General features: G+C 45.0%; 2 protein-coding genes across 2 annotated transcripts; both read right to left on the bottom strand.

Annotated features, from left to right (window-relative positions):
• Positions 1-2,934: 2,934 nt before the first annotated feature.
• On the bottom strand, positions 2,935-40,600 carry Oseg5 (intraflagellar transport protein Oseg5). Its single transcript, XM_077699062.1, has 18 exons — positions 40,492-40,600; positions 37,962-38,610; positions 37,522-37,632; positions 32,405-32,473; positions 31,937-32,136; positions 31,698-31,835; positions 29,464-29,588; positions 24,368-24,541; positions 23,457-23,531; positions 22,072-22,235; positions 20,554-20,618; positions 19,685-19,817; positions 15,718-15,865; positions 12,933-13,104; positions 10,215-10,304; positions 9,219-9,391; positions 5,469-5,592; positions 2,935-3,100 (listed from the first exon to the last, which is right to left on the bottom strand). The coding sequence occupies exons 2-18, from the start codon at positions 37,978-37,980 to the stop codon at positions 3,029-3,031; spliced, it is 2,052 nt and encodes a 683-aa protein (XP_077555188.1). The 5' UTR covers positions 37,981-38,610; positions 40,492-40,600; the 3' UTR covers positions 2,935-3,028.
• A 13,457-nt stretch (positions 40,601-54,057) lies between these two features.
• Positions 54,058-67,944, bottom strand: LOC144169739 (hypoxanthine-guanine phosphoribosyltransferase-like). The gene is made up of 8 exons (XM_077699063.1): positions 67,776-67,944; positions 66,304-66,410; positions 65,045-65,228; positions 63,943-64,008; positions 62,837-62,937; positions 61,077-61,123; positions 59,331-59,407; positions 54,058-54,305 (listed from the first exon to the last, which is right to left on the bottom strand). Exons 1-8 carry the CDS (start codon positions 67,797-67,799, stop codon positions 54,249-54,251), a joined length of 663 nt encoding a protein of 220 aa, XP_077555189.1. The 5' UTR covers positions 67,800-67,944; the 3' UTR covers positions 54,058-54,248.
• Positions 67,945-72,089: the final 4,145 nt, after the last annotated feature.

A 72,089-nucleotide genomic window follows, 5' to 3' on the forward strand; every position in this document is an offset into this window, starting at 1 on the left:
CCAGCACGGTCTTCGTGAGCAAGACACCTGCCGCCTCATACAAGCCATTCTCATCAGCCGCATCACGTACGGCACCCCATATGTACAGCAAAAGCCTCAAGAACACTCCAAGATTGATGCACTCATCCGTCGGGCGTACAAAATCGGCCTCGGTCTTCCTGCCTTCACACCCACCCAGAAGCTACTGCAGTTAGGAGTGCATAACACTCTCGCTGAACTCCTGGAAGCGCAGCAGGTAAACCAACTCTCCCGCCTGGCGCTGACACCTACCGGCAGAACGGTCCTCCGATCTCTGGATCGACCAACCCCTCCACCAGCAGAGACACTCCAGCATCTCCCGCAACCTATACGTAGCTTCATCAGAGTAACCCCCATACCGCGCCACATGCACCCAGAGTACAACAAGGGCCGCCGTGAAGCTCGGGTTAATTACCTCAACAGACGTTATTCTGGCCAACCAGACAGCAGATACACCGACATCGCGCACTGCAATTTCACATCTCATGCCACCCTGGCAGTCACGGATTCTACAGGTGCTATACTCACCTCGGCCACCTTACCTAACACCACAACCGCAACAGCAGAAGCAACCGCCATAGCCCTGGCAGCCACCACCACTACAAGTACGGGCCACCTCACCATCTTAACAGACTCTCAGCAGGCCTGCCGCTACTACCTTCTTGGCCGCATTCCCTACCAGGCTCTCAAGATACTTCAATCCCTCAAGACTCCCCCAACCATCCAGATAGTGTGGACACCTGGGCATGCCTTCCTACCAGGGAATGAGGCGGCACATGCCGCTGCCCGTGAGCTCATTTTCCGGGATTCCCGTCCAAAGACAGACGACTTGGCATCCGCCCCATCCCTCCACCCTCTGCCGCTCAGATACACCGACCTGCTTGCCCACTACCGCCACACTCGTTTCCACTTCCCCCCTCCCCACCCGTCGCTCACTACAGCAGAGGCCCGGACGTGGCGCCGGCTACAGACAGGCACATACTTCAACTGTACCGTACTGTCGCACATCTCCCCTACCACATTCTCCTACTTCTGCCATTCCTGCAACCTCCCCGCCACAACAGCCTATCTTGTATGGTTCTGCCCGCACCATCCCGATCCCCTCCCTTCCCCATCCCCTGAGCGGTGGGAACGCGCGCTGACCAGCCTGCACCCGGAGGACCAGCAACGCCTGATCAACCGGGCCACCCGGGCTGCGGAAGCGCGCGGCTTCCTGAACTGAGGACGCCACCCACCTTCTTTCTTTCTTTTTTTTTTGCTCAATAAAACGTTTTGCCTCCTCCTCCTTTTCAGTTGATAGTGAGCGCCAGTGGCGTCCCCCTTTCTTCACCCTGTTTTAGTTCACGCTTAAATTGCAACAATGTATGTTCCCGAACTAGCTTGTCTCCATTACTTCGGTCCCACTAAGAAAGGTTTCGCTTTAACTATTAAGATAATGTGTGGGTGCAGCCTCTCTATTTTTCTTTACCGGTGGCATGTAATACCCCTGAAAAGAAAAGGTGTGTGTGTGTGAGAGAGAGAGAGAGAGAGAGAGAGAGAGAGAGAGAGAGAGAGAGAGAGAGAGAGAGAGAGAGAGAGAGAGAGAGAGAGAGAGAGAGAGAGAGAGAGAGAGAGAGAGAGAGAGAGAGAGAGAGAGAGAGAGACTGGATTGGGGTCATAAAAGAGGCTGGTCAAGCAAGGCTGAAGTAATGCTGACATGCAAACGCAAACTGCATTTTGTGGTTTTCTTTTGTCATTGTAACTGCCAGCATTAACGAAACAGAACTTTAAATTTGCTGCAGTCTAATGCAGTGAAGTAACATTTAGGCTATGATCGAGTCATGTAGCTGAAAGCTCCAGATTAATTTGTATTCGAAAATAATTTCAACAACTAAGTGCAAAACGTTGCATACAAGGTGTTCTTGTACAATCACCTTCGCCAAGAATAGTGGCCGCCATGGCCCAAGGGGTCGAACCCATGGTCCTGTGCTGACCAGCAACATTAATGCGTAGAAATCTTTGCCGAGTACCCCCCCAGACAGGAGCGTGTAATGCCCAGCATTTCCACAAAAATTCAGATTTCGCGAAAGTTCCAAATGTAATCTTTAGAATAACGTAAATGCAGATAATTGGTCGAGCAAAATTTTCAAAAAGTAAAAAATACCAGGAATATAAAAACATTACGAAAAATGTCAAAACGTATACCGCATGGCATGTCCACAATAATGCAGATTTCGCTAAAGTTCCACCTGTATTCGTTATAAAAGCACAAATGGAGATAATTGGCCGAACGAAATTTTGAAAACAAGAAAAAATAAGAAAAATATAAAATAATTATGGAAAATGGCAAACCGTGTAACGCCCTGCATTTCCACAATAATGCAGAGTTTGCAAAAGTTCGAAAAGTAATCCTTATAGTAACGTAAATTGAGATAATTGGTCGGGCGAAATTTTGAACTAAAATATAAGAAACATATTAAAAAAACTTTGAAAAATGGCATTTCCACAATATTGAAGATTTTGCGAAAGTTTCATCTGTAATTGTTATAATAGCGTAATTGGAGATAATTGGTCGGACAGGATTTAGAAAAAAAAACAAAAATTTGTCTGGAAAAAACTCTCACTCAAGACAGGCGGCACTAAGAATTAGTAGATAATTCTCTGAATTTTTGCAGAATTTTTCTGAATTACTGAGTTACAAGGACAATAATGATGTTTACATTATAAAAACGCAGCACTAAAGCCTACCTTTCAACAACATCAACATTCTGTCTTTTGTGAAAAAAGATGAACAAAGGGGGAAATTTTCTTGTTCTCAATTAAAAATATATGTCGAATTACTGCACTCTGGTGGCTACGGTATAATTTCGTGACAGGGTTTAAAAGAGGTGCACAATAGGCTTTGGGTGAGCGTGCAATCCCTGTTAACACTAACGATAGTTTTGCAAATTTATTTTTATTCGTTTCAAGTTTTTGATCTCTGAACTGTTGCAGGTCCTTTAGTGTTTTCTACGGTACACATTGACGCCGGTTATTGTTTGAATTTTTCCTTTTCGTACTCTTCCGCCATGGCCGCATTGATCTTTTTCCAATCAACTTTCACCTGCAAGAAAAGACAAAAAGAATAATAAACTGGACATAAAAGCAGCGAGCAAAATGCAGAACAACCGAGACAACAGTATGCTGCAACAACTTCGTTCTTTCTGAAAATGGTACCCCTTCTTAAAAACTTAGTGGAGCGTCTGAACTAGACAAAAAATTGTACCTTGAGTCAGAAGGAATAACTGGAGTAACCCACTTCTCCCCCTTTTTTTGTCACACACGTTACAGGCACAAAGTGCCACTCTGAGGATGTTGCCAAATAGATTTAAGACAAAATGCTGGTGATCATTTTGCAGTTGGTGGCTTCGAACAGTGTGATATTGTATAAACTCAAATGAAATAAGAAACAAAGTATTATTTTGAATGTAACACATCTAAACAGTTACCGATCTTTCTAAAATTTTAGAACAATGTTCATGAATGCATAGTTTTCGCAAATTTTCATGACTAAGGATCTGGCGACATGACATCATCTCCATGCCTACTGCAGCTAACTGCACCAACAAAGTTTATTTGGGTTTAAGCTGAATTGCGAAATATGTGCTGTTTTTTTTCCGGACATGCCTTGTGAGGAAGATATCATTGTGGACACAATCAACAGCAATCAGTTGTACTTGTTTTAACAATTTGTTATAACTTGTGGCAACGCAACTTTCGCTCATTCCCTTGCATTCAGCAGCTTCGCTGCGTTGCTTGCTTCTCGTAGGAACTTGCTTGACGAGACGTCAGTGAGGGAGATCTGCCTCCTCGCCGAAGGAGTGTTTTGTGGTCGGCGAGAATGCGCGGGATGCAAGCTGCAGGAGGCTGGGGTAGGATGCGCCTGGTGATCTCCTTTTTTTGAGGATCGGGCAAGAAGAATGCGACAATGGCCGCCATCGGCGTCCAGCGAGGCAAACGCGAGTGCGCTGAGGCTGAGGTGCCCTGGAGATGGCTGTAGTCACGGTGGGTTGAACCTCTAGATTCCTTAAGAGCTGGTACTACACTGTGTTTTATGGATAAAAATGAATGTGCTCTGGATATCTGCACTGGACAGATGTGTAGATACGTGCCAGTTGGTATGCCATCATATGAATTAAGTTTAGGGCACCAAGCATGACTTCCGGAAAAGATAAGGATAGCTCCTAGCCATTACTCACTGGCAGTTTTCTGCGCCTCACAAGTTGTCAAGGTTATGAGCGCGCACCGGCCCACACTCAAAAAAGAACAAACAGTGCAACATATAGCATCGGAACAAGTATGTTACACGTGTTGAAGGTGTTGTGTATCGTTAAAGGGGCACATGGGTCTTTGATCAAGAACTTTATTTTTAGTTTTGATGATAAAAATTGGGGGACATATGTAGTTTTTCATTCTGAATGTAGATATAAAATTTGTTTTTGTTCAAAACTCCTGCATTTCAATTTATTCGGATTTTTAAATTTGACTTTTTGACAGATTTTTGTAAAAAAAAAACTGCTGGAGGGATGCAGCTGAACAAGGTACCAGTGAATTGTGCACAAATCAAGGAGTGCAATAAGACTAACAGTATCATTCTATCTGGTGTGTAGCAGAAGTTACGACGGTTTGAAGGTTGGGCTTGGAAAGCAAAACCGGTTTTTCTGGTTGCCACCTTCCAAGCCCAATCTTCAAACTGTCGTAACGTCTGCTACACACCAGATACAATGATACTGTTAGTCTTATTGCACTCCTCGATTTGTGCACAGTTCACCGGTACCTTGTTCAGCTGCATCCCTCAAGCAGTTTTTTTACAAAAAGCTGCCAAAAAATCAACTATAAAAAATAAAAATCCAAATAAATATGTCATCATTTTATACAAAAACAAATTTTATATCTACAAGCAGAATGAAAAACTGCATATGGCCTCCAATTTTTATCATCATAACTGTAAAAATAAACATTTTTGATTTAAGACCAGTGTGCCCCCTTAAATTGCCCGGGCACGGAAATAGATCCTCACTGTCAACCAGCTAGCCTGCATGCTCTTTCGATGTCGATTACTCAGCAACAAATGTCAATGAGCGAAAACGCTTGTTGGTTCCTTTGTACCGTCGAGTCCCGGCCCGCCGCCGCTGGCACAGAACAGCGTGCAGCCGCAGGGTGGGAGATAGTTTGCTCGCTGGGCGAAATGAGAAGACAAAGGCTGATAGTGTCTCTTATCACCTGTTTTGGTATAACATGGGAAAGTACCTGCCCTACGTTACCACTATAAATCTCACAAACTAACAAACAAAAAGAAATGCTGAGGAAGCCAAAATTTTACTCCCGAGTTACAAAGCAGATGCACGGTGCCATGAGTTGGAATGTTATGAAAGCGCCAAAGCGGTGCTCCGGCTTGAATGAAGAGAAAAGAGAGAAGAAAAGGGCGTTACCTCCTTGTTGTACTTGAGGAACAGTGCACTCGTCTCCTTCTTTCCGAGTCTCTCCAGTGATAACGTCCGGTGTCCCAGCACAGTGTCCACGTGGGTGTTGTACTTCACCGCAAGGCTCAGGGCTCTGTAGTTTAGCATTTTTTTAAGAGAAGAAAAATGGGAAAAAATCTTGTCTACATGCAAAGCACAACCGTCCATACTGTGACAATGGATCAACCATATGGACACAGCAGAAGAATGTTGGGCATGCCACCCTAGTTCCACATAACTGCGTGTAGAAAACAGGATACTGTATTTACATGATCGTAGGTCGACTCCCCCATCAAATGTCGAAAGAAATTTCAAAAGACTGAGCGCACATGTGCATTGCCAAAACAAAATATATTGGTCACCTGATCTACAGGTGGACCTTGCTAGTGTCATCCTTTTCGTTAATGCTGCTGCTGCCCGAGCTCTTCGATGTAGGCAGTTGCAAAACTCCGCCTCAAAAAACGGCCCGCACCTGGACCCCCCTTGCTTTGGATCGTGCGTACGGTGGCGCCAACACGGCCACCGCACGCACTATCTATAAAAGAAACTAATTATTAAAACTGACAACTTAACACTAAATTTTGGTTTAAGGGTACGTAATTTTTTATTTCTGTGCTTCCCCAAGTTATTGAATGCTTTCTTAAGAGCGGTTTTTTCTTAAGAGCGCCACCGCGCAACTGCCTCGACCGATTGGCGCTTGTGCGGGCACTCCGGCACCTCAAGCACTAACTTTGGAGTTGTCGCTCGGCCTGCACCATACTGTACGTCAAAACTAATCTAGCAGCAGATCAAGTGGCTCTGAATAATCTCTTCAAACTTGCGTAGTGCCATCAAAGTGAATTTCTAACTCTTTTGTTGCCGCCGGAAGACCGCAGATGATGCGCAGCAGACGACAATGCGCAGGCGACAACGCATCTCGCTGACCACGCGCTAGCATTTTTTCACTGCTCTTGGTTCGAATGCATAAAAAACATGTGTTCATGTTTTCATGCCTTCATGTGTTTCTATTAAGTAAACTCTGTTATTTGGTTTGTGATCTATATTACTTAGTTTTATACAGTAGTGGAAGAGTAACGACGTTACTTTTTTAAAGTAACTAACTGCAACAAGTTACCTTTGAAAACTCTGTAACTTGGCTGTAACTCTAACCATGCCAGAGTTACTTTCTTGCCTTAGGTAACTGCAACTGTAACACTGCTACTTTTTTACTGGTAACTGCCCAAGTTTCAGTTTTGATTGAAGGTCAACCCACCAACTTCAGATTTTAAAAGTTGAAGAAATAGGTCAACCCACAATCGTGTAAATACGGTAACTCCTGCCAACTGAGATAGCTGCTGTTACCAAGAAGGAGGTGTAGAAAATATGTGCGCAGTATGATGGTGTGATGATCAATAACAACCAGGCCCACAATCGTCGTGCAATCAACTCAGCTAATAATCTTGCAGCTTTTGCCGCCGGCTCAGACTATCGCCAGGCGTTCACACACATAAACCTTTTTCCTACACCGGTACATTGAGCAAGAACATCTGGCCGATACCGAATCTGAAACAAAAATGTCTTGATGTAGTGAGGCATCTTGTCTGGCTAAGTTTACTAGTTGAAGTTTGTGTCCTTTTCACAATGTGTGTTCATAAAAAGTTATCGGACACATTCATTTTGCACATATGCGCCAACATCTCACTTTTTTTTTCTGTCCAAGAAAACACTGAAACAAGCTCTACCAACCCTGCTCCTACGATGCATAACAACGGGTACACAAGGTGTCACACTGAATTCACAATCTCTGGTGCCCCAAATCACAGCCTACAATTTTCATGCCTTCAGCATTTTCTCCATTATATTACACAACTGCTACAACACCACGTGCAATGTATTTTTATTCATAGCACTCTAGCTTATTGATATAGGGCAACTTGCATTCACACTTTTGTGTACCTTTAAAGCCTATCTACTTATAGCCACACTCGCCGGGTATTTTGAATGCGCTTTGCTGTTAGAGAAGGGCTTGAAGACTGCAGAGATGCCTGTGCCAGATACAGCTATTTTATGTAATTAAGCACAAATACCCTTTGTGCTTGCAATCACAGGAATTTGAAAGACGATAGTTTTTCTTGGGTTACTTAAACACACAAATTTTGGTCTGTCTGTATGTCTGTTTGTCTGTCTGTCTGTCTGTGAGTCGGTTCAGCCACCCGGCCAAAGTGCAACAAAATCTGTGCAGTAGTCTTATATACCCAAAGCCAAATCTAAACGTCTAAGCCCAGTGGCAGTCTTCATACTTGTCAACATTGTTGAACAAGAACTAAACATTATGCAAATGTGAGGCAGAAAATCAATACATAAGTGATAGTTGCAGTGTTCCTTTATTAAAAAATTCACAGATGCTTGGTTTTTGCGATATCAAATGAAATACTACCTACATCAACTGCAGAAAACTGTCGCCTGCTGTTGCCTGCGCACTATAGCTCCTGGTGGCATTTTAAGAAACATAACGGCAACAGTAACGAAAGGCTCCACTAAATAGGTTCCACGTTCCGCTGAGAACGCACGTGGAGTAGGGCGACGTGGTTTATAAACACTGTAGTCGGGTGCCTCAAATCACATGCGTCTCCGCCGTACGGCAGCTCTGGCATAGAGGCACCCCGCCTGGAGCAGTGGAACGCGGTAAATTTAAATTGACTTGAGCAAACATTTAGGGTGTTATCTTGGGAGGAATGAGACGTGATAGGAACAGCATCAGATGTGAGCGGGAAAGTGAAGGGAGGCGTTTACATGGAAGGGGCGCCAGACGACTGTCGTCTTTCGTCGACATTTGCAACCAATGGAGCAAACACGCGGCCATTTTTTGTACGGATTTCATGATCGAGGCCCTGAAATTTCCTCCTCCCAGCCGTCATAGTAACCAACACGTAAACTGAGTAAGGGATTCATCAACCATGACTGATGGAATTGTGTAGTTCCCACTTCACACCCCTTTCACAAGTGCATGAACACTGTTTGCTACTGGCCAGTGGACATCAAGTCAAGATGATGAAGAGCTGTGGTTTGTGTGTGTGTTTGTGGTTTGTGGCTTGCACATGCTGTAGCTACAGCTAAGCTCAAGAAAGCATTCGCAGAAAATGTTCATCGCCGCGCAAACATTAATTGGTCCAATTTAGCCTTGGAACAAGCTGAAGCCAGATAGATAACAATGCCTCATTGTTGTGAGTGCTCCGATGCTGGGCTGTTACTGGTTCAGAATTGGCTGCATGGCCAGTTCTTACACACGTGCAATTGTTTAACCATACAGGAAAAAAAAAGTGCGAAAAGAGTACAGTTCTTTGACTATCACCGGGAGCACACCTTACATTAAAAGGGCACTGAAGTAAGTTGCAAGTACTGTCTAATTACCTCTCCAAATGAATATTTCGAAGGCCGAGACAGCCTAAAAACACATTGAAAACCTGTTTTACATCCCTGCGGTGGTTGCTGCAGCAACGGTGAACACTGCATGGTGTTTTCTCACCTGGAGAAAAACTAAGGCTCCAGCATTCCACTAAGCAGTTATAATACGACTGCGAAACGGAGCCACAAATAAGATCTTTAAAAACTCGCTTCAGTGTCCTTGTTGTCAACAGGCAATATAGAAAACTTTAAAATTTAACCGTTACTCATTTATAAAAAATTAACGTGCCCCGCAAAAAAAAAAAAAAGAATAAATGACGCGAGAGAACTCCTCACCGCTCCCATTCGTGCAAGCTGATGTTCATCATGATTGCCCGAAACCACAGCCGGTTCTGCAACAAGATGTTTTCGGCTTCTCTCTGGTTCCCGCAGAGCAGGGCAACCTCTGCAGCCCGGACTTCGCTGGACTGCTGCGACTTGATGTACTGGAGATAGAGCACCTTGTCAACCTGTCGGGTGAAAATACTGAGGGTTAAAATTTCCTCTTCCCTTGGCGGTGGTAACAGCAGAAAGGGGAGCTCTTTGATTTACAGTCTCGGACTCACTGTGGACTTCCCAAAATGCCGTCTGGCATTTTTTTTTTAAGTGCAGAGTGCTTCAGAGGCTCGCCTTGTCGTTGTAGCTCGCTGTAACGGTCGATGTCAAACGACTGCCGGAATCAGGCGATGCCGTCAGATAACAGACCCAAGTAGAACCCGGCGTTCTGTCGTAGGGCGTCTCACACAGGCTTCGAAAACCAAGTGGTTTAAATAGTCATAACCATTCGAAACTCGTCAACCACTGGTGCTTGTCATACATCTGCCCGTTGTTTAGCGCAAAGAAAACTGCAGGTACATTTGAGGCAAAATATAGGTAACTAACAGGCAGCGCCCACGTTCACTTTAGTTAGGAACGCTTGTTGGGTTGGCTTTTACGATAGTAAGCGGAAAAATGTGGCAGTGCAACGCCGGCCCGTGCGGCAGGAAAAGCAAGCACAAAAAGAACAGAGCTCCCGCTGGCACAGTTTCAGGCAGCGCGAGCACTGCTAAAGCGGGAAATTTGAATTGCTTTGGGTGGTAGCAGTGAGCGGATAACGGCACTACAGCCCATTATGACGAATCACTCCCCTGAACTTCCGACAGCTTTCACGTTGAGTGGAACGGCTTTATTTTTTTCTTTTTTTTTTCTTTCATACATTCCTATGGTGTGGAAAATCCTCGGACTACTCGGCGGACTCTCCGCGGTGAGTCGGAGACTGTAAATGGAAGAGTCCCAGTACGGCTCGTCACCCACCTCATCTATGGCAGCATAGGCTGCTTCTGCAGTGTTCAGCTCTCTCGCACCGAGGGACATAGCTGCCAGGCAACCCCACAATGCGGGAAGCTAGAAAGGAAAAGAGAAATAATGCCTTGAAAAAAGAAAAGACTTTAGGATGCAAACCAGAGTACTACTTCATCTGCACTATGGGGGCTAGCTTAAAGATACTTTTACTCAGTAAGCTTGGTTTTCAGTATTGATCATTTTGGCACATTTACCAGCCTTATGTGGTCACAGAGATAAACATGCACCACGAGTGTTTTGTCCTCAGATGTATGTGCTCCTCATCGCATTTCGCAGCTGACAGCACTGCAAAGTGACGTGAGCTCTTGTGTACTTACCTTTGGGGACACATAATCAAGGCGTTAGTAAAAAAAAAAACAATAAAATCATGCAGACTAGAAGTACACTCTTTTGAGATTTTACGTGTGCATATATGTGTGCGTGTCGGTATATAAGGTGAGCCTGTCTCTGCTGAACTGGGGCAAGAAGATGAAAAAAGAAAAAGAAAATGCTTGGGACAGCCTGTTGCAGATTCGTCAGGGGTGCTATTACGAACAGTTTTGATGTGCTTCATTTGCACACAGCCAATGCTCGCATTTGCACACAGAGCCACTGGCTGTTGCACAACTGCATGTAAACCAGCACTCTGCCGTGACGCAACTAAAAGTTACCGAGTGCCTTACTGCTTGACTACAGTTTGAATTCTCTTGTGTCGCCTATAAACTTTTTGCGGTTGGCTTTGTGCCTATAAATGCTCAATACATCGCAAGCAGTGTGCTAGTGCATTCTGGGGAGAGCTTGAGGGCAATTATGCTACCAGAATGGGTACTTTAGACGCTTTGTTGCAACCCTGTTTGTAGTAACGTCATTAAGCTCTTCATCTTGTCCTAGATTAAACAGATTTAAATTTACCTCTGGCTTTTCATCATTCAGGCAGAGGCAACTTTCAAATGTGAGGAGCTCACCAATCATGCTACCATGACTTTGCTACCATGACATTATAGGGAGCACGGTCACAACAGTGTGTCAGAAAAAACACATCACATTCTCACCAATGCTGTAATCATTGACGCCTAATTGCCACAGCGTGCTTGATGTTGGGTCTCCGTGTACGGGGTGGTGCGACGATAACTGGAACACTTTAAAAATTTTTCCTGAGCGATCTGCCGCTCTGTTTGCGCTCAAACTTCACACGAAGGTAGCAATTTGTGGTCTATTTTGTTTGAAACCGGGAACAACAACGGTACTCACCTGATTATTCTGAATAAAAACTATTTTCGCCAATAGGAAAATGGCAGCCGATTTGGAAGTGTGAGCCACAGCAAGATGATCTTGGAACGACAGCGCCACCTGGGGTATGCAGAGCGAAACGTGTGTTCGGGATTTATGGTAAGAAGGAGCCAAATGAGGTAGCAGATGATCAGAAAATCCCTTTCGTCCCTAGTTTACGATGATCACAAATACTTGCATAACAGCTGATACCAATCATAATAAAATACTCCTACGGCTCATCGTTGCCAATAAACGTTGGATTTGCTTCCTCACCTGCTTTCACATTTTCTGATCGTCTGATACCTCATTTCGCTCATTCCTACCGTAAATCCAAAACGTGCCTTTCTTTCTGCATACCCCAGGCGGTGCCGTCGTTCCAAGACCAGTTTACGCTGGCTTGCACGTCCAAATCAGCCGATTTTTCCATAGGCGAAAATCGTTTTTATTTATTTTCGGAATAAAAAGGTAAGCACCACTGTTGTTCCCGGTGTCAAATAAAATAGACAACAAATTGCTACCTTCATGTGAAGTTTGAGCGCAAACAGAGCGGCGGTTCACTCAGGAGAAATTTTTAAAGTGTTCCAATTATTGTCGCACCACCCTGTATGTTGACGGCTCCAGTTTGCATTATTTGGAGCATGCCACTCCATGGAGTGCCTATTTTGTATTATGTCCCTTTGCCTAACATGCTGACCATCCTTTAGGGCACTTCTGCTCAGAATCTCTTGCGCCCCTGTGCCAGAACTCCACAAATGACATCATGCTCCCTCACTGCGCCAGCTCTTTCCAGAGTGTTCACCCATGACAACAACCTGATTCGAACTGTTTGAGGCCCCTATGCTTATGCCCACAAGAAGAAGGCACCAGCTCCAACATCTTCATGAATGTTCACTCCATCTTCAAAAACTACTCTAGAATAGCAGCAGTGCGCTGTCATTTTTTTCCCCTCCCCTCCTCTTTTAAAGTAAAGCTTTCAACATCTTACTGTTGTCATCTATAGTCCACCCAAAACACACCGCAGGAAAGCCAACTTTCTCTAATGGTGATGACAATGGTCCCTCACATGATAAAGTAAAGAAAAAAATGCTTCCCATGTTTGGAATCTAACCTGGGTTTCTCGCGTTATGAAACCGACGTCTACCTGATTTCACCATTCTGGCACGGTTGGAAGCAGTTGGATATGGCGAGGGGTGCACAGACATACAAAATCAGACGGAAAAATCATGCACCCCTCTGCCTAACAATGACGACGGTTGAACTTGAAGTCCAAACTGTCTGCGAGTCAAAGTCCAAAATCAGACGACAACCAACTCACGAGAAAGCTTTGCATTCATCGTCGTCGTCAGACGATGATGATGAAGTGCATGATTTTTTTTCTTTCCAAGATCGAGCAGGAGAACAACACGTTGGTGGGCCCACCTCGACAAACCTGCACAGGCGGAGGGCGTCGTCCCAGCGCGACGATGTCACGTAACCGTGAAGAATGGACGCATACGGTGGGACGGCGAAGGACACCAGGGAGCCGTCAGTTCTTCTAACCAGCACTGAGGATCCCAGAAAGCTCACAATGTGCGGGTTGTAGCCCAGGTCCCTGAAACAAGAGGCAACAGGTCAGAGCTTCTGGCCATGCTTGCTTCTCAATAAAGCTGGGTTAATGCGAGACATTTCAGCCTGAACAGCTGGCTGTCTGCGCAATGATAAGGAGAAGGTGATTACGGGCTTTACAACTAGTAGCGCGAAACTGCATTCAGCTTCCAGTTACTACTTGTGATGCTTACAGTGCAAAACACGAACAAACGATGGAGAAAGAGACGGTGCTTGTTTGTCGCCCTTTTTTCTGTCCGTGGTTCGTTTTTTGCAGTGTAAGCATCCCTGAATAGTACCAACAAGCTGATACCATCACGCATACTACTTGTGACAGTACAAACATGCAAGGCAGGCCTGCAAAAACTGATACAGTGTAGACCGCTTATAACGTATGTCGCGGGAGCCGCAAAAATCCGCACTATAAGCGGTACCGCACTATAACCAAAACACGCGCGAATTCAACCACATCGCCACTTATATCTCAAGTCAACCTATATTTATCATCACTCAAACGCACAGCACTTAAAAACGAAGGCACGGTCTATATTTCGTGTTTTTTTTAACATCAGCCGCGGCCGCTGCTGCAGGGCAAAAGCGCAGTCTCACAAACGGCGAGCGCGGCTTTAACTTCCGTTGTGTTTGTTTTGAGACCATGGCTGCGTTTTTAGCATCTATGAACAGATGCCGCAAGACGTGATAAAAACGCCAGCGGGATTTTTTTTTTTTTTTTTTGTTACCCAACCTTGTGTTCACGATGCCGAAGGCGGCTGCTTATCAGCGCAACGTACTGGTGGTGGAAATCTTCGGCTTCGCGCGGCTCGAATGTTCGGAAAGGTGGCTTATCAGCAACAACGTTCTAAAGTGTGAACCGCGTGCACGTGGTAGATTTGGTATCGCGAAAACGTGCAGTGCACGCCAGCGCGGATACAACTGGCGTGGTGTGAGCGGCGCGGTAAAAGGCGGCAACATGGCGTCGGCACTGGCCGTGAAGCGGTGCAGGCAGTTCCAGTAAGTTCCAGCGACCGCTTCTAACCGCTCGCTGATATGCCGCACGGGGCGCAAGCGAAGATGCTCATGCAAGAAAGGAGCTAATAATGTGGGCGAAAAGTGGAATATAAACTGCCATCCACGCTGCTTGTGAAAGCGCCCATCAAAAAATACCGCGGTGGTAAGCCTAAACATCTCTGGCGCGGCTAGCCGGCTCGGAGCGCTTCGAATCTCCCGCCATTACGTACGCGTCTCCCCATTGGTGCAAGTCGTCAGGCTCCTCCCACTGCCACGCGAAGAAGCCACCGCGAGCGCGGAATCGTCGACACGAGCACGAAAAAAAAAAAAAAAAAAAAACCGCGCAACGCTGATGTGCACGATTCGTGCGCGAAAACGGGCCATGCGGTTCACGATTAATAAAATCAACTTGCCGCGCGCGGATGGGGAGACTGTCGCTATCTTCCGAGATGCATCATGCAAGGTCAGTTGTGGTTATCAGGTACGCACGAACTAAAGGGTGCCTATTTTTTTTCTTTGGGTGTCTACGTTAGAGGAGGGCAAGGGGTGCACGCTGCGTCATATGGCCGATTTCACCCTTTTTTTTTTTTCTTTTGCTACCCTAAAACGATGCCTCAGCTGCGCCGGTCGATCAGCAGACCCGCCGAAAAACCGCACTATAAACGGTATTGTGCTTCGGCGAACCGCATCTTAAGCGGTATGCTTATGCATTGAGTTCTATGGGAGGCAAACCGGTGGTCGCAAAAACCCGCGTTATATCCGGTCCCGCACTATAAGCGGTTACGTTATAAATGGTCTACACTGTACTAATTTTCTGTTTTGCTACTGAAGTTACTTAGGGTTTAGGAAATTATGCTATCAGATCTACCTTTGTGTGTACTTGGGCCTCTACGCTCTGTAAGCTTTTAAGTAAAGTGCAGGAGACATGTAACCGGTGTTTTGAAGAGCTGCACCCCCAACTATTAAATTAAGAAATCGCAGCACCATGCTGGGCTGACGCATGCTTTATATACAGCAGAATCTCAATGATACGATCGCAAGGCTAACGTAAATTTGAAGGTGGTACGAATTCAAAATGTTCCCCAGCCAAAGCGCATTGTGTCACATTGGTGAAATTTCAGCTGTGATGAATGCATTCTGGAGCCTTGACAGATGATACGAGTTCAGGAGTGCTTTTACAGCAATGAGTCTGCGATAGCAACTAAAGCCTCACAAAAAATTGCCGAGAAATTCCATACATTAGATTGCTTATAAACTACTGCGGAAACAAGCCCTAGAGTTTCAGTACCTAAATTCCTCCTCATTGCTAGGATACAATGTAGCCACTTGTGCAAAGCGCTTGTAGGCAGCGCTGCCTAAACTTGCAGAGGTCGCACAGTTCTTTATATTCCTCCCTTCTACACACAGGCACTACACCTAGTTTCAACTTTAGCTGACATATTTCCTTCCAATATTTAATTTAAGGACAGAGAAGCAAGCACTCTACTGCATCACAATGCAATCTTGGAATTCTACAAAACCTCACTGACACTCCTGCTTTTTTTTTAGCAACAGTGTGGAATTCTTTTATCTTGCTCGAAAAAGTTTGCGCCAGGCACCCCAAATGTCTCACGTCATCTCGATCTCCGTCACAGTCCTGGGCAAGAGGCTTCGGTCAATCCAGGCCACGTCGGGGTGGTTCCAGATCGTCAGTTTGCCCTCCTGTAGGGCGGCCAGGATGCTGGAAGAGTCGTTCCAGCACAGGGAACCCATCATGACCCCTGCAGGAAAAGGAAAAGCTCAATCAGGCATTCAATCTGCGCCCACACTTGCCATCGCACACGTTTCCCACCGCTATACAACCCGCAAGCAGAGTCAACGTTTCTGACCAATGGGGAGAAGAATGCACTGTTATTGCGCATTACCGAGACCTCACATGAAGGTTATGTTCTCGAAAAGATTCGGGGATTACAATGCCTGATGAAGGTATGCATGTGGCTGCAGAGTATACGGTTAATCGAGCGATTGACAAAATTGGCCTTGAGTGATGAAATCCTTCTTTTATGAGGCTAAGCCCATTCTAGGATGGTGCAGTCATTTATACATGCAGTCAAACCAGACTATATTAAAGCCATTTACATCGAATTGTCCTGTATATCAAACTATTTCTGGTCACGGTATATTTGTAGAGAAAATATATAGGAAAAATTACGCTAATATCGAAGAAAAATACCAGCGACTCCCGATATATTGAGTGCCAAATGCCGCAGAAGTGCCCCCCCCCAAGTTGGCTTCCCCGCTCGGTGGAGGAGAAATTCCGTTAGCACACACCCTCAAAGTGGTTTAGCACGGCCGTTCAAGAGCAGCGGGTGGCTCTTTACCCCTTTCCCCTCACTCCTTCTATCATGACTGCGCCGCTGCGCTGTGTAGGTCTAGCCGTCAACACAACCCTGCAAAAAATGATACTGGCCCGGCCACCGTGCTTTTTTTTTTTTTCGTTTGTTGTATTTTTGTCGTTCGCGCTTCCTTTGTGGGCTTTCTTCCGAAATGTAGTGGTGGTGGCTAGTGCTAGTGTCACTAAATAAAGGCTGATTTGACGGCTCTAGCTAGCGTGCTGGCTTCATGGCAAAGGTCAAATTTGCCTTCTGCCGTGAAGCCGGCAATCATAAATCGAGTCAAACGTTACGAGAAGTCAGACATCCATGCGGAGCACGAGATTCCCAAGGGCATCCTCAGTACGATCGGCAGGGAGCTTAGACTAACCTTCTCGAAGGAGGTTCTGGACAGATGGTACTGAAGAAACCACCCAAAATTGCTTCAAATCTTCCACTGTGCGTGCCAGTCATGACTTCGAAAATCCACCGCCAATGTTGCCGAAGTGTGGAGCGAACTGTTAGAAGGACGCTGTTGCCAGAACAACGGTGGCAAGCTTGTGTGTGTGGACGATGGTGTTGCAACCATTTGGGAGTTTGTAAGAATGCATTGCCAACATCGTAGTGAGTGCAAGCGAAAGCAGGTACAACAAGGAAAGCAACGACGATCCTTTGTTCACAACCTTCAGGTGACTCAGTGCACTCGCACTAGTCCGGCACTTCTTCACGAATGTGAAAGGTTTCGGCCTCAACTGCTCCGACTCTTTAGACAGTATGAAGAAGTGCATGCTGTCTCCGGCAGCGAAGCTGTTCAAGCTGTTTAAGATGCAGACAATTTTGTTTAAAAGTAAGACAGTTTCACCAATAAAGTGTTTTTATAAATGGTATGTGCTTTTATGATGTACGTTTCCTTAGCGTGCTTATATCGAATTATCCCCTACATAGAAATGATAGGCGTTTTTTTTTTTGCGAGTTTGATATAACAGGGTTCGACTGTATAGTACACATAGACTAGGACCAATGACATGTTGGGCATGTCTGGTGTAGACATGCCAGCCCAGTCTGTGACCAAGAGGATCCTGTTGAATACAATGTAAGCTCAAGGTCTAGTAAAATCTGCAGCCCTGGTATATTTCATTCTACCATGAAGCAAAAGTAAATGATCCATAAAACTGAAAGCTCGAGACATGTGAACTTCACACTTAGCTAAGTTGTAATAAAGATGTAAGAAACAGCGCTAAAGGACAGGACGTAGATTAGACGACAAACACGCGGCGCTGTGTTTGTCGTCTGTGTTTGTCGTCTTACATTTTTAAACATGCACCAACCAGCCCACTTGCTCCCCGTTGTAATAAAGGTTGAGAGAGATTACAGCCGAGCCCGCTTATAATGGCCGCAGTTACAGCGAACGTTCGGTTACAATACAACAAACGAGTGCGGCATGATCGTCACAGCATGCATTAAAACAATGGCCTTTTGTTTCGATGAACTGGCGCGAGGGTGTAACTTGGGCACAGCGAACGATTGACCATCGCCCGACTGCGCCTGGCATTCGCAGTCGCCACTAGATCGGCTTTCCACGAACGCGAAGTGTCAAATGAACTGGACGTGGATCATCCTTTTTAAAAGAACTGAATCTGATTGCAGCCAGCAAAAGAAAACCAGAGGGAAAAAAAATGTAAACAAACATGACGTAGTTGTCGTTGTGGGTTCCATGTCCCCCCCTCCCCAACAGAGGGAGCACACGATGGGAGAGGGGTGAAACGAGATAGCGGAGAAAACAGGGGAGGCAATGGCGATCTTGCAGAATGTTGGCATTTACAGTGTGCCAACACTTGCGAGGCAATACATTTCTCCCATATAGCCAGTCTTCGGGTGGACAAATCTGCAGAACTGATTTTGTAAAGCCACATTATTGGCCTCCGCATGAATTTCGGCAGTCTCTGTTCATGCTTATTCGAGCTTCCCTTTCCAGTTAGGCCCAAAGAAAAATGGGGTGGCGGGGTTAGGAAGGAACCTGAAAGGCGTGCCATGAAGCCGAAACATGTCCCGTGCCACTAAGGTGTCATCGGTTGTTCCCGTCAGACATTGTAAACTATGTTATGAAGGGTGCAAAAAAGTGCGACTTGGTTAAGAAGTACAATGTGTCCAAGTTGACAATCTCTACAATTTTTTAAAGACAGAGAGGAGAGCTCCAAGGTGAATGCCGAACCGTCGACCAGGAGCACAGCGGCCCCATGACTATCCATGGGACATGTATGCATATACTATGAGCTATTTTTCCGCTTGTCTAACTTCTTTTTGGGCCGAGAGTTCCATTCTGGCAAGTGAGCGGCAACCTTCGCTTCATGGCTGCAGCCAGTGCCCTGTTATCACCGTGCGCCATCCACGTGATGTCCGCAGACACATCAGTGCGCCCGCTGTATGCGTGCTGCGTTTTCACGTGCAGAAAATGCTTTTACTACACTTACAACGAACTTTGGATATACCGAACAAATTTAGCCTGACCGTCGAGTACGTTATAAGTGGGCTTGACTGTATTTATGTTTGTGTGAATATCAAGTTTAATCATGTGGTGTTCAGGAAATCAGATATTACAGTCTAAAAAATATTTAAACCAGAATAGAAGAAAAATTTAATTTCAAGTCAACGCGCAAACCTCGAAAGCCCTTCAGAAGAGTTTTATGTAAGAACAAGGCCCTTCATAGCTGCAGTCCTCTTCTCTGCTAGCAGTAAGCACCTCTTGCTATTCCACTGCCTTTCTTTACACACAAAAATTTAGAAGGGAAGAGAGGAGGGAAGCTCTTTATTGGGAAACAAGAGTGTTTTCTGGTACACACGATAACCTTACACGCTACTTTGTATGACAAGCGCCAGCGGTTTATGAGTTTCGAACACTTATTGAATATATAAATCACTTGGCTTTCGAAGCCTCTGGGTTACGTCGCGACGATGGAATTCCGTGTGGCTCTACTTGGGTCCAGCGAGCAAGCTACGATGACAAGGCATGGCCCTAAAGTGCTTTGCACTTAAAAGGTCAGGTAAAGTGGCAGCTAATAAAGCTTATAGCTGAACCAGGAGCAGCACTGTTTTGTTTGAATTTTAGCAGTTAGTTTACCGTATTTCAAAGCGTAATTTTATCCTCCCAGCCTCTTCGCAACTATATTGAAAAAGTACCTCGACATATTGCATGAGGAGGCTCGTGCGGATAAATTCCCAGTTTCTCACCAAGTTTGATGCTTTGCAGGGTCTTCCCGTCACGCAGGCTGATGAGGTACAAGTCCTTGTTCTTGTCTATGATGGCCAGTCTTCGGTGTACTGAGGAACCACACTGGTCCACACCGACCTGAGTCACTTCAATCTGTGTTGGACATTGTGTGGGGGAAAAAAATAAAAAAGGAAAAGAGAGAACAATGAAGGGAGAAAGACACACCAGTTAATTATTTGTCTTTTTACTGAGCCTTCCGAGCAAAGAAGACTGTGCTGAAGTATTCGTTTATGATAGTAGCTAGAGTGCCTAAACTGAGCGGTTGATACAACTACAAACAGCAATTATTGTACATTTTGTGAACGACTAAAGCATTTTGTCAGACCCCCCCCCCGCCTTAAATTAGCACGTCAGACTCTGGCAGCTATGATGAAGTGCTTGATTATACAGTGATTGTTGCAGACTGCAAACAAAACCATTCTAAAACTATAACGTAAGCTGCAGGCAGCAGAACATGCAGTAAAAGAGGGTACTATAAATGCACACTATACTGGTCCTTTCCCAAGCTTCACAGTTACACTTATCGGCTTGTACATGGCACAAATAAGATAACGTGGGTCAGCGTTGCCTTTCATATTTGAGAACCCTTTCTGACATAGGGTCCTCAACAAGTGAGTGAAATGAAGGTTCAAGGTTGCCAGCACGGTCAGTTGCATGCTAGCTTTGGCATTTTTTTCATCGTGAGAGCTTGTGCAACGTGGTACGAAGCAAAACTGAAGTAACGGAACTAAAGAAAGACCAACATGCATGACTGAACACATCGGTGACAACAGCTGTGAATGCTCCAAGAGGTGCTCTGTGCGTGTATTGGATCGCTTCAACGACAGACCTTGTGTGTGAATGGTTTCCCATCTCCAGCTGGCTTGCCTGTCTGAGTGTCAAACATGTACACCACTGCAAGCACAAGTTCACCGATTTTTCACAAGATCTTTTTTATCGGAAAAAACTTGTTACACACGAGAAAATGTACGAGTTTATTTGAGAATCTCCATTCTAATGCTGCCCCACAAAATCAATCGTGCATTAACAGCCAGGCAGAAAACAAGTCAAGTACCCAATGCATATACACAGCGGCTACTGTAGACACGAAGAAAAATTTAATCAATTGTCATACTGTCACGGCATGAATTAATGTAGATAACGTTGCTAATCTATATGCATGAAAATTTATACTGTAACAAAAAAAATGGTAAAAAAATTTGTTTTGAAGTTTCTTCTACACACAAAGGAGCGGCGGATGTAGTAGCTTACCAGGATATAATACCAGGACGTACAAGTTCCAAATGAATTTGCGCAGACTCCCTTTGACAAACCGACCCACAATAGAGTCTTAACAATTCCTCTGACTAGCTCCGGCAATGACTGCAGTTCGGCATTTCTAAACCCACTTTCTTCCTGAAAACCCACTGCCTGTGAAAATCTTAGAATCACTTCGAAAAGTCTAAGGTTGTTTTTAATTAACAGGTTACAATGAGCTGCGACATGAAAGATTGAAGTGATGCACACTGTACGAGCATTAACATAGCTGCTAAAAGATGAACATGCTGCATTTATTATAACTGGTTTCAGGGGGACACTGGTCTTAAAACAACTTCTTTTAATTTTCAAGTAAACTCTGTGAAACTTGGCAGCCTTGCTAGTTTTTTCCCACTGATTTCAAATATGCCATTATTTTTTAGCTGGACAATTAGCCTCCAAGATAATTAGAGATAATTAGCCATTTTTGGTCAAACAATATAAAAAAACTGTTAGTCATAAAACTGCAATCTTTATATTTTCCAATACTACAATTCTTGGTGAATGCATGAATGGAAGCAGTGTTTTGATGCATCGCTTGGAACTAATTTTACAGCTCATTAAACTTTGGTGGCGCCAGTGGCAAGGAACCATTTTGGGTGCCCATTTCAAACACTGAAGTTTAATAAGCTGTAAGATTAGTTCCAAGCGATGCATCAGAAAACTGCTTCCATTCTTACATTCCCCAAGGATTGTAGTACTGGAAAATATAAAGATTGCAGTTTTATGACTAACACTTTTTTTATATTGTTTGACCAAAAATGGCTAACTACTTTTTAATATCTCGGGAACTAATTGTCAAACTGAAAAAATAATGGCACATTTGAAATCAGTGGGAAAAAGCAGCAAGACTGACGTTTCACAGAGTTTACTTGTAAATTAAAAGAAGTTGTTTTTCAAGACCAGTGTTCCCCCTTAAAGAAAAAAAAGTCGCTTACAAGAGTACAACTTTTGAGATGGTAGAGGGGTTAAAAACGACGCATAGCAACTGCAGCGCAAACAATGTCTGCTAAGCATTCCCGGAGGGGATGCTTAGCAGGAGGGGGCTGACCTTTCTCGTCAGCCTTGTCCCTCACAGCGAGCAGGGCATTGCTGAGGGCAACGGTGAAGTGGTTAAGCATGTCCGGCCGCATGCCCACCCACTTGGGCGCACACACAAACTTGCCGTCATACGTGTACATGTACAGGCCACCGCTCTCGGCGAGTGCAAAATACCTGCGCGAGACGTTTATTTGCAACAGGGTTAGCAGCCGCAACCTGTCCTTAGGAAGCCTACGAGCTCTGGTAGGACCAGCGGGCTACACTAATGTAAAGCACCCCGACAGGTCAGAACGCTATGGGTCAATAGTGAGGGCTGACCTGTACAATTCCCATTGCCAAAACAATAATCATCATCACCAGCCTGTCTACGCCCACTGCAGAGCAAAGGCCCTCCCCATAGATCTCCAATTATCCCGGTCCTGTGCTTACTGCGACCAATTTATTGCCGCAAACTTCTTGATCTCATCTGCCCATCTGACTTCCTGTCGCCCCCTGCCACACTTGCCTTCTCTAGGGATCCACTCTGTTACCCTTAATGACCAACGGATATCTTGCCTTTGAATTACATGCCTTGCCCACACCCATTTCTTCTTCTTTATTTCTACTAATATGTCCTTAACACACGTTTGTTCCCTGACCCACTCCGCTCTCTTCTTGTCCCTTAATGTTACACCTATCATATTCTGTTCCATTGCCCGCTGAGTCGTCCTCAATTTAAGTGGAACCCTTTTAGAGATCCTCCAAGTTTCTGCCCCGTAAGTGAGTACCAGTAAGATGCAGCTGTTATACACTTTCTTCTTCAGGGACAATGGTAGGCTGCCATTCATTATCTGAGAATACCTGCTGAGTGCACTCCACCCCATTCTTATCCTTCGAATTATCTCTGCCTCATGGTTGGCATACGGGGTCACAACTTGGACTAGGCAGACATATTAGCTTACCACTTCCACTGCCTCGCCACCTATCTCGAACCACTGTGCTCTCCTGAGGTTATTGAGCATTACTTAATTAAGTTTTCTGTATATTAATTTTCAAGCCCATGGTTCTACTCTGCCAGAACAATGCCAACTGCTGAATGCTAATATGAGCCATTCGGGCTAGGCTGTATGGGGCTTATAAAAAGAAGCGGGAGATCAAAGTGTAACAGCTACAGCAATGAGTCAGTATTGTTACAAAGAAAGTGACAGATGTTATTCCTAGCTACATAACCAGCACGTTTTTCACTCATTTAAGTACTACTCTACAGTCCAAGGCCAACCCGTGGCCACACTAATGCAATTCAGCATAAGCAGCTCAGATGGGCTTTGGAATGTAAGTTATTTGGAAGGTAGGATAGAATGAGGAATGGATATGATTTCCCAGGCATGACTTGAATCCAATCAAAGTGAAACTCACCTCTCGGCTTGCACAATGAGGCAGACGCTGCCCTCTCGCAGGTCAAACATCTGCGGTGTGTTCCAGTTCTTTGTGCTGCACAAATAGAGGACACAGTGCAGTCAAATGCCAGCAGCTGTGGGTACAGCCAGTCATTCACAAAAATCTCTGCCTTGCGCTTTGTGTAGCGCGACCCTCATAGAAAAATAAGCAGAAAGGCGGAGAAAGGCATACGATGATTGATCATTCATGCCTCTAATCATTGTTTTTTCATCCTGTGAAATGGTACATGCAGCAAACTGTACATCATGAACACCTACCAAATCACTAATGCCTACTAAATCACTAACCAAAAATTCAATGGTCTGGCTTCTTGTCTTCCAATTGAAGTTAACTCTCTCACAAGAAGTCATGCTACCCAGACAGACCCACCAACCAGAATACCTTGTATTAGCTACACAAAGCGTAGTTTCAGCTGTGACAAAGCACCACAGCTCACAGCTGTAGCCTTTAGATGTCGAAGTGCTTATTTGCATCTTATAGATGAAAGGGGAGTCATTTACAAATAGCATTAACCGCATCTAATTTAGAGGAACTCTTGCATAGTATAGATACCATAGGTTATTTAGATTTACCAGTCTGCAAAAGTCGATGGGCACTGAAAATTTCTTGGACTGAAGGTGATAGTATAGATACCATAGGTTATTTAGATTTACCAGTCTGCAAAAGACGATGGGCACTCTGAAAATTTCTTGGACTGAAGGTGTGGTAGCCATTAATGCAAGGGAAAACCCAATTCTGGCTTCTGCAAGGCATTGTTCCCAGGCTCAGAGCCTATTCACTGAAGAGCTGTCACACACACACCTACAACTTATGCATGCCAGACAAACGCAAGCAGCAAGACCCCCCCAAACAAAGAAACAAGGTAGCACCTGTAGATGTAGCACTGGGTGGACGTGACCACAACCAGGTAGCTGTACATCATGGAGATCTTGATGATGCTGTCCTGGAAGTCCAGTGCCTCCCTGATATCGGTGGCAACATTCTTGACGGACACCATCTTGCGGCCCTCCATGGCAATCTCGTAGCTTTTCCACTCGAGTCTCCTAAAGCAAACAAGGGAGGAAGACAGAGGTGGGGTGTGAAGCATGCCAGCATGTGCCTCGAGCCAGTAGCGAACATGCTTCAGAAATAGTTCACAAATAGTCCGAAACTTCACAAATAGTTTTTTAAGTGCAGAGCACACTAGGGGCTCGCCTTGTCGTCGTAGCTCGCTCGCTGGACCCAAGTAGAGCCACATGGCGTTCTGTCGTAGCGGCTGTCGTCGCGGCGTAACCCAGAGGCTTTGAAAGTCGTGTTTGATAGAGTCATAAGCGTTCGAAACTTCTAAACCACTGGTGCTTGCATTACATCTCCCCGTTGTTTAACCAAAAAAAAAAAAAAAAAAAAAAAAACCACCACTGTAGGTACATTTGACACAAAGTTTACGTAATTAACTGGCAGCGCCCGCGTTCATTTAGTTAGGAACGCTCATTGGGTTGATTTTTACGATAGTTAGCCAAAAAAAGTGGCAGCGCAATGCCGGCATGTGCAGGAGGAAAAGCAAGCACAAAAAGAAAACTTCCGCTGGCGCAGTTTCAGGCAGGGGGCACGCGAGCACTGCGAAGGCGGGAAATCTGAATTGCATTGGGTGGCAGCAGTGAGCGGATAACGGCGCTACAGCCCATTAGGACGAATTACTGCTCTGCACTTCCGACAGCTATCACATTCAGTGGAACGGCTTTAATTTTTTACTTACCTCTATTTTTTCTCTACTTTATAAGATATGAGTCTAATTTCGGGGTGTTCACAAGTTTGACGCTGCGGCATCCTGAGCTTGCAATCTCAACACTCAGCTGGCTACCGTAGATAGGGAACCGCAAAAATGCCCTAATTCGATGAGTGATAACCCGTCTCATTTTGCAAACATGTCAGCATGGCACCAGGACTGCGCCTCAAATATAAACGTACTGGGTGCAAGAAGTTATTGTGTCACATAGGTGGCTTCACCAGCTGTGGGCCTGAAGCAGCTACCTAACAACACAGGCATGCATGTGTGACACACAGGGAGAAAGGAAGCAAGTTTAGATGATGCAGGAGAAGTTAGCCCAATGAGCTGGTTGGCTTGCATTACCAGGGGTTGGTAAGAAGATCAAGAAAGAGGAGGGATGAGCTTTCACATACCCGACCACACACACGTGCAGGCTAAGCACATAACATACCGGGCTTACTTGATTGTAATCAGATATTTCTTCTTTTTTTTTTCTTTTTGCGAATTTTTGCAACCTGAAGTTGACCCCCGCGCTATAATCGAATACCCAAAATTCAAGGCGCATAAAAAGTGAATGCATTCAATTCTAATCGACAGCTACTGTTCTGACAATTTCACTATGTTGGCAACATGTGCCAGAGTCATTTGTATCCACTACGGGCAAATAACTGCTCTCTTCATTTCTGTAGCTCTTTTCTGTGGTGTTAGTGATTGCGTACGCTTTGCTTTTGCACTTGCGTCATAGTGTTTGGAAGCCTCTGCGGCTTTTGTTACCCTAAATTTGAGTGTTTCGGCTCCCCTTACGATGGCAGCATGTCACGCTCAGTATGACGCCTATTTTAAGAAGCATGCTATTCTGATGGCTGTATAATTTGAAATTCAGCTGCTGGCTGGAGCCTCGACGTGAATAAATCAACCATCCATGATGGCTGCTCTAGCAGGAGCACCTTTTCATATGCGAGCCTGGCCGAAAAGGTGTTCATGGGCCTGGCCACAGCCACCACGTCGAATTGGAGAAGGGTGTTGCTGACTTTGTCACAAAACAGCTCAACTGCCTCAAGGTGGTCACTGTTGAACTGATCCAGTTTAAACCAAGCGATGTTGCTTGGCAGATAGGCATCCCGCGAGTGAAGTTCAAAGCGCCACATGGTTGGGCACAGAGGTTCTTGCGGAGGAATGAGTTGCCCCTTCAGCGGACAACCTCCATCCAGCAAAAGTTGCCGCACGACTTTAAAGAAAAATGATTGGAATTTCAGAGCTTTCTGGTTAATTTGTGGCATTCTTCAAATATGCGATTGGGGCATATTGGCAACGCCAATCAGACTGCGGTGTACCTTGATATGCCCATGACCAGGGTCCAGGACTGCAAACAGAATATGTGCCCCAGAAATTCACATTAGGACAACTGGAAATTAAAAGACCAGGTTCACAGTAATATTGGCGTGCTTGGCTAATGGCCACAAGCTGCATCTAATTTTTTGTCGGAACAATTCCGAAGGAAACCTTTTCTAGGAATGTCGTCGATTGGTGGCAAGAAAAGAGATGGACGAAGGCATCCTTAGTCCCTGAATGGATTCACACAGTGTGGTGCCGACGACTATGTGCCCTTCTCCACCCGTCATCGACCCCTGTGTTGGATTCCTTTCATGGACACCTCACTTCTGAGGTCAGGAAGTGACTGGCAGAAGCTAAAATGCACCTTGAGGTTATTTGCAGCAGGAGGATGTCAATTCTGCAACCACTTGAGGACAGAATGCGCAAACTTGACAATAATTTGATTCATAAAGATCAAGTCCTGGCACTCTCTGGGAGAATGAAGTGACCAAGTGCTTCACTAATTGCCCACTGGGTGTCTGCCGGTTGGTACGAACTTGCATATAACGGTTCGCGCCTTCAAAAAGTGTTCGCGCTCCCATGCGCTCGACGGCACCAAAGAGGACATTCTCTGGGAGGATGAGAGTGAGAAGGAGGACTTATTTCAGAGAACTTGTCCAACGACAACTAGCGATAACCGCACGTTTTGAGACAAGTAACTTCATCCAGACACAGTGTTTGAAAAATAAATGTGCTCCTCCATGCCTCCTCATATTAGTACTTGTGTGGTGCTTCCTTTTCCTCTTTGCCTGACGCAACAAAAGTCACCCCTTGCGTTACTTTCACGGCTTTATTTTTATTGGTAGGAACCATGAAAAGTCACCCTTTGCATTACAATTGCGGCCGCGTTATAATCGAGGAAATACGGTAATCATAAGATGTGTGCTAGCTTATAGCTTGTATTCACTGGTGAGGCACGCATACAGGCAACCATGTGAGTGCACCGTCACTGGTTATGTTGGGCTCCACGGGATGGTGGTACTTGTCCGTGCTAATTGCATATGATTTGTGTCGGACGTTCCAAACTCTACCCCAACGAACACAAAGTAATGCCTCGAGTCCAATGTGAGTGCGATTAAAATCATCTGTTGACACCAACGTTGAGAATCGGGTTGAAATGGAGCAGACAACGCATGCTGGTGTTTTTTTTTTCTCTTCGGTGTGCAGGTACAGTGGCACAAGCTGCGCTATGTCCGTGGCACATCGGCCATATCTGTAGCCGTTTCCAGTGTTGCCAAGCGAGGAAACTGACCGCTAAACTTTTCAATGAATACCACCTATACAGAGTGCGAAAAAAATGCAAGGGGCTCACAAGGCAAGTAAAAAAGTGCTATTTAATGTGATGTTTTGGGCTTTGAGGTTATGAATGGGAAACAAATGCTATTTTTGCCTTGTGTCAGGTGTTTACATGTGAGCACCCTATGGTACGTTTATTCTCGTCTCACCTGGCATCCCATGTCACGAAGTGCATTTACCAAGCGATGGTGGGCAGGGTGCACCTCGAGATAAAGCTACGGCAACTATCTTTAAAGAAAGAGGAGCACGGGTCCCACCAAATCTCTTTCCGATATTGAACAGATAAGACAGAGCAGGCTGCATGTTGATGCACATACAGTCAAACCCTGTGATAATAAAATCCCACAAGTACAAAATTCTCGCAGCAACGAAAGATTTTCGGATCCCCGGCGAACGTCCATAGAAGCCCATGTATTTCATATCTCGCGGCAACGACATGTTTTTAGAAAGCGATCCTGCATTAACGAAACTCGCTACAAGTACGGTAGGTATTTTATCAGCCCATTTGGGGCTGACAGTGTCCAAAAAGTGGTCAACTGCATTTTTTTCGGACTCAAAAGTGTGCAAACTTATGCCACAGCACGCTTGCATGGCCGTCGCCATATTTTTTTACAAAACAGACTGCGCAGCACACAGCCATAAAGGCAGCCTTGAAGCGACACCACCAAGGGGCGACACACGGTGACTCACAGTGCGGCTTTGGCTTGGGCTACGCTAGCCGGTTACCGCTCTGAACAGCACGCGTGCGTTGATTGTGTGTACAGCAATTGGCACATCTGCTCTCAATAAGATGCCTCCGCTAGCCCGAAAGCATAAATTTTTATCGCTACAAGATAAGGCAACTATCATTGCCCAAGTCCATGGCAAGTGGAGAAAGGGAGGATAGCGCCTACAAATTTGGAACCGCCTGCAGCTCGCTCTACCGTTCTGAAAAGCAAGAACGCCACTCTCTAATGGCGCACATGCACAAAACAAAACAGTGACGGCTGTGGCCTTCCTGGACATCCACAAAGCGGTGCTCACTTAGTTTTGTGAACAGCATTGGAACAACAAGGTGCCACTATCTGGCAAAGTTCATCAACAAAAGAAGCTGGACTTCGCTTGCATGCTTGGACATACTCGGTGACGAGGATCAAAGAGAAAAATGTGCACAGAAAAGGCGAACCCACGGGAAGTTTTGGATGTGTTTGGCACGATTCGGTCGTTCTAGAACCACACGACGACGAGTAATGAACCACTTCTTGTAGTGTGAGAGCTGAGCTGTGAAGTTGCTGCAAGGTAAGGTTCGCAAAGCGATAAACCGACTTTCGTAAATATATTTTTATTTTGCGGGTGATTTTCCTGTTTACATTTCATTCTTGTGGCAACAAAATTACTGCAATAGTGAATTAGTTTGCTTTCCCTGTCGGTTTCTTCATTACGGGGTTCGACTGTACACTGAAAAGAGGACAGGTGGTGGTAAGGGGTTTGTCAAGCATCCACCTTGTCGATCCCTTCTAGACATTCACAATCCTGCTTGCACACACGTGACTGACATCACTTCCTCACCGGTCAATGATGTGGGCGAATATGACTTGGCCGTTTCCGCACGCCCCGGCCACCTGGGTCCCATCACTTGACCACTCCAGGGAGTAGATGCTTTGCGTCAGGGGTTTGTCCAGGGAGTAGGACCACTGCGCACATAAAATGGAAACAAAATAGAATGACTGAGCTGGGAAAAGCACGCGCGCAATGTGTGGAAAGGGGAACGCCTTTTTTTTACGGCATGACAAGTATCAACAAATGACAATGATGGCCAGTTTATTCTAGTTCAATTGATACTGTAGACATGAATAGCCGAGAAAAATAAGTTTCACTTTCCAAGGGTGGTAACTAATTTTAGGAATCCAATCTCCCATACCTTATCACAAATTTTAAATGTGTGAACATTCTTTGACAACCCCTCTCCTCTCCCCCAGAAAATCTGTCCTTCCGTATGCCTGCAACGTGTGACACAGTGCATTCCATAGGTATTCGTGAGCCATATAGGGTACTTAAAGGCCTTTCCTTCAATAAAAAGGCCTTTTGATAGCACGCCCTATGCAATGCTTGAGAATAGGCCCTGCCATATACCTCTGCATATGATTGCCTCTAAGGAAAACTATGCAGAGGTGTATGTGTGGAGGCAGGACCACTGAGTAGAATGCGTTCACACTATCTGATAATTTCCACTCGGGAGTTTCTACATTTTTTCTAGTTTTTAATGGTGCACGTACATTGAACATTTCAAAACATTCCATTACGGAGAGGTTGCTATTTCTTGTACAAAGCCTAAAAGAGTCTCTCCATGCCCCTAATTTTTTTGCCTTAAATGTAAACGGTGTGTTCTTGATTGCTATACTCTTTACTACGAGGAATCTAGCTTGCCACGTAGTTTTCTATCAAGGGCACTGTGCGGTCAACCTTTCATGCAGAAATACAGGTTTTTCAAATGAACACAGGTGTAAACAGCTGAAATTGTTCAAAGAGAAGTTTTGCAAAAGTGACACCATCAGCATGAAAAACAAAACATTTTCCATTGGGTCAGTGTTAACATGGACACAATGCCTTTATCTGTAATGTGGTGTTCCTTTTTTGAACATTCCTGCCAATCCCATTTGTGCTACCTACAAGGGAACAGCTGCAAGAAGGTTTCTCGTATTTTGTGCACTCTGCAATAACCTCATAAAAGGCCAACTTTTTTTCTTTTTCCTTTTTTTGTGCTAGCCTACCAGTAGGTAAGCGGAGCAACTTGCAAATAGGGGCTCCCTCTGCAAATGGCACGACATAGAAGACAGGCGCAAGTGAACATCACTCGATAAATTGTACATTTTTTCTCTTTATACCATGTTCTCCATATTTGTAGAGCAAACTAGCCCAAACTTGCCAACATAGGTGTGCGCACAGGGGGGGCAGGGGGGGCGGCCGCCCCCCCTAATCATCTGAAGGGGGCGCCAAATTTACCCCATACCTTGCCGATGTACCACATGAAAGTAAAAATTTCTGCTCAGAAATATTTTTTTACGTGTTCCATCTATTTTGTTTTGTATCCAAACATTTTGTATGTGTATATATTCCATCGCATTGAAATCAAAATTTTATAACTATCCCTCCTTGCACTGCGTTCGGACCGCTAAGCCTTCAGTGGGAAGAGGTCGGGAGTTGCTGTAAGGGGGGGGGGGGGGGGGGGGGGTGCGCAGCGGTAAGACTTTGCCCCCCCTAATCGAGAACTCTGCGCACGCCTATGCTTGCCAACACTGCCTCTATGGCCTCCTCTGCACTTATGCAGGCATGCCATGCTTACTACATGCACAGTGAAAATGACAAATATTGCAGCAAGCAGGGAGAGTGGAAGACTGCACTTTATGATGATGATTGTTATTATTAGAAGGCCTCCCTTTGTATCGGGACGTCGGTTGTCAACAACCAACTTGCGTGTGTTATTCTACTTATTTGCCCTACCCTTAACTAACCTAATGGGTTAGCACCCCTCCCTCTTCCCCACTTTTAAACTCCCATCGCTTCCGCCCCCCCCCCCCCTCTTGCCCTTGCACACCTGTTTACTGCCCCCCCCCCCCCCTTCACCCCGTTTTCTGTTGTAAATTCTAGTTTGGTATATTACTCTTCCTACGTCCCCCACTCTCTTCCCTACTTTCCTTCCACCCCCACTCCAGCCGCCTCTTTGTCACCTCTATGGCCCTGAAGTTAGCTTCTCGCATGCAGCGCCCACTTTCAGCATCTTCTATGACCAAGAGGAAACTCACGCCTGTCTTGTCACAGAGGCGCAAGGAGTTGAACGATCCGACAGCAAACAGTTCCCCGTCGGGGGTCCAGGCCACAGATGTGACGGGGTAGTCGTTCACTTGACTCGAGTACAGGACATGCCCAAAGGTATCCCACAGCTGGAAAGAGTCACCACCGAATGGTGGGCAAGCCCGCAGAGACTGACTGCCGCTAACAAAAAGCAATTCCTAAACAGCTGCCCAACAACAACATCCGTTACCTTGTACTTGCAATCCTCGGAGCCCGAGAGAATGAGGTTGTTGTTGGTGTTCCACGCCAGGGTGAGGATGAGTCCGTCGTGGCCTTTCCACTGGACCGGCTTGGAGTTGGGCTGCAGCGGCTTGATCACCATGTGGGCCCCTATGCTGTACAGCACCTGGTTCGAGTTGGGGCTCCAGGCCACACAGTACACGGGCTGCGCTGCAGGGTGGCACAACGGAGATTACAATGGGCGATGCAAGTTCTGTGAAAGTTCTATCTTTAAAAGGTACACTCCGGGAAAAACACTCGTCTCTCAGAGGCTGTGCATGCACGGCTTAAAAATGTAGTGCGCTTTTGTTTACGCACTCCTTTTAAGGGCGGGAGGCAAAAAACAAATATTTTTTTTTAGATTCGTTTGGCATGGGAGCCTGACTGCTCTTGCACTGACCCAAAGGCACAGCGTGTGACACATGAAGTCGTCACTTACGGTGTGTTGCCAGTGTGGACCGGAGCATGCCGTTTCTTGACCAAATCTTCAAGAGGCCGTCTTCACCGGCTGGTGTACATAAGCGAGACAAGATAAATCTCTGAGATAAGTCCTTTCCCAGCAGCAGCATGGGCAGTTATCGTAGGATTCAAGGTTGCACTGTCACATCTCAGCTGACACACGTTCACTAAAGGGCAGAGGAGGCCGATCATTAGAATGCTACTGCCTGTTTTGCTCTTGAGTGAAAGCTACATAAAGGACACTTCTCAAAGAAAACTGCAATGCTGGTTGTGCAAACTGAGATCATTGATGATAGTTCTGAGTAGATAAGATTGGCCTGCTCATACTTATAATAGAAACTGTTACTGGCTGGCATTGGCACCAATGACCTCTAGATCGCAAAACATGTGGTTTATACAATTGAACTATGACCCCATGCCATCCTTGACCTACAAGCTCATACAAAGAGATTAGGCAAAGGCTAGCAGTTGCACCACTTGCACACAAAGGCAGCCCATAAAACAAAGAATAAGAAGGAAAAAAAAAGTAGGTGTCAAGCATCCACAAATGTTGGGTCAGCCTCATCCAAGAGTAGAAAAAATGCAGAACAGGTTTCCAACTGTACTTTTCAAAACTGGAGATTTGGGCGCTGCATTAAGGGGGACATGGCTCTTAAAAAAATTTCTTTTCATTTTTACGTAAACTCTGAGAAACTCGTCAGCCTTGCTGCTTTTTTCCCACTGTCTTCAAATATGCCATTATTTTTTTAGTAAGTCAATTAGTTACCAAGATAATTAGAGATAATTAGTCATTTTTGGAGGAACAACAGACGAAACAGTGTTGGCCACAGACCTGTAATCTTTATACTTTCCCATTCTATCAACCCTGGTGAGTGCAATAAAAGATTTGGTCTTTTGATACACCGCTTGGAACTAATTTTACAGCCCTTTAAACATTGGTGCTTGAAATGGGCATTCGAAATGGTTCCTTGCCACTGGTGCCACCAAAGTTTAATGAGCTGTAAAATTATTTTCAAGTGGTGCATCAAAAAGCCGATTCTCTTATTTCATTCACCAGGGTTCATAGTATTGGAAAGTATAACGATTACAGTTTTATGGCTCACACTGCTTTGTCTACTGTTCCTCCAAAAATGAGTAATTATCCCAATTACCTTGGTCACTGATTGACTGACTCAAGAAATAATGCCACATTTGAAATCAGTGGGGAAAGAAGCAGCAAGACTGACAAGTTTCAGAGAGTTCACTTAAAAATTAAAGGAAGCTGTTTTAAGAGCAGTGACTCCCCTTAATGCAAGTGACTGCACACTGGCTCTTGAAAAATTGCATGACGGTAAAAATGGTAATGTTAGCAATACTGCAAAATATGTGCTAACAGCCAATCACAGTGCTTGCTCTGCGAAGTCACTTCTGCTGGCATGCTATCGATTGTAGTTTACTATTCTCCCCAACCTGTTTTAGCATGACTATCAGCCCCTCTGCCACTGCATTGCGTGAAAATAATTCAGTCCTTACTGTTGACTTCAGAATATGATTACTTCTTTACTAGGTAGATTACTTAGGTATGTTAGATTATGTTACACAATTCACGGAACTTATTTTTATTTTTAATCATGCAATTTAGAAGTAGAAAGGACTGCATTCAATTATGTGCTCGTAGTAAGTGGGAAACTGGAAGCTAAAAAAAAAAAGTAAGGTTTTAGATAGGCAGTTTTTAGATAGGCAGATTATCGCTGATGGATTAGAAGATGAAATCAATAAATACCCAGGCAAAAATTGGGATTACGACGAAATGATTGCGTTCATAAAGGGTAAGATGAATGAAGCAAAGCAGCAAAACCGATGGAAAGGGAAGAGAAAGCCGAGAAGCTGGTGGAATAAGGAAATAAATCAGGCTATTGACCAGCGAAGAAAGGCGTTGAGACAACATAGAGAAGCAAAAAGAACTGGTATGGAACCGGAGGTATTGAAGGAGAAATGGGATATCTACCGTGGGAAAAAACTAGAAGTGCAGAAAATGGTGCAAGCAAAGATCAAGCAGAAAAGCGAACAATGGATGGCAGAAATACGGAAGAAGGACAAAAGCGCATTCAAAAAGTTTTGGAACCATGTAAAATCACTAAGCTCAAAAAACGATAACCATAAAAAATTCCTGATTGATGAGAAGGGGGAACATTTAGAAGGAGAGCACGCGTTGGCGCATATTCATCGAGTGATTAGTGAGAAGTTTAGGACAATAGTGGTAGGGAAACCAGCACCGATACCATCAGCGCCACAGAAGACTGCGGTAAGGGAAATAAGTTTGAGCAACCTTGATTGGAAAAAAGCAGAGCAAAAGGTTTCCCCCCAGACAGCAGTGGGCCCGGACGGAATACCAATGCAACTGATAAACCTGCTTGGAACTAAAAGTAAGGAATCGTTTATTAGAGCAATAGATAAGGTGATAGAAACCAAACAAATACCAGAGGACTGGTTAGAAAATAGGATGAATTTAATATATAAAGGCAGAGGAGACAAAGCCAGTATTGATTCATACAGACCACTCACAGTAACGTCAGTGGTGTATAGATTAGTAATGCAGGCGATAAAATCAGAAATTCAAGCATGGATGGAAGAAAATGAAATACTTGGCGAACTGCAGAATGGATTCAGACAAGACAGGCGACTGGATGACAATTTGTTTGTCATAACGCAATGCATTGAAATTGCAAAAACACAGAATAGACCACTATGGATTACGTTCTTGGACATTAAAGGGGCATATGACAACGTAAACAGAGAACGGCTGTGGAGAATGCTGAAACTCCAGGGATTAGATGACGAGTATCACAATCTATAAAGACAATAGAGTGCACCTTACTTGGGAAGGACAGAAATGCGCCCAGCAGGTCAATATCCATCGGGGACTGAAACAGGGATGCCCTTTGAGCCCAATACTGTTCATGCTTTACATGGCAGGGTTAGAAAAGAAACTGGAAGAAAGTCAAGTAGGGTTTAGCCTAACCCATATGCTGCAAGGCGAAGTGGTACAACAGCATATTCCGGGAATGTTACACGCAGATGACATTGTTCTTTTAGCTGATAACCAATCCGATATGCAGCGGCTAATAAATATTAGCGGCCAGGAAGCCACCGACCTCGGGTTAAATTTCAGTGCAGAAAAATCAGGAATAATGGTTTTCAATGACGCTACCACCGACGTAGTGTCAGCAAGGCGAATTACCTAGAGTGAAGGAATATAAATATTTGGGAGTGTGGATAAACGAAGGGGATAACTACTTAAGAACTCACGAGAAGCAACTTAAGGTTAAGGGAAAGCGAAACGCAGCTATAATGAAGCATAGAGCTCTGTGGGGGTATAACAGATATGAAGTAGTAAGAGGAATGTGGAAAGGAGTAATAGTTCCGGGTCTCACGTTTGCGAATGCTGTACTCTGCTTAAAATCAGACGTTCTATCAGGCCTTGAAGTAAACCAGAGAACGGTAGGACGTTTGGCCTTAGGCGTGCATGGAAAAACAACTAACGAAGCAGTTCAGGGAGATATGGGCTGGGCGTCGTTTGAAGTTAGAGAAGCACAGAGTAAAATATGCTTTGAGGTGAGGTTGAGGGCAATAGATCAACGAAGGTGGGCAGCTAAGGTATTTAGGTACCTATACTTGAAAAGCGTGGACACGCAGTGGTTAAGAAAGACCAGAAGGCTAACGATGAAATACGGAAAGAGCAGTGGAGAATCCAAAACAGCCAAGGTAACCAAAAAAGAGGCAAGGCAGATTGAAACGAATAAATGGAGGGAAAAAATGGAAGCTAAAACGTCGTTAGAGGTGTAAAGGGCTGAGAAAGTGAACATCAGAAAGGAAAATTTCTATGATAATTCCCAGGGTAGTGCTTTGCTTTTTGAGGCTAGAGCAGGTTGCCTGCGAACTAAGAGTTTTGTGGGGAAGTATTCACAAAATGATGGGGTATGCGTGGTCTGCGGAAAAGAAACAGAAACTATGCGGCACATAGTGTTAGAATGTGAGGGTATCCATCCAAATCTACATGAAGGGCATATTGGGCTTCCAGAAGCCCTAGGATTTAAGGGTATCAGAGAGGAAGTTTACTTCAAAGCTGTCGAGGGAACGAAAAGAAGATTAGAGTGCTGGTGGACGAAAAGCAGAGAGGGGAATATTGCCTAGGACAGTTACCACCTGTAACAGGAAAAAAAAAAGTATTTCCGGCCTAATAAGCTTTAGTGCCTGCCCTAAGCAGCGCTAGTATTAAACCAAGAGTGTAAAACATGGTTGTATTAGTCCTTTTTGGTAAGATGACATGTCATCACCCCGCTTCAAAGGGGAAACCAATAGCAATCATCATCATCATCAGTTTGCCCAAGCTTATGTAAGTGCAGCGTTCCATGACAACACGAGCACTGGGACAGCATCTCTCCAGCCTAGGAAAAAAACTGATGGAAGGGGTATCCAAATACACATCCTGCAAAAGGTGAGTAACTCGCTGAATTAAATGGAAAAACCATGTCCCTAACAGTCTACTAAGTAGAAATGACACTCAATGAGCATCTGCAATCATTGCGAGCATTTAGGAACAGGCATCGCAAAATGCAGTGGGGGGTGAGGGCTGGCAACTTGCTTCTATCCCAAAACCCATTGCAGACACCCATACATATTAGCCACAGCAGCCGACCGATTTTTCGGACCTGGAGGGGAACGAGAAATAGTATGAATAAAAGAGCAGTCCGAAAAATCTTTGTCACTACTCCTATGGGACAACTGGTAGTTCCTCAGGAAAGTCCGGAATGTCCAGCAAGTCCGGATTTTTGGATTCCAAAAAAACGGCCGGCTACTGTAATAGGAGACTCGATCCACGGCAATACAAATGACTTAGGCCACCTCGGTAACTTGAAGTGTGATACTTTGATGATCACATGTGCACAGGGAAAGACAAGAATGTTACGTTCCATGTTTTCTCATGTGCTCCTTTGAAGTTCTACCTGAGTGGCCCCTGTATTGCTGACAATGTGGAACCGATCAACCCTGTTCATCGCTCTCCCTCTAAACCCTGCTATCACTTGTTTTTGACAAACTGAGCAGAAAAGTGATCACCTGTCACCAGCGCAGTGGCATCAGGACTCCACTGGCCTGCCAGTACTGCGCCTCTGTGGGCCTCCACCGTTTTCTCAATCCTGCCGGTCTTCGACAGGAGGTACAGCTTGCCTGCAAGTAAAGACAGCTGGTCAGGAACATCTCATTGGGGGATCCAGAGCATCTGCGCACAGAAGCAGGTTGCGACATCCACCCCGCAAGAAAAACGGACGGACATATTAAAGAAAAAAAAAAGATGAAGAGAGATAAAAAGAAAGAAGGGCCTTGTACTATGATTACAATTGAAATGGCAGCATACAATTAATGAGCTTCTGAAAAATTTTGCATCTGGACAAAGTTCAGTTACGTCAGCAGATTTTAAGCATTTAGAATTTTGTCATCCTCCAAGGGGCCAATGCCCTTCTTTGTTACCTTGCCGAACTTTCATAATCTTCCTTTACCTTTGATGTTTGTGGCCATCACAGCCTGTCAAGTCATTCCGACCTCAACCTTTCCTTGTCACTCTGCCTGCACAATGCATTCCAACTTCAGTTTATTTGATTTGTTGCTTGACTTTACAGAATGTCTTATCAATGTTAACTAGGAGAAATTCCCAGTGCTATTCAGATATTTTTCAGATATCTTTTAGAGCAATCACAAACATTTAATTTTCAATCTTTTACTCCCCACTGCTTCACCAAGCATGTGCCGCAGATGCCGTACAATGTCTCGGCATTGTTGCCTCAATTCCTGACATACTCGTTCTTCCTGTTAGTATACATCCTACCAACCTTGAAATTTTAAAGCAAAGCTTTTTATCCACCCCCCAAGGGTTCCGTAACAACAGTTTGTGTCAACAGAAAACTCCCACGTACAAATAAAAGTAGCTACTTGCACCGCCAGGAATCTAACCTGGGACGATTAGAGAAACGGAGTGAGAGCCCGTTGCATACCGATTGAGCTACGAGACCAGCGGAGACGGGGAAGACAAACAGTGCACTCACCGAGCACATTTGTGGGTTTACCTTCTGCTTTCTCGCTGAATGCCACGCGATAGCGTCACACAACCTCTCATGCCACTGTGTGCTTGGCCCATGCCGCGGGTAGGGGCTGCGTGTGCATGTTGCGCATGCGGTAGGAGTTAGTAAAAATTAAAGGAAGCTCACACCAACGCTTGGCATCTCACTTCTCCGTCTCTGCCGCCGCCGCTGGAGGCGACAAGATAGGTGGCAGAGACGGAGGAGAAGTGAGATCGTCTAACACCTGGTTTGAGCTTCCTTTCATTTTATAAAAAAAAGTTTCCACTCATGCGCTTTACCAATACAACTCAACCAACCAACATTCATGGATCATGAATTGGTTTGACCTTAGCAAAGAATATCTCTTTGAAGTAATAAAGGGTGTGGTCAAGTGCATCTCACTTGCCTCTGGTTTTAATCATAGTAGAGCCACGTGCGTGAATTCAAGTGACGTCGCATGGGTAATCATTGTGGTTGTCGCTTACAGCTTCGCTTCCCAACCACCTTGATGGGTGGATTGGCGTGAATTTTTTTTATCAAAGTTAAATGCCTCGCATAGACTCACCATTGTTTAGAATTGACAGTTCAAAGCCTAGTTGTATGATCTACATCTGCCTCCGCACATGCTTGGTGGAAAGAAATCTTGACAAGGTCGCCACACCCTGCTTGTTGTCCATGCTATTTTATCGCACCTTTCTGATCATACTAGATTGTAAAGCCACGGTGCACTTAGAACCCTCACCAGCAGGGTAATTCAGTTTCTTTAAAAGTTAGTTTCTATCTTTTGCTTTACGGCATTTGGCTCAGACAACTTTTCCCAGAAATTATCTAAATGATAAAGTGGGCAGCTTCATGCACAAAAGAAAATAAAGATAGAAAAATTCCGAGAATTGTCGACCAATGCGCGAGAGTTCTCACGCTGCTTCTCACTTCACTGAACTTAGTAGGTTTCCTTGGTGGCAACCAAGGGACACCCAAACAAGGCCCAGACAGCATCTTTTTTTTTTAACCTTTCCCAGTTAATAACATGAGGGCACTAGATTAAGTAGATCCTTACATTTTAATTACATAATTTTAAATTAACTACAGAAGTTTATTTATTTTTTGTCTCCTGCGAGAAATGATGGTTGCCAGGTTCACTATTACTACCCACATTAGGCAATGTTTTGTTTCTTTTGATTGTTTTCTATTTCTTTTTCTCCTACAATTATCTGAATCAACTATACCTGTATAATGATCAAGTGTCCTAACTTTCCCATGTACACAGTTTTGTACAGATGCACTCTTTGTGTGTAGGTACTCAGCAAAGGATGCTTATGCATTGAAGCACAAGGGTCACTGCTGTGGATGAGCAAGATTTTTTTCTGACCAATTGGGATTTGTTCATACCCACTAAAAATCCTGAATATAGGAATACTTCAAGCTTCATCTCCAGCCACTGTGATCAAGAATTGTAACCTAACATATTAGTATAGCAAGCTTCTCGCAAAGTTTTTTGCAAAAATGTTTTCCTTCAAAACGACTGTAGGGACAGCGTTATAATTATTCAAGAAACATCACGTACACACAAAAAAAAAAACCTTTAGTTATGTCGGAACCAAACTTAGTTGAATTGTTATTGCAATATCCCTTGGCTTGGCTTTCAAGACCACTACACGCAAGTACTCTCATTTAAAAATTTGTAATGCTGCTTCATTAAATTAAGATTTGACAATGAAGAATGAGGCTTTAGGTAGTCTATATTTGGCTCCAAATTTTTGTTGACAGCAGCCATCGAAGTTGAAAACAACGCTGCCTCGTAACTCAGGCAAGTGCTTTTATAACCAGCACGTGCAGGCTTCTTTCAAGCCCTGCAATTTAAGCTTCCCCTGAGAACAGGAGAAACATGGTTGGTTCCTTGTCAGAGATATACGGTAGTGCTACGAGCACAGCTACAGTGTGCACTTTCCGCAAGCATTGCCCAAAGCACTACCATCACTGGCTGTGACGAGAATGACGTCGCCACTGCCCAGGTTCTTGCGGGTCGTTAGCCCAGTGCCTGCGATCCGTGGGAGGGTGTGAATGGAAGTCGGGAACAGGTCTTCAGGGAGGTCGGTGAGTTTCGTAGTCTCCTTGGAGACAAGGTTCCACGAAAGGATCTGGTGATCATCGCTGCAGGACAGCACCTCATCAGTCGAGCTCCAGGTCACTCCGCTGGCGATTTCACCATGTGTATTCGGAAACTCAATCAAGGAGGTCAAATAAAATGGCGTGAATATGTGTTACATGGCGTGTATATAGCACAGATGTTAACAATTTAAATTAGGTCGTAAAGGTTGCCCGGTCTTAGAGTGAAACAAGACAAATCTATGCATCGAAGCCCAATCATTATCTAATAACAAAGCTTCGAATGCCGTGGAATAAAAAAAAAAGTATAAAAATAAAACGCCAAGATATAGCCCAACTAGAACCTTTAAATGAACAAAAATGTTCCGTTGCCATTTTTTAGGAGGAATTCATGGGGCAAAACGGGTCCGTCGTCGCCTAAGTCACAAGCGCCCAACCAGTAAAATACTGCTCAACTGTCAAAAATGGCTGCACAACAGCACGGGCGTAGTGTGCGTGCATTAAAGACTGCACTTTGACAGCGCCCTGTCAAGTTGCTTGCTAACGCCGCGGTTATCTTAGCAATGGGAACGGAGAAAAAGCGCTCATAGAGAGCACAAATGAGAGTTGGTGGCTTTTACAAGCTTTAGTTGCAGTTGACCAGTACGCCTGTGACATGCACAAGTTTATCTGCCACCGCATCGGCAACGCGCGCTTACAGGTGTAAGACGCAACGACGTCGGCAGAACACGAAGCAGTAGCAAAAAGGATATGTTTGGGCTCTTTTTGAAGATATGTCTTGAACCTCATGTGGGCGCCAGCTGTAGTACTTAGGAGGTGCCTTGAAACTCTGGGTTTCTACCTTTATGGTTCCGACAGTCCCGAACACCGTGGTCCCGACGTTGCCTCTGATTGTTTACGAACCAGAAAAACGTGATCACCTAGCAACGAGAGGCGCTTGGTTGCGATTTCAAATAGGGCTGTCCCTATCCGCACGCCTCGCGCGGATTATTTTTAAAACTGTCCGCACGCCTCGCGCGGATAATTTTTAAAACTGTCCGCACGCCTCGCGCGGATAACTTTCAAAACTGTCCGCACGCCTCGCGCGGATAACTTTTAAAGTTGTCCGCACGCCTCGAGCCCGAATGCAGCGTCGTGTGCCAAGTTTCTTTTTCTTTGAGTTATTATGGACGCCCCAGTTTCTTCCTCTCTCAACTTGGATGCTACCCGCGTGTTACGTTGTTGTGGCCGGTTACTTAACCCAAGTGCAGCGTTGGTCTGCTAACGCTCAGCTTCACGTTGCGTGCTGTCCTGAGCCAGCTCACGGGTGAAGCCGGCGTGCCAAGCCTTCGTCGGACGACGAGAAACGGCGACCACGACGACACCGATCCATCTCCTGAAGAATCCAGGACGAAATTTGCCATCGTTCGTTCTGCACTTCCTCTCCTACAAGTCGCGTTGCCATCAGCAATAACATGCAACAATGTGCCAGAGATCACCACACGAACAAATGCCGTGCTGTGATATGGCGGCGAATACAGTGAGGTGAATATGATTGTGTGCATCGGGGCGTAGAGCTCGACGTACTGCCACATTCGGCTTGTGATTGCGGTGACGGCGTAGTACATGGTAAATGCGCGAATGAGGTGTGTACGTGGTCCAGTGCAGGGTGTGTTCTCTGTGGTATCGCCCTTCATGTCGGCGCATTCGGCGGCTAAGTGCGATGCTTGCACGGGCAGCGACATGGATCAGCGGGAAGCTTAAAGGGGCCATGCAGAAACGCAGGTTTGGTTCATTCGAAAGGTTGCCTCGTTAGATACATACTGACACCATTATTAACGTAAACGTCACTCAAATAAGCTATATAATTATAAAAAAGGGAACGGCCGTGTGACCCACAAGCTCATTTCACGCAGCAGAACCCATGATGTCATACACGCCAGCACTGGGATTGGCTGAGGCCGGCAAAAGCAAGCACAAATTAGGCAGAGCTTATAAGTTTGGGGAACAAGCTATTTGCGCTCAAATTTGGGGCACATTATTTTTATAGAAATAAGAATGGTGGGATAAACGGTGGAAGTTATGAAAGCACATGTAAACGTATAAGTACCGATGCGTACTGCTATTGGTACTGCACGCACTGTGCTTGTTTTAGCTACACTGCACTGCGGCTCTTTGGGGTTGTCTCAGACAACATTGGCCGATTGGTGTAAGCAACGGCGTATTACAGGCCATATTTGTCGAGCGAGCACCATGTGTCACGGAACGATTATTTTCTCCCTTAACAAAAACAAGCCAGATACAAATATGGTCAAAAACAAAGCAAAGGCAGAAAACGGCCCGCTACGGTATGCTGGCACTATCTAGGTTGACTAACGGTAAGCAAGTCTCCGCTTCGCACCAAGTTTAGCTTGAAGACCCACTCTGATGTTGTCGTTGCAGATGTCATTAAAACTCACAGTTTGATGTGAGAATCAAAATTTTAACTTAAATTGATTATTTTGCAGCGAACAAAGCATCGCTTACTTCCGTACAAGCACTGGGGGCACTATAAAACGTGAAATCTTTTGAATAAAATAAACTTGTACCATGTCTGCATAGAAGTGCACCTTCTGCAGCTGCGACTGCCCTACCTGGACTAATTACACCCAGTAACGGCACAAGATGACGGTTTTAACAGATAAGCCATCCGCACTGTCGCAGTGCTTTGGTGTCCGTCTATTTCCTTGTGCAGGAACACACCCAGCTCAGCATTATCATGGACTTTGTAAATGAGAGCAAAAAAGAGCGATGGTCCTCCAGTTGCGAGTGGCCTTGGTGCTATATTCATTTTCACAGTGAGCCTCCTCACGCCTTCCCTTGTGGTGTTTTAGAGCCATTGCTACTATTTCTCTGGCCCACTTTGTGTTGCACACAGAAGCAGCCATTCCACTGAGAGGAGGGTGAATCACCTTTGCAAGCCTCACCCATCCAGACGTGAAGTCACCTGTACTCATTCTCTAAGACGTACGCTGTGCTGTCAATGCTGTAAGCACTGTACAACACAGGATAATGTCTATGCTAGTTCAATCAACACAGTGAAGCGCTTGAGGTAACTGGATGATGCTTTCGAGTCTGCCAGCATATACGGTCGCAGTTCAAGATCTCTATACAGTAGTTGCAAGAGCGCAGCCTGAATGTTTGTAACCACTTTGCCGACCACACTTTCCCTTCGCCTTATGTGAATCCTTGCCAAGTAACTGTCATCAGGTCCTGTTGCCTTCTGTAGCTCAAAAATCTCTGCCCTCTAAATGTCCTGCTACATCTGCTCCCTGCCTTGTACTGTTTCCAGCAGGAGGAAGATTCTCCCACACAAAGGCAGTCTAGACCGGCCGACCTGTGGCTGGGGAGGGTGCTGATCCTTCACTGTGGAACCAAGGCCATTCTTGGCGGTGTGTGCAGTGAAGGTAGTCTATTGATTGTTGGCCTGTGTGAGGGACTGCTGATAGCACTGCATATACTCCACCGTTCCCGCTATCATTACTGTTCACTGCCCTTTCCTTTACCGCCATTTCTACCCTTTGGCTCACTTTCTTCTCAATCCCTTTTAGGTCTCCCTGTTTTTACACTAAAAGGCAACTTGTGAAGGAAGAAAAAAATGGGTAGGAGGAGTAGAAAAAACTTAGAAGCCAAATAGTGTTCAACAGAAGTCGTTATGCGACAACGGCAGGGGTTTTCAATTATCAGTCCTGGACTCTGCGTACTCCCCAACATTTCTTGTTCGCATGTATTCCTGTGGTGTGGAGAATCTTGCGACTACCCGTGGACAACAGGTAAAATGTCACTGTAAAGACCCAGTATATGGCTCAGGAATTAAGTCAACTTAATGCATATAGATGAGACTGAATATTTGTCACTTGAAAAATCTTCATATTCTTCACATTTGGCTCCATGTTAGCTCCTTCTGCACTGGCAGGTTCCAGTGTACCATTTTCGATCAAGTAGCTTGCTGAAAGATACCGAACACTTTCCAATATCAACTTCAGATTAGTTATAGTGCAGGGGGCAGTTTGTAATGCATGCAAAAGCCAGAATGTTTTCATGGCTAAAGCTATGGCTACGTGATAAATCCAGCATGTGTAACATCAGTTGTTAGGCCAGCGGCCGTCCTTATGTTTCTTCTCTCTTCGTTTCGTTTGCACCGATTCCATCCAAAAACACTGTCTAAATGTATGCACAGCTTCATCTAACAACTAGGCCATAAACTACTGTTCAGGCTAACAGCAGCCACCTGGAGTTAACATCTGTGGAAGAGAAGGTGAGGAGCATGATCCACAAAAAAAATTTGAAAACGACATGAGGCTGTTAAAAAAATCTTATTGTGCTCAACTTCTTGCAGAAAAACGTTAGTAGTGCGTGAAAGCGGATTTCAGAGATTAGTTTATCTTCGGCGTTTCCTTCAGTAAAGTTTTACTAAGGCTGCTCTCATTTCACAAGCTGACATCGCAAGTATGGCGAGTTTAGCAACAGCACTGCCTCGACATTGAAATTGTATAATGTAAGGTGTTTCAACTGTGATGATTCCTGCACTCAATAAAATGCAACAATCATGCGCTTAACAATCGCATATCACTCCACATTACTACCCCTCCTTTTGCATAATAACACTAAAAACTACTGCATTCTAATTGTACTTGACATGAATGAAAACAACCTCTGGGCACCTTTCTCTGGCACCGATGTCACCTATTTCCCTTCTCATTACAAAATTATGAACAAGGTAATGGTCCTTTTATAACAGCCTGAAACGAAACTTTGTGTTTAATTTTTCCTTTGTGCTGAGTGAAGAGTGGGTGCTACTAAGCCACCTATGTCGAAAACAGCCCTGGGGAGGTATTCTCGAGTTTTGTCCCTTTTGCATCCCTTTCAAAAGTGTCCCTTTTGGCGAGCCCTGATTGACTAAAAGCCAACAACCAGAAGTGACGTAACGCAAGCGCGGCAAACCTACTGCCAACCTTCTTCCATGCTGCCAATGTCCACCTCTTCACCAGAAGTTACGTCACGATGAAAGGGACGCAAAAGGGACGTTTTCAAAAGGGACAGTTACGAGAATACCGCCTCTATTCTCATCTTACTTGCCCCTGTGAAAAATAAAGGCGATTTAAGGTCACAGGGTAAGCCCTATACTACCCATGCATTTTTGGCCATTTCGAGGTACACTTTTATCGGCATCTACTAAAGGCATCTACATAATGCGTACATGATTTTCTTTCAAATTTGGGGCTGTTTTAACTGTACCAGAATTACTAAAATCACACTAAAATTACAATGTTTACGAATTTCTTTCCGCCAGTATCTAAATTTTGGCTTACTTTACATATTAAAAATTTTGTAACAAGAAAACCAGTGGGTGCATATTTTCAATTCTGGCACAGTAGATGTCACAACATGTAGATGACAGGAAAAAAGTATCGGCCGGTTCTCCTGGAAGATATAGGAAATAATGGTACCTACGTGAAAAACAGTTTTGAGATAATTGAGTTAAAAAATAAGAAATGAGGCGAAAAACCACTTTTTTGCCACAAACACCACTCAAGTCATTTATTTAGTAAGCACCAGCTTCATAATCACCGTCGAAATCATGTTTTCGCTTTTCAGCCAGTCGTCTGTCCTGCCTTGCCTATTTAGTCGGCTGTTGTGCAGCTCTGTTCACAAAGTATCTTTACGAACAGAGTCAACCTCTTTTAGCCACTTGTTGGTGCTGTTGCGCACAGGGTTCATTCCGAATTATTTCGAATGCTGGCTCTTGCACAATGCTACCATCACTGAATGAAAGACCAGCACCCAATGTTGCAATCCTGAGAGGGTGAAGCCCAACAAAGACATTTTTTGGTGCGTGGCTTTGAAGCACAAATGTGGTAAAAACATGATGCACAGTATCTTTGGATTGCCTTGGATGAAACATCAGCTATGCAATGGCTTCCAAGCAACTTCTTAATACAGCTCATTCCAAACTAAGTGTTTTGATCTGGAGCTGGGAGGTTCTTGATGGAAAAAATGACAATAAACACGGAGCACATTCTAAAATCGGACATGGTCACTTTCTACTTGCTCACAGAAAAACTGTTTTTTAGCCAGAAATACAACCTTGGAAAATGTGCATAAGAAGGTGTACTTCCCTAATAGCAAAGACAAAAAAAGTCACTTTTTTAAGAAATTTGGCTTACCCTTTGCCCTTAAAGGACTACTGACATTAAATTTCCAATTTGAGCAACTGTACAAATAGCTTATTGTGTGTATGTAATCTTTCAGAAGTTGGAACTTTACTGTTTCATAAAACAATTTCAATCTTTGCGCATATTCAAAATGCGAAAGACACTTTAAGATATGCGACATCTGATGTACGCCATGGTCACCAAGAGAGAGATAAAGGGGGCTCTGTAATGTGAACTGGTGAGGTCAGCCCTGCTAGTGACAAGGCTTGCTACGCCACATGGGCTTGCAATGCCAGACTACAATGAGTGGTGAATGCTGGACATTAGGGGTACAGCAGGGAGAAGACAAACAAGAAACGTTAAAAACGAGAAACAAGGAAATACTGCTAGCAGAGTCCAGTGCGTAAAAAGTACATTTTAAAGGAAATCATTAATGTAAACTGAATCAAAATACAAAGTAAATACAAAGTAAACGGTGCAAAAAAGGGAAGAACACCAACCCAAGAAAAAGAAATTGATAAACACCACAGCATGAGAGAGTACATATCTTGAGACACTTGCACTGCCTATGGTCTAAAGAGATATGTCCAGTTCAGTCTCGTAGGAAGAAACGAACATTGTGAATAACTTCTCTTTTAATATGTGTGCTGTTTCATGCACGCATAATACAAAAGATTAATGGATACATCCTCTCTAGAAAGAACTCTCAAAGGCACACTGTGATGACTATGATATAATCTCCCTTCTCAAGAGTGAATGTATACATTGGTGGCACAGGTTGGACAAATGGAGAATTTTTGGCTAGGGGTCAACACATATCACATTATGTGACAAAGTGTACAACAGTGGCAGTGTGTTGGTTCTGCACAAGAGAAAAAAACAGCGTAGCTGGAACAACTACAAAGAAAAATGTGACACACCCAGTACTCGTGTGATGAAATGCTTTCCAGTGCCCTCTTTGGCATCATAGCAGACCTTGAGTTGTGTACAATTTTGTTGAGAAGCTTTGTATATCTAAGGCTGCATATTGCGCATGTGCTAGTGCCAGTAGGCAGTGTTCTCCAGCCTGCACCCCACCCTGCCCTGGGAAGCCGCATCTATAAGTCTGAAATGCATAACCCCTTTCCTTCTTTCCCGCCCTGTGTCCACTATATAAATAGGATCCTCCTGCCCCACTTGCCCTACACCCAACTGCCCTTCACACCCCATGAGTATGACCCCTTTACTGGGAGTGCCATCCACCATACCTGCCTAAGCTACCACATCACCTCCTGGAAAGACTGGCTGAATGCGGATCAGATAATGGACGAGAAGTCGATGCAAGAACTTCTGGCAGCCCACTGCCTTTGGGTTAGTGAGGGACTCTGGGAGATTTGCGGACTGGCCGCCTCCTAATGAAGATTAAGAGACAGCCAGCCAGCCTGGACTAGGGATGCCTAGATAGTAGTTTTTTCTCTCTCTCTAGGCATGAATACCACATTTATAATGTTTCGACGCGCTCATAACCGCAGAGCATACAATGTGCCGCTACTCAGAAAGAATGTGGCAATGCTGCATGTTGTTGAAATGCATCAGACTCGCTTCATATAACAGCAGTTTCCATGAAAGCGAGTGCTTTAAAGTGGAGCAGTTGTAATTAAAACCAAATTTTTTTGGCATGAAGTCCACTTTAAGACTGATTTTTTGTACGCAGCGTTTTGGAAGGGTCTTTGGCACCTCACCACATCTAGCATAGCTAGGACATCACGGGCGAGCTATTTGGTAAGTGCAGAACGAACGATGGCAAATTTCGTCCTGGATTCTTCAGGAGATGGATCGGTGTCGTCGTGGTCGCCGTTTCTCGTCGTCCGACGAAGGCTTGGCACGCCGGCTTCACCCGTGAGCTGGCTCAGGACAGCACGCAACGTGAAGCTGAGCGTTAGCAGACCAACGCTGCACTTGGGTTGAGTAACCGGCCACAACAACGTAACACGCGGGTAGCATCCAAGTTGAGAGAGGAAGAAACTGGGGCGTCCATAATAACTCAAAGCAAAAGAAACTTGGCACACGGCGCTGCATTCGGGCTCGAGGCGTGCGGACAATTTTAAAAGTTATCCGCGCGAGGCGTGCGGACAGTTTTGAAAGTTATCCGCGCGAGGCGTGCGGACTGTTTTAAAAATTATCCGCGCGAGGCGTGCGGACAGTTTTAAAAATAATCCGCGCGAGGCGTGCGGATAGGGACAGCCTTCAAATAGAGTGCTTCGATGCCAGCGCTGCTGTACGGCGGAGACGCGCGTAATTTCTCTGTTTCAAACGAGTGCATCAACGTGGAGTGCATGTTACTATTATTTTATAGTTACGTAATAAAAATACAGAAGTTTGCATTATTTTAAAAAGCAAAGGTGTAAAAAATATTCTCAGGCCTTTTCGTTGCTTTTTCTTTGTTAGTAAAATGGATACTAGCGCCAGTGGGTTAGCAGCGGTACGCACCTTCCGTATTTGTGGAGCAAGTTGTGGCGCGAATATTCGTGCGTAGAAAGAAGTACTGTAGAGTGAACTTTGTGAAATAGTACGCAACGCAAACTTTAAAGCGAACAACGTCCAGTCTGACACTTTCGCACTTGTGTTCATGTGCGTCTTCAGGCTGAGTGGGGAGATACTCCTTTATCTATGCCAAAAAAGGCACAGGCGCGCACACACGCACGCACGCACGCACACACACACACACACACACACACACACACACACACACACATAATGTCAGATAAACCTGGATGTACCTAACCTCTCTGTAACGAATTCCTGGATTTAACGAAGTTTTTCAATTCCCTATTGCTAACCCCATTGAGATCATGCGTTTGTGACCTTTATGTAACGAAGGCGTTGCGCAGGTTAACCGTGATGTAACGAAGTTGGTAAGCTGATCAGTCATTTTTTTTGTACAAAATTTACTAGAAAATATGCCATAGAAACTAACTAATTTAGCATATACTAGCACTACTGTAAGTATCCAGCAACAAAAAAAAAAAACAAAAAAAAAACGTCTCGCATGTCCTAAAAACAAAATTTGCCATGGTGATTATGATGGTGAATGGAGCGGCTAGCGCCATCCCGCTGCTCATGTAGCATTCACTTCTGGTTTTGCTTGTGTAGCGTGACACTTTGCCAGGGGCCCCTTGTGACAGACATCTTGCCATGGCGGTCATTTTGTTCTTTTTGTAGAAATATTCCGTGCAATGGAGGGGTCAGGACTCCCCCCTGTGATTTACACCACTGGCGAGCAGTACAGATAACAGCCTATGCATTGCGTGTCAAGCATGCGGCTCTAGAGCCAAAAAAAAAACAACAACACTTGTGCACCCTAATAAAAATTACGAGGTCACAAGTACTAGTATTAGGGAATGCGAAACCATTGGTGTGCATGCAAGTGCCGAACATGCCCTTTTATTATCACCCTTTCCCACTTCGCGCATTTTTCTTGACACCCTTTACCCTACTCTCGTTCCCCAATCCGCCATCCTTGTTATTAACAGCAGAGCTGTTTAGGCTGTCACAAATAAATCATCTCCATCCGACAGCAGAGGCCAGTGGAGCCGTCGACCAAGGGTACCACCCCTGCTGTCCGTGTCGGAAACTGTAGTATGTGGCACAAGACCCAAGTGGAGTGCCACCCAAACACTAAAATATATATATATATATAAACATTTTATCTCCTTCTCCGAGTACACGTGAATGCGTGCCTCGCGGCGACTGGCCGGCGTTGTCCAGACTTGCGCGTGGGCTTGTGCCACATATGGAGCCCCCAGCGACCGGTGCACAAGCTTGCCGCGTCGAAGACGATGACGTAGAATAATCTGCTACTGAACAAAGCACTGTATATGCTTCAATGGTATTTGCTTTAGAGGGCCGTCCAAAACGGCTTTGCACTGCTGGGGTCCAGCTGCTCCCTCTCTACTGGTATCCGCTGTCAGTGTGGGGAGAAGGTAGGTCAACCCCTAGCTCTGCTGTTCTTCCAGCCTTGCACCAGTAGTGCAAGTTGCGCCAATTTTTATAGTAAAGCTTCTTGAATTCAGTTTTCCCACGTTCGCCCTGGTCGTGCGCCTTTAGTTAGGATAGTGTGCATCATTTTTATTTTTGTAGTGCGTGGAGCAGGTCAGGCTAATATCTTTTTGTGGTTGTTTTTATCCCGCCCCCGTCAAACTCATTTTTTGACCAAGCGTGCGTCCTCAACTTCATTTTTTAAATTTGCTCTTTTAAAAAACAATCCAAGGTGCATTTTTCAAAGAATGTTGGTATCTTCGTTATGCACCTCAATTTTTCCTGGGGCTTCCTCTGCACTGAACAATGTTAACTCGTATACAGCAGTTTTACTAGTTTGGAATGGTCTTACCTATTTTGTGCCCGGCATACTTTCACCTGTTCCTTGTTCTTTGTGCTGTCGAACATCTCGTGGGCCATCCCTTGGTCATGCCGCTGTATTCACGGCCTACCAAAAGTTAACCTGCTTTCCCATTAAAATGTAAGCATTGTTCTACACTCTACGCATACAATTAGGTGGCTGACAAGGATCATACAAACAGTATACGAAAGAGATGAATAGAAGAACAGAGGGCATGGCTGTATCCCTGAATTTGTCATCACATAACCATCAAGTTTGTGCACAAATATCACACAAGGGAAATAGTTGATGCTGTTTCCATTCACAGACATTCTGAAACATGCACAAGCACGCCATCAACAGCACTGCCTGATTGCGTGTATGTATGTATGTGTTTATGGCACAAGGGCATCGAGGCCAAAGAGCCATGTCAGAGTGTGTGGTCTTTCAGTCAGTAAAATACAATTTGGAAGGATGTGAGAAGGCTAAAAACTAAATCATTGGCGTGGGGTGTAAAAGGCCCTCAGTCTAAAACGGTGTCAAAAATTGTAATGATCCTAGCGTATACATACTATGTTGGAATTACACGCGGTAGGTAATAAGTTTCAAAAATCCGGTTTCTTGAACGCAAGTTAAAAGGCGATTCGTGGGAAACATAGGTTCATTTGCAAAAAAACAGCTAGGGTGTAGGGGCATGGCATATCTATAAATCTTGGGAAAGTGGCAGCATCTTGCGTCTTCAAATCCTGAACATTCAATTAAGATATGGAGAACTGAGCCGTCCTCCACATCTAATGCGTACTGGATGTTTGGTACTTTTTAATAGGTAAGACTGAGTACGATACATGTGGCCAATTCTCAGTCTGCACATAGATATTTCAGTGAATCTGTTTTGTTTCTCTGCAGTATGTCGACCCAACTGTGGTTTTATTAAATTTGATTTGTTAAGGATTTGTTCATCCCATTCCTGTTGCCACTGTTGCTGGAGTTTTCTTCATAGAAGTGGCTTCACATCCTGGTATGGGACCTGCGATGTCTAAGCCACTTCGGAGTGCGGCCTTACCAGCCACTCAATCATGGGGTTGGTGTTTTCTGGACAATACGCGACGATGTCTGTATGCCCCTTTCTTGTGTTTCCGTGTTCTTTTCTGTCTGAATAAAACACTCAATTGTTAGTCGACGCTTGTCCTGTGTTCATCTGTTCTTCGTATAGTCTTTTGTGCCATTCATGTACGATTCTGATCCAACTGGCCCAATTTTTCCCCTTGCTGCCAGCAACATTTCTCCACAAAGTTGTGAGCGCGAGTTCGATTGCTGCACAAGACTTGCACACTAGAGGCCACTCTTTCATGATCCACCGAAACAAAAAAAGTTTACATCAGTTTTACAGCTAGAGTAAGAGATACAAACCACCTCACTACCTAGAAATAAAACTGGTGAGGTATCAACACGATTCATAATTTCCCTGCCCTCCTTTCGAGAACCCACAAGCACCGGTGGCCGGCAACTGCATGTCCAATATTGATAATGGGCATCTGCTTGAAACATCCCTCCCTTTTCACTCGTATGCTTTCATCAAGGGTAAAAATTCTATATTTGCCTATTAGTGGGTATTCCCTTAGCCTAACCATAACCTCACGTCGTCGAAGGGAGCCTACAGTCCACAGAAATTAAACCTGCTGCTGCAAGATGACGACGGGATAGCAAAGCAGATGACTACAATTGGGAAAAATGAAGCTATGTGCGAATATTGAGCACAGCACAGGGACTCCTCACTGACGAGAGGTTGCTCCCCTGAAAGCTTGCCAGGTCATTACCGAAAACTAAAAAACAAGATTTCGCCGTGGCAAAATTCACGACAGTCAGAACACTGCAAGTATTTCATAGCAAAGATACATATTTTTTAAATGTATCTCTGAGCAGAAATTGATTGATTGTGGGGTTTAACGCGCCGACGCAACGCAGGCGATGAGGCGCGCCGTAGTGGAAGGCTCCGGATTAATTTTGACCACCTGGGGATCTTTAACGTGCGCCGAAATCTCGTACACACGGGCGTTTTTGCTTTTCGCCTCTCTGAGCAGAAATACCTAGTTGAAAGCATATTTGAGACACTGTTTGAATCTTATTACTACTGTACCTGCATTTATGTTCTCTTCCACTACGCCGACATCGATATATATTAAAGGGGCCTTCCACTATTTTTATACAGTGATAGCTTTTCTTGTGGATTCGAAACTGTGGCATCTGTGGCTGCAGTGGACCATGCCAGCATCGAACAGGCAAAAAAAAACACACACACACACAAAAACAACCATCAGTGTCAAACTTGTTTACTTAGAAAAATAAGTATACGTACATGTATGTATAACTGCATGAAAATAAGTATATATACATATATATATATATATCTGGGTAACATATCAGGCAGCAAATCTCACTGTGCTGCTTGCCACATGAAGCAAACAATGCAGCATGTTAACACAACCTGTAAGCAAAACACAATTTAAGTATCTTAACAGATCAAAGCTGCAGCAATTTTTATCACCGGATCATTAATACGCGTGATGTACAAAGAAGTTAACTGCCTACACTTCCATTCTCAATGTTCTCACTGAATGTCTGGCATGTAATGCGCACTACTGTGCAGATCACGCAATTGGAACCGAGTAACATTAACAACAGGGTAAAATAAAAAATGCAACGGAACCGGGACAAGTTCATACTGTAGGCATCAATTAAGGCCTCTCATTTCTAAAGTACTATAGTACACTGCATTCACCACACCTGCTTTGGCAAGTGTAAAATAACAATGCCACGAGACTCGAACAGGAGCCAATGTTAAACATCTATAAAGGCCACCTCTTTTTGGAGCGCCTTCATCAAGTTAGCACTTGGGTGTTAGTATAAAAAAAAAAAAAAAAATGCAACGTGGCTGGAACAAGTTCATTTCTTAGGCATCCAAAAAGGCCTCCTTGTTTTGGAATATTCGTACATTGTCCATAGTGCCTCATCAGATCTGCAAAAAGTAATGTGCCTGCTCATATACGTATACAAACGACAGGAATCATGCCCTAGGAATTTCAGCTGCTTCTGTCAGAACTTTGAAGCTGCGTATTTCTTCTTTCCTTCACTGCTGATGATGCACACATGCTGAAAAAAAAAAAAGAAAAAGTGAGCATATAGGTGAAGAAATAGCAAGGCTCCAACATTTGAGCACAGCAGATGGCAGTGTTTCGCCTTTCAAGATTTGTTTCTTACTTATGCTTATCACTACGCATAAAGATGTTTTGTTAGAGAAAGGGCAGCTAAAGTCTTTATAAAAAGAACAACGGCCACTGGCCTTTTTTAGCATTCATGGCAAGTGGAATAAAGATTACCCTCCAAAACTGTCAAGCAACAGATTGGCCTCGTTTTTGGCCAATCCCCAAAATACATAACACGGTTTTTGCTGTTTTTTGTCTGTCATTGCTGTTTCCAAATGCAACAAAATTTGAAGAGCTTTTCTTTAAGTTGCTGGACCTCATGCTGGGTCAAGGAAAACCCGTAGCTGCGCCTCTTTAACAGCAGAAAAATGTGGCAGAGTGATTACAGTTCTTGACTTGGAAAAGCACAGGAGCATGGGATATATCCCATGCTCATGTCTTTAGAACAGGGAAAAACAGTTGATCTTTCAGATCTGCACGAAGGATTTTCCTGCATGCAATGCGTGCACGAAAATTTGAAGATTGGATGAGTACTTCTAAAAGCACTTTACTTCATGAATAGAAAGAAAGAAAGCTAAAGAAAGGAAGGAAGGATTTCTCTACCACTGATGCCAAAATTCTGTTGGGGTGGGTGTCCTTATCCGGTCAGAATTAATTTCTTGTGGGTACGAATTGATTGATTGATTGTAGGGTTTAATGCGCCGACGCAACGCAGGCGATGAGGCGCGCCATAGTGGAGGGCTCCGGATTAATTTTGACCACCTGGGGATCTTTAACGTACGCCGAAACCTCGTACACACGGGCGTCTTTGCCTTTCATTTCAATCAGAAAAGCAGCCGCCGCGGCCGGGAATTGAACCCACGACCTTGTGCTCAGCAGCGCAACGCCATAGCCACTGAGCCACAGCGGCGGGTACGGGTACGAATCATTATCATCAGCAGCAGCCTGTCTACGCCCACTGCAGGGCAAAGGCCTCTTTCATTAACCTCCACTTATCCTGGTCCTGCGCTAACTGCGACCAATTTATCCCCGCAAACTTCTTGATCTCATCTGTGCCCATCTAACTTTTTGCCGCCCCCTGCCACGCTTGCCTTCTCTAGGGATCCACTCTGTTACCCTTAATGACCAACGGTTATCTTGCCTTTGCATTACATGCCCTGCCCACATCCATTTCTTCTTCTTAATTTCTACTAATATGTGGGTACGAATACGGACCTCCTATTGGAACCTTCTGTCAGACTCAAGTTATGAATTGAATGCATATTTTGCTTTAAAACTGAAAAAGCACAATGCCATGATTCTCTTCAAGTGTGATGCTGGAGTACAGGTTTCACAGTGCCCCCACAAGATTCACTGCCTTTACGTTTTAGGCCACTAAAAGAGAGCTTTGGGAGCATTCAATAGCACAATTCTACGATAACCTTTGCAACGGCCAGTACGAAAACCTAGTAGACAGTGCTCCTTAGTTAATACCGTATGTTCCGGTGTATAAGTCGCAGTTTTTTTCTGAAGTTTTTGCTGGCGCGTCTTATCAACTGTTGCGACTTATGTATGGAATTAATTTGGTACACGGCGGCTGCACGTGGTCCACGCTCGAAAAGGTGCCTGTGTGCTGCGTGATGTCAGCGCACGTTAAGATACACAGCTATATGGTCTAAATGAATGAATTATCTGTTAGCAAGTCGGAGGAAGAAGGCTTCGATGGTTTTGACAAAAAGCTGTCTGTAAGTACATGCCATCTGTGTGTATCAATAAACCATTTTTGAGAAGTTAGTTCTGTATAGACTTTGGACGGTAAATGCATTTCTAGCACTGCTTACCGGGGGATGCGTTCAGAGGCGGCGGCCGCCGCAACCATGTACTTTCGCTGAACTTTCTAACGAACTGATCCTCTACGGGTTTACCTGATTAACAAGTGCGTTTTGTAAACTTATACACCGGTGCGACTTATATACATTTTTTTTTTCAGAAAAACTGCCGTTTTGAGGGAGGTGCGACCTATACCGGAAAATACGGTAGCTCTTGTTTTTTTTTTTTTTTTTTTTTTGTAGTACGTCTGTCAGAAAACATTTGAATGTTCGACGAGCACTCAACAAAGGCATTTTCTGGTGTATCACGGTAAACATAACACTGCAAGGTGCCTTTCAGATTCCAAAAAGCAAATGACGACACAAATCGATATTCTGCCCCCCACCAAGGGGTGTACCACTTTTTAAGTGCGAATGCACTTCTTAAGCGAGCCTGAAGCGTCCGCCGCCGTCCGCATTCCGCCGCCGTCCGCATTCCGCCGCCGTCCGCATAGCAACAGCTGCGGGTGCGTGCGCTCCTCGTCTTCCTTGGCAACGGGGGGAGATGGGCGCGCGCTGCCTGGCCGCTGACATGGCACATACCCACGTGGGGGATCGGCCAGGAATCACCTCGTCTTCCTTGGCAACGGGGGGAGATGGGCGCGCGCTGCCTGGCCGCTGACATGGCACATACCCACGTGGGGGACTGGCCAGGAATCGGGCGTGAGAAGGGCTAATGCACCCGCTTAAAGGAGTACTGACACGAAATTTCAAAGCTGAGATCCGCTCTAGCAATCAAGTACAACGACAACACAAATAGGTGTCTGTGCATGGCACATACCCACGTGGGGGATTGGCCAGGAATCGGGCGTGAGAAGGGCTAATGCACCCGCTTAAAGGAGTACTGACACGAAATTTCAAAGCTGAGATCCGCTCTAGCAATCAAGTACAACGACAACACAAATAGGTGTTTGTGAATAAATGCATCTTTCTTTCTTTGTAGTTGTGTGTGTGTGTGTGATCACTCTTTCGCGAACATTACCGAACCGCGCAAATTCAACTCGTGCATTCGCACTTTCAGATTCTTCCCCTCGGGGAAATGCGGGGAATTTTTTGCTAGGTGAGATGTGGATCCCTGAGCTCGAAGTTTTTCTTTTTTTTGTTTTTCAACTGGGATTATTTTCTAGTTGCCCCATCGCGCAAGACTGAAAGATACAAATGCAATGAAGTGCACTGCATGTTCCGTAATGCCTGGTTCGTACAGTGCCTGCCTTTTAAAGCGAAGCTTTCTATGTCCAACTGACGGCGTATGTCGCGTCAAAAACACACTGCAGGAAAGCCAACTTTCTCTTTCGATGATGATGATCGTGGGTGAAGTGAAAGAAAAACACACTTCCCGTGGCCGGAATTAAACCCGGGTTTCTCACGTGATGAAGCAGACATCATAGAGTTTCTTAGTAAGTATACTAGAGAGGAAACTGCGCCTCGTAAGCCATGTCGTCATGGGGGTTCATGGGAAGACCTCCTTTTTGGCTTGGGCTTGGCATGACAATTGGATTCTTAAGCGGTTTTTGGGATTTGCTTTCTTCACTATGCATTAACACGTTTACGAGCTACAAGGAAGCCGAAATCCTCTCGTTTTTGTGGTAGCCGTGTTCAGTGAAACAACAGGCAATGCGTGATCGCACCTGACGCTGCTCATGCCGCAGTCGAAGGACATATGACTGAGCGGGTAATATCCCGCCGAGAAATTTGTAGCCGACGAAAAGAAGAAACAAAACATACTTGACGAAGACAAGATACGGCAAATACGGGCGCTTGTATCTTGTCATCGTCCACCTCTGTTGAACGCCACGTTTTCTTTTTTCTTGTTAAACTAGCTGGCGATCGGTGCACCGGTTCACCACGAAGGGAACGTTTTCATAGGCACGCTCAAAAAACTTTCCAAACTCTTCAAACAACTTATTATTTGAAATAATGGTAAAATTAATAAAATCAGAGTCTCTAATGAGTTCCCCCCAAATATTAACATTGTTCGTAACTACAACATTGGCCTGCGGAATAGCAGGCACAACCGTTCCGGCAAAAATACGCTTTACTTCCTTTTTCCTTAGTTTTAAAACAGCCTGTTTTGATTTTCCACTTACATAAGTGCACACTATTCTTCGCACTTTTGTGGCACTTTGTTTAAATTTGCGGTCACTAAAATGTTTCAATCCAAGCCAATGATGAAACTAAGGCGAGCGCGATGTATAATGGCGGCCCATGACGACACAGACGACCTTGATGTGAGCCGCATAGACGCTAGCGCCAGATTCCTCTCTAGTGTATACTGTAAGAAACTCTATGGCAGACACCTGTCCAATCGCGCCATTCCAGCATGGTCGAAGCAATTTGGATTTGGAGAGGGGTGCATGGACATGCTAAATTAGACAGGAAAATCATGCACCCCTCCATCTAACGAAGACGATGGTTGAACACGAAGCTTTCTTTGTGCGAAATCAAATGGTGAAGGGTCAAAGTCAAAGCCGCTGCGATCAAAAGTTTAAACTGCCTGCGAGTCAAAGCCACAGTTCACCGAGTCAAAGTGCAAACCTTCTGACAAGCAAGGAATCCCTCACGAGAAAGCTTTGCGTTCAACTATCGTGATTGTACGATGGAGGGGTGCATGATTTTTTAACATTTACCACTGGGGAGGGAAAGGAGGCAAGCTATAAATGTGTGAATGTTCTTACACTTCAGAAATACTGTTTGCTATTCAATTCAAATGTATGGTGCACCTTTTTTTCTTCCCGGTGTCTAATGTTTTTCAAATATTCGAGTATTGTGAATAACAAGAATAAAAGTTGCGTTCAACGCACGGCAGATGTGCTTTTTCCTTGGGTTGGCTTTCCCACAACACAATGCAGTTGTGAAAAAACAGTGAACACGTGTAACCTTTGCACAAAAGCGTACGCAAGCCTACCCACACGGTTCATCATCATACACTGGTTTGGAATGCTGCCTTGTCCAACAGAAAATAACTCTCCTGGATACTTGCGGTGTTACACTAGACATATATGCGACAATACTCGAAAGGCTCCCCAATACAACAGCACAGGATCCAGCCACCTAGGTCTAATATTTGACCACAGCCGCCATATGAGCCAAAGACCAAACTTACAGCCCTCATGGATAGTACATACGCTTAGGTCGCGGAAGTGGTCGTTGTAGTCCAGGGCATAGCCAACGACGAACTTGTCGGGTAGCTCAAAACCACAATCTAAGGTGTGAAAATAAATGCGATTTAATAACAGACATTTAGCATGCACCTGATTAAACTGTTTTTCGCATCATGCAATCGAAGGGCCTGTGGACTTGACCGTGTTTTAGTGTGCCTTGATATCTAAGCAGTGTCAAAGAATAAACTTTCTTCATTTTGTTTTTTTTTTCTGAATAAAGAAAGTTTATTCTCCTGACACTGCTTAAAGGAACCATGAAGACAAAATACAAGTTTGTTTTATTCGAAAGATTTCATGTTTTATAGTGCCCAAGCGCTTGTCCGGATACAAACGATGCTTTATTCACTGAGAAATTAATTTCGGTTGAAATTTGATTTTCCCACTAAATCGTGCGTTTTTGTGGTCTGCAATGACTTCACGGGAACTGCCCGCTTTGCAGCCTAGGATGCCTTCATTCACGCGTCCGCCGTAGAGGGTGGAGACAGGTATCCACTACCACCGCCATTTTGGGTCACTCGCTCACCGCCAAAGCAAGTCATTGTATTAAAACTGCACTAAAATTATCGCCGCAACGCGGTTTACTGGCGAAGTTTGAATCATCTTATTGGTTTCGCGTCGCTGCGTCTCGTGGGAAACAAAAAGAACAATGCTTTGAGCACGTTGACTCAACTGCGGCGGTGCTGGCATCGAGGTACCCTACGGCGGCGTTCGCGCGTTTGTTTACGTTACTGAACCTATATTGCGCCACCATACCGTGGCAAGCCGTATTTCAACCTGGCTTGTTTTTGTTCTGGGGGAAAATAATCATCTCGTGAAACATAGTGCTCGCTCGACAAATATGGTCACGTAAGACACCGTTGCTTGCGTCAGTCGGCCAGTGTCGTCTGAGACAACCCCAAAGCCCCGCAGTGCTGTGCAGCAAAACCTAGCATAGTGCGCGCAGTACCAACAGCAGTACGCATCAGTACTTCTATGTTTACTGTGCTTTCGTAACTTTCACTGTTTGTCCCACCATTTTTATTGCTGTAAAAGGAATGGGCCCTAAATTTAAGCACAAATATCTCGTTCTGCAAGCTTATAAGCTTTGCCTAAATTGCATTTGCTTTTGCTGGCCTCCGCCAATCGCAGAGCAGGCTGGTATGACATCATAGGTTCTGTTACGGGAAATGAGCGAGTAGGTCGCATGGCCATTCCCTTTTTTCCTAATTATATAGCTTATTTGAGCGAAGTTCACGTTAAAGCTGGTGTCAGTATGATTCCAATGAGGCCGTTTTTTGAATGAACCAAAGTTGTGTTTTGTCTTCGTGGCTCCTTTAATATCAAGGCACACTAAAGTAACATAAAATTCCATACGAACTTTTCGCACTGTTTCACTTTATTTTTTCCTGTCACAATCTCTACATTGAGGATATTTGTATTCTGCAACACCGTCGGAGTGCAAGAACATAATTTCAGATGCATCTAAACTCGTTCGTTCAAATGCGTGATAAGGAGAGTCAGTTTGAGACATGGTAAGGAGAGATGGAGGAAAGAATTCAAAATAAGAGTTAAAAAAAAAAGAGAGAAAAAGGAAAGACGCCCCTGGTAGTTTGATTCCCTTGGCTGTGCCCACAAAAGAACGCCACCGCTAATATTCCCATGAAATTTTTCACATCAAAATGAGACCTTCAAGTCGAACCTGTACAGGCTATTTGTGACATTTCAACTCACAATCTGGCTTGTAGTTTGAGCTTGCAGGGTTCCTCTTGACGAATAGACTGAAAGGAAGCATATGGAGAGAAAGATTAAAAGAGGTTAGAACCACAGGATCCAACACAATATCTTCTTTACATTACAATCCTAAGTTCACATACACAGCTCTAACGTACTGTAACACACTGTACATGGCCCTACCTTACTGTTCTATTCAGAAAAATGTCTAAATTTTCATCATTGACTCTTCGTAACATGCCAAATTGCAGTGCCCAAAATTTACACAGCAGCAAAGTCCATTTCTGTGCAGTGTGCACATTTGTGCATTATTAAACAGCCCCTTGAGAATTGTATAGTATTTGTATTCTCAGCACGGCAATTTTGGTACTCGCATACGTTTTCATGCTTTAGTCTTGCTTTGAAAGAATTTCCTTTTTTAATTGTGCGTGTGTTCCAAGAAAGCAGCAGTTTTTGTTTACTTGAACCATTAGTTAGACTCACTGCATTACTAACAGAAGTGATAAGCACACTAATGCCTGCAGTTTATTTAGTGCATGCACCGGCATAAATGATTTCAGAGCTTTTCATTCACAGCTTAACAGATAACTCTGCTAAACTAAATGCCTCTGATGTGAATTAGTTGCACTCTCACTTGTGGCTGCATTGTACATTTAAAAACTAAGAAGGTTGCTTATTTCCTTACATAGATAAGGGTAGAGCCTTACTCCACACGTCTAAATCCTCGAGATTTTATGTTACCTTTGGCTGGGGACAGAGGGAGTTTCTGCTGTGCCTTTAAAAACAAAATACGCATCAGAAGCCACTGATGAATGGAAATTACGTTGGCGCATACTTTGGGATTGAATAACTACTGCGGTGCATTCTAGCCACAGGTACAGTTAGACATCTCAAATTTAGCACCATCCTATGTAACGGTCGCTACCTTTCATGTTTTTGTTTAGCCTAGCCTTATGTGGGATATGAAAATGCGCAAACGTATATTGCCAAATGGTGCAAGGAGGGTAGTGAGAAGGAAACTGCCGTTTCGTAGAGATGTTTGTCAAATACATTGTAATTGAGATTGTGTTCAGATAATTTCACTAAAATAAAAAGAGAAAATTTTAAACTAAGCTTTTAACTCAACACAGTACTAAGCTTTTAACTCAACACAGTGCAGAGACAATTAATGCACAACCCTCTCCTGTATCCCTTTGAGCTCCCAAATAGGAATTTGGGAAACGGCGATCTAGACGGCAGGTTACTGATGTGTAAAAAGATGTGAAAAGACTTTCAGAGGCTGGGTCTTAATAAAACATTTGTACATATCGAAAACAAAACAAAACAAAACAACAACACCCATCAGCCACTTTCAAACAAAGATGTCAGGTTCAACCAAGGTTATTTTTAAGCTACCTGCGTGCGCTCAAAATCTTTCTTCAAGCCGTGCAACCCAACTTCATCTGTAACAGCTGTTGCACTGGTAAGGATACAATGAACCAAAGGAGACTGAAAAATCAGGCTGGCACAGATTGTCAATCTTTTTAATAATGACAATGGCCCCCCCTTTTTTTTACGTTCATTTATGAACTTCAACCTCGACATTTCACGTTATGTTGGAAGCCCCATTGAAAGCAAATTGTGCACCACACCTGATAACATGAAAAGTGATCTCTCTTTGAACCCTACCGAAGAATTCTTTTCTTTCTCATCTGCTCTTTGTTTGATGGTGCACCAAACAAAAATGCATTGGAAGTTTGCAATTTCACCGGCGTTCTCACCTGGCAACTTTGATCTCTTCAGTCTGGAAACCTTTGAGATACTCCAATAGAGCAGCCATTGTCTTGCCAGTGTCAATGATGTCTTCCACAATCAGAATTCTCTGCATGGAGACATACGACGTGAAACACCCGAGGGAGAGAAAAAAAAAATGTTCAGAAGGTATTCAGAGAAGTCCATTGAAGGCTTGTAGCATTTGAGGATGTTCCTAACACTGACCATCATACATTCTTTTTTTTTGGTGCTTGCCTACAACAACAGGAACAAGCAACGCGTAAGCAGTTCTGAGACGTCAAATACTTTTTCATACTTGTTCAGTGTCTGCAATTTGTTTTGTTTGTATTTTAACAAAAAGAAAGAAAAAAAAAAAGCAGTGAACGGCCCTTACATGACACCTCGCAAGTAGCCTGCTGTACCTTGGCCAAGACGCCTGCTGCATCTTGGCACAGTCGTGAAGTGAATGTGCCTCTTTTCAAACATCCTATTTTGGTGCTTGTACCCTTTGAAGGCTTGCTTTGAGCGTACCATAGTTTCGCTTTGAAGAGGGCCTCTGCATTCGTGCAACGTGGTTATAGGATCCCCCTGACCACCTATGATTTATGCCGCTGGTCACAGCCAATGTCAGCAAATGTACAGGAGGATTGTGCGAGGGAGGCGGCCTGCAATGCGCTTGTACCATTAAGATTGCATTTAAATCGACCGGAAGAAACAGGAAAACATAGTCAGTGCATTCTAGACTGTGATCTGGTACGGCAATTCAACCTTGTTTAGAACTTACTTCACAGCCCCTCTAACCTCCAAAGGGGACGCAGCTTAAATGTAAACAGAAACTGCAAATAAAGTGGAAAAAAAATCAGGAGGGCAAAAGGAAACCCCCTCTTTAGAGATTAAAAATGTGCTACTGTTACCCAAGCATGTCTTCAAGTGCATAAAAAAAAACGACACAGGCACGTATTTGTCCTAGCTTCTCGTGCAAGAAGAAATTCTATTGCTCAGAGTACATTTGATACTTTTGCTGAATGGCCGTAAGCCCTTCATACATTTTCAAGTAAGACTCAATGTTGACAGCATTAAGTACACAACGCAATATTCCTTGCAGAGTTACTACCTGGCCTTTGAGTGCTTGCATGCAGTCCAAACCCATAACAGTGACTTCCCCGGAAGACTTGTCACCCTGTGGGAAAGACAAAAATAAAAAGACATCGGAAAAGGACTCGCAGCAGCCAAACACGTGCGTCACCATCCGTATCGGCAAACAATGCTAAGGGAAACACTTGTGGGCCATCAATAACACTGCCCTGGCCTGCATGCCTGTACTACATAGCCTGTATTCACTGGCGAGGCACGCATGCAGGCAACCATGTGAGTGCGCCATCACTCGTTATGTCGGGCTTCGCGGGATGGCGGTGCTTGTCCGTGCTAAGCATACGATTTGTGTTGGATGTTCCAAACTCTACCCCACCGAATGCAATGTAATGCCTCGAGTCCAGTGTGAGTGTATTTAATAACGTCTCTGTTGACACGACCGTTGAGAATGGGGTTAAACGCAGCAGATGACGCACGTCGGTGGTTTTTTTTCTTCGGCGTGCGGGCGCAGTGGGACAAGCCGCGCCATGTCTGTGGTGCAGTGGCCATGTCCGTGACCGTGTCTAGTGTTGCCAAGCAAAGTAATTGACAGCTAAATTTTCCAATGAATACCACCTATACAAAGCCAAGTGAAAAAAAATCACCTGGGCTATTTTTAGAAACTATTACAACGGAACGGTATATATAAAGAACATGAGTTTCAAATGGTAAGCACTACAGGCATGCACAGGCTGAAATTTTGTGTACATGTCACACACAGTGTGGTGAGAAAACAGTTAAGCTCGGTGCAAAGCGGCTGCAGTACTGAGCGTGCACCTGACAAAAATGATTTGCTGCTATTTTGGTGCTTTGCACGAAGTACTGAACCCTGATGACAGCTTGACAATATAAAAAGACGATGCAAATATGACACTGAGCAGCATGTAGTCTTCACACCACTCTCAGTGCTTTCTGCTATTACATTGCTAGCTTGTGGGGTCCAACCACCGTGCCTCTTTCGTTGTTTTTCTCCCTTTTTACGGGGTAGGCTGGCGTGTAGTTGAAGGTATTGGGAAGTGGTACAGTGAAGTCATATTCAGGTCCTCGACTTTTGCTCTCATGACTGCAATACAACTTTGACTCACCACGTAGCTCTTGACCCGTATGAAGTCCGTGGAGAAGGGGGTGGAGTTGGGGTTGAAGTGGTAGTGCTGGCGCATTTTGTCGAGCATATCGGCGAAGAAGCGGTAGCCGCCCTTGAGCACGCACAGTGCCCGGAAGGGTTTGCCATTGAAGTGTGCCACTATGTCCTTGGCCATACGCTCTATCCTGCATGGGCCACAAAAGTCACAGGACACAGAAACGTTACTTATGCGAACACTTACAGCCCACAAGTATTCTGAGAACCATTCGAAGCTCAGAAATGGGTGATTTAAGTAGCAAAACTTAAAGGGGCCACAAGTTTGTTTTATTTGAATAATTGTGTTTTATAGTGCCCCCAGCACTTGTCTGGAAGCAAACGATACTTTATTCACTCAGAAATTATTCAACGCAAGTTTTTGACCGTATTTGTGCTTGGCTTGTTTTTTGTGAAGGTAGAAACGTTTCATGAAACATGGTGTTCGCTCGACAAGTATGTTCCCGTAAGACGTCAATCGGCCAGTATGTTCCCACTGGCTTACGTCAATCGGCCAGTGTCGCCTGAGTCAATCCAAAGTACAGGCTGTGCAGCTTGTACTATCAGAATTCTCTGCATAGAGACATAAGACATGAAACAACCGAACGAAAAAGGGTGCACTATGCTTGTTTTAGCTGTGCAGCTAAAACAAGCATAGTGTGCGCAGTACCAACAGCAGTACGCATCGGTACTTCTATGTTTACGTGCCCTTTCGTAACTTACACTGTTTGTCCCACCATTCTTACTGATATAAAAAGAATGTGCCCGTAATTTAAGCACAAATAGCTCGTTTGGCAAGTTTGCAAGCCCTATCTAATTTGTGTTTGCTTTTGGCGGCCTCAGCTAATCGCAGAGCTGCCGCATATGACATCATAGGCTCTGTTGCGGGAAATAAGCTCGTGGGTCGCATGGCCATACAGCTTATTTGAGCGAAGTTTATGTCAAAAGTGGTGTCAGCATGATTCTAACGAGGCAATCTTTCGAATGAATTAAACTTGTGTTTTGTCTGTATGGCCCCTTTAAGGGTTAAAGGTTGTGAGGACATCGCACCCGACAGGAGAGATCAGGAACATTATATCCCACTGTCCTGCCTCCCGCAGCATCAATTATGGGAGCTTCAAACGAACGGACAAGACACTGTAGGAAGGAAAGGGGACAAGGATAGTTTGTAAAAATGTTATCACATCAAAATGCAGGATACTTTTTAATTTGTATGGCGATACTCACCGATCTTGAACAAGTCCGCACGGGATAAAAACAGATTCGATGTCATCCTTGTAGTGACTGGGAATGCAGAAGAGGTCAGTGCTGTAACCCGGAAAGTTGTCAGGTATCTGTAATATGTACAAGATGCGTTCAGTGTCTGCTGGCCCAAACGGCCTCATGAATTCCATTTGCTAAAGTATGGCAAAACGGGGAAAAGTGCAGATTAAAAAAAAAACTAAATTTCGTTTTGTGAGTAAGAGTGGTGCTGCGAATAAATTTGGACTGCCTTTTTGCAGATGCACCACATTTAAGGATAAAATAATTTCTAAAAAAATTTTAAAGGTGGAGAAAACACTGAATCAATATAAACATCCAGCAGAGTGTGGCCATAAGCCATATGGCAAGTGCACCTCCTTAGATTGCCTTTATTATAACTTTTTATGTGGTACCTTTTAGTGTTACAAACTTTTCCCCAAATTAATTTGACCTTCAACAACTTTTCATGCCGAAGTTCTTGGCCCCAATTCGACTCTCAGTCAGCTCAACAAACGGCTCTAGACAGGCAGCGGTTAAGGATTCGAGCCGAATAGGACGAACAATTTTAGTTAGCAACTAATACGTGGGGCAGCCAAGTCAGTTTTACTCAGGTGGATATTACTTCCAATTGTACAGAATTATCAGTACACTGCACTTGAAACTAGTCAAAGAGGGTATTTGGAATAATTTACACCATCCAAATTTTTTGAGCCCGCTGCGCGTCGTCCTTATTTAATTTTAGCACACAATGGGGAAACACCTACAGAAGCTCGATCTGTTTGACGGCTGCCGGTTGCACCAGAGGCAAGGAACGAAGAACTGTCTCACCGGTTTCACGTTTTTATTAGCCAGCGTTCTTATAAAATTACAGGAATATAGTATTTAAACAAAAGCTTTGTTAGCGGATATGTCGTAGGAACACAGCGTGGTCGCCGCCACGCCGCGCGCAGGTTGTCGACGGCCACAGAGCGAACCCTTGAAGTGGTCCCAGAAACGTCGAATAACGCGCGCTAGAGGTGCCCCTGGTTAACAAAACCCTGCCAACCAACTGTTTTGCAGCCTCAGCGCTGCCTTAAAGAATGGCTCAAACTGATACGCTACGCAGGGAAAGGTAACTCGCACAGGTAGTGCGGAACGGAGGCGCTGGTTAAAACCACGTGTGCGCTGCTTTTCGGCGCAGGTGTCTTTCGTGGACGTTCAAACGCGTCCACGACGAAACAAAGAGAACTGGAACGTCAGCTAGCTTGTTTTCTCCCCGGGTCTCTCGCAACGCATCCGTTCGGGGGATAGGAACGGACATGAACGAACGAGAACAGCCGCCGAGCGTAGTCACCGGCGTGCTCTGTCACGAGCAGACGCCTCATTCAAAAGCGGCATGTGGTCGCCCCATATCCCGTAGTACACGTTGCGCGCAAGCCGTTGTCGGCAATGAACGAGCGAATGCTTCGAACACTTACGACTACGTAGTTTTTGCCGGCCATGGTTCGAACGGGGAGCGCTTCGGCTATGCGACTCGGCTGGGTTGACGCCTCGGTCAGTTACTTTGTAGCTTCAGCTGCTTCGGCTCCAGCTGCACGCACCGCGAAACCAGAAAAGAAAGAAACGAAAATGAAAACCCATTCCAAAACAGCGCCAAAAGGAGGAAGGCCGGATACTCCCGGCGCCTTTGCGGCACTTTTGTGCGGGTTCTCCGCTGCAACTTGTTGGGCGCTTTGGTCGCACAAGCCACGGCCGAGCGGCCGTGCGCAAGCAACCAAAATACGGTTACCCAAGAGGTGCACCGTGCACGATGGGTTGGCTCAGATGGCTCTATGGCTCAGATTCAAAGCCAGTGCTCGAGCTCCTGTCGAACGTTCAGGCGAGAAATGGGTATCGTATATTAAAGTGAAGCTCTATCCCCACTCCTGCGCCGTTGTACGCCGGTACGCCATGCAGGAAAACCAACTTTCGCTGATCGTAGGTGAAGAGAAAGAAAAAAAATCCCGAGCCTTCTCCCCTAGCGTGAACGCACACAGTGTATAAGTGTATTTAAAGATGGTCTGTTTCTTTCCACACGGTGCCTGCTGATTCGGCGTTGGAGAAGCGCCGGTGGGAGAAGCAATCGCGCGCTTGCTGAGGTGGTGGCGCCCTCTCTTGTGTTTAATCAAAGCAATTACATGAGAGACAGACTGGCTGTAAGTTGCCTTCCTGTCACACGCCGCAGCATGCTAAGAAGTATGCTTCACAGGAGAAAACCTGGCGTTTGAACCCAATTTAGAGACGGAGTCCGAGGCGGAATTTTGAGAGGGAGGGAATGAAATTTTTCTTCGCCTCTCAGCGGGCATGTCGCTTGCGCTCGGCTAGTGTCACTAGGTCCTGCTTAGCCTTCAAAGATAATCTCCAAACATAATTCTTTACCAGGAACACACGGAGGGTGGGGGGGGGGGAGGGGTCCCATTGTTTGCAGGCGCCTATTAATCCATAATGCGGTTTCGATGCTGAGCGCTCCGCGTCTCAGGCCTCAGCGCCTTGGCGTTTTTGCCCACGAAGATAAAACCATGGGTACAGCCTTGCTGTAAAATTGTTGTGTCTTTGAAGCACGAAGCGTTCTAGAGTGAGGCATTTGAAAAATAGTGTCCCGGGGATCAATTCCCTAACAGGAGAGGCCGTCATATCAAAGCGTCGCGGTAGCGCCATGCAAAATGTTCTCGGGTTGGGGCGCCGCTTTGAAGGGCGGAGGAAAAACGAAAACAAGCGTGGGAAGCACTCCCAAAAGTGCGAAAAGCGACACGCAAAACAACTGGGGAAGTGCGGGGACGCTTTGCGCCCTTGTGGGAGTGATTCCCACGCTTGTTTTCGTCCTTCCTCCGCCCTTCAAGGCGGCGCCCCAACCCGAGAACACAAGCATTTGCATGGCGCTACCACGTCGCTTTGATATGACGGCCTCTCGTTTTAGAGAATTTTTAGCGCGATTTTTTGCCCATGGAGATGAAACGTTCTAGAGCGAGGCGTTGGAAAACGAGTGTCCCGACTCCCGGTGTGTTCTTTTAGTTCGCGTTACGTATCAGCGCGAGACGTTGGAAAACAAGTGTCCCGGTGTTGTAGTACCGTGATTACATCAGACGACAGGAGGAGCCGACAGCCGGAGCCCCTAAGGTGCTTCGCTTCTAAAAAACGCCTCCCGTGGCCGGAATTGAACATGGGTCCCTCGAGTTGTGAAGCTGGCGCGTCTCCCGATCGCTCCGTATGTTGACATTGTCGAATTACTCGGACGACAACCAAAGAACCCGTCACGAGAAGAATGGCGTTGCTCGGCGTTCCGAAAGGCTGTTAGCCACAATTAGGCCTAACTCCCCATTTCGAGGTTTAGGACGTAACATCTTGGGGTTTTAAATGGGTTGTGAAGAGATTTTCAAACAAACTGTGTTGCGTGGGTACTTATAACTTTGGAAACTTGATAAGCAAACAATGCATGCCCGTTTCGTTGCCCGATATCGGCAAATAGGGGAAAAAAAATGCAGTTCCCGGTTTCACCCAGGCTTTCCTCCTCGACTCGTGCAGTCAGTCGTGACGTGTTGCTAAGCAGCCAATCGCAGTTCCCTCTCGTCTGCACAACATGTCGGCACAGAGCGGGCTCGCAAAGGGTCTGATAAAGCTACAACATCGGTGCCATGACGAAACTCGCCCTGCAACTGAACGGGAGATGTCTGATCTCTGATACGACTGATCAACGTGGTTGAACCAGGTTGAACTTTCAGTCAACAACGCGGCCGGGCGAGTGCCGCAGGCAGAAGCAACCACGTTTAAAGTAAACCAGGTAATTGTAAACTGTTTGTGCTGTTTCGCACGAGTCTAAACTGTCGTTCTGCTTGCCGGTATTTCTGAACAGACTTGCCGACGTCTGCCTCACGTAGCCTGTAATGTGAGTTGCGCGAACGTGAAACTTCTGACCTGACGAGATAAATGACCGGAAGCTTAAAATGAGAGTTTACGAAATAAACACATTTATAGAAGGAACTTAGCGTAGTTGGAACTTAAAACCAACCCATCGCTTACTCATCAAGTGCAAAAATAACTAGCGAGAAGCAGTGATACTGGTGATACAGCGCCGAGTCGCCGAGTCCGCCATCACGCAGTTTGATTGCTTCCTTGTTCCTCCAATAAACAATGCTGTTAACGTAGTTTCGTTGATTGGGTATGCTACACTTTGGCTTACTGCAGAAGCGTTCGCGGTCAAAGTTAGCGTAAGTTGGCAGTCAAAGCTCTGGGTTGATTAAGATTTATGAAAAAAAAAAAAAAAACGGAGCGTTGGGTTACAAATGCGAAGCAGCTTTTATGCCACACTGTTCTGCGACGCGCGCTTCCTTGGTAGATAGTGTAGTGGATAAAGTGTCTGACTTCAATGCAGGTTGGCCCGGCGGCCGCAAGTTCAAATCGCACGCGGGGCACCTTCTTTTTTGCTTAAGCGGTGTTGTGCCATTTGATACAAAAAGGTAAGATTCGTAAGAGAATTCGGTAAAACAATGTTGGCAACAAATAAAGGATGCATTATTTTGAAAATATCGGGTTTACAGCTGTACAGAACAATATACGCGAAGAGCGTAACTGGTTTCGGTCTAGAACGCTCTTACTGTGACGTCACTTTTAGTTGAGCTGCCGCCCGACGGTGCGCGCATGGTCGCTTGCGATTCGCCTCAAAACGAGAATTTCGATGGTGTCTCCTAAATTATAGAAGCAATGAAATGTGAGAATATTTGAGATTTATTTTCTCAGAATGTCATTTAGGTAGGCAAATTAAGCAAAGGCAAATGCATTTACTCTTCACGACCCCTTTAACACCTCAAACCGGAACCCACTCGAAAAATTGCTCACTGAACGCCAAGCAGCAGGTACCGATTCGCTCCGTGCACCCCAAACCTAAACGATAGGCCTACGGAGTGCACACCCGAGAGTTTCTGTGGGTATTCTAGAAAAGTGGTGCGTACCTCCAGAGTCGCACATACTCGCAGTGTGGGATTGGCCAACCAAGAAATCCATCGCAAGAAAGCTTCGCGTTCAACCAACCATCGTCGTTAGACGGAGGGGTGCCTGATTTTTAAGTGCTAATGCACTTCTTAAGCGACCCTGAACCTGCGTCCAACGGCGATGTCCGCGCACGTGGAGATGGGCGCGCGCAGCCTGGCCGCTGACATGGCACATACCCACGTGGGGGATTGGCCAGGAATCTCCTCGTCTTCCTTGGCAACGGGGGGAGATGGGCGCGCGCTGCCTGGCCGCTGACATGGCACATACCCACGTGGGGGATTGGCCAAGAATCGGGCGTGAGAAGGGCTAATGCACCTGCTTAAAGGAGTACTGACACGAAATTTCAAAGCTGAGATCCGCTCTAGCAATCAAGTACGACAACACAAATAGGTGTCTGTGAATAAATGCATCTTTCTTTCTTTGTAGTTGTGTGTGTGTGTGTGTGTGTGTGTGTGTGTGTGTGTGTGTGTGTGTGTGTGTGTGTGTGTGTGTGATCTCTCTTTCGCGAACATTACCGAACCGCGCAAATTCAACTCGTGCATTCGCACTTTCACATTCTTCCCCTCGGGGAAATGCGGGGAATTTTTACTCTAACGGTTTCCGAACAGGCTTCAAACGACACATGATCATGGGCATGTCGCGGACTTTCAATAGGCGACCAGCCATTGCGGCCTGCTAGGAAATCAGACAGCAAACCGTCTCGCAAAACAGGCACACGACCAAGGTGACGAATTCGCACTTCCGCTTCTCTCCGTTGATTTAAGGTG

This window comes from Haemaphysalis longicornis, unplaced genomic scaffold, assembly GCF_048455015.1.
Source record: "Haemaphysalis longicornis isolate Haplotype H1 unplaced genomic scaffold, Haemaphysalis longicornis Haplotype H1 scaffold_2, whole genome shotgun sequence".
Taxonomy (NCBI): Eukaryota; Metazoa; Arthropoda; class Arachnida; order Ixodida; family Ixodidae; genus Haemaphysalis; species Haemaphysalis longicornis.

Excerpts from the sequence above, each read along its gene's own strand:
- Oseg5 (XM_077699062.1), bottom strand. Across the intron at positions 22,236-23,456 it reads CTCATTGTGCAAGCCGAGAG|GTATTTTGCACTCGCCGAGA; the intron begins GTGAGTTTCACT and ends CGTCTCGCGCAG. Across the intron at positions 3,101-5,468 it reads TCCTCAAGTACAACAAGGAG|GTGAAAGTTGATTGGAAAAA; the intron begins GTAACGCCCTTT and ends CTTTTCTTGCAG.
- LOC144169739 (XM_077699063.1), bottom strand. The coding sequence starts at position 67,799 with ATGGCCGGCAAAAACTACGTAGTC. Across the intron at positions 66,411-67,775 it reads CCGGCAAAAACTACGTAGTC|ATACCTGACAACTTTCCGGG; the intron begins GTAAGTGTTCGA and ends TACATATTACAG. Across the intron at positions 54,306-59,330 it reads ACCACTTCCGCGACCTAAGC|CATGTGTGCATCATCAGCAG; the intron begins GTATGTACTATC and ends TTTTTTTTTCAG.